Source organism: Chanos chanos, chromosome 13 (genome assembly GCF_902362185.1).
Source record: "Chanos chanos chromosome 13, fChaCha1.1, whole genome shotgun sequence".
NCBI lineage: Eukaryota > Metazoa > Chordata > Actinopteri > Gonorynchiformes > Chanidae > Chanos > Chanos chanos.
In genome coordinates this window covers 13694495-13755442 of record NC_044507.1, presented here as the reverse complement: position 1 = coordinate 13755442, position 60948 = coordinate 13694495, and the positions used below count along the sequence as shown (strand labels likewise).

The following is a 60948-nucleotide window of genomic DNA, read 5'->3' as shown; positions in this document are numbered from 1 at the left end:
AAACAGGCTAGATATTTGCGTAACTACTGATAGTATCATTTCATCTGAAAACACAGTGGTTGTACTTGTTTACCACTCTTAGCATATTATACTGCAAACTTATACTGAAACCGAATTTTTCATGTGACTCGTTTCTGTTTCCGAGGCAGCTGGGCGTATTCGCCTCTCAAGCCCACAACATTTGAAGGGGTAAAAATACTGACAACGAGCCTATTTCTGCTTAGTAATCACTTATATATTTTTAGCATGAGCTCAATTACGGTATACAGAATTTGATTTTAACACAATTTACGTAAGGTACTCAAAAATCAAGCTTTAAGACACAATCGATCGTGCCCCCCTCCCATCTTTTTTTTTATTACCATATAAGGACGGGTAGAGCTATCGCGTGCTTGGCTTGCGATAGGTTGGCTGTTGCCGCCTCGAGCTTTTCCTTAACCCTTCAGTTGCTTAGGTTTATATTGCCAGTTAAACTAACAAACCTATTAGTGAGAGGTGGAATTTTGCAATCAAGCGTTTGTCACGTCGTTGTTGTACTCTGATATAGAAATCAGACACTAACATATCCAACCAATGGCATTCAGAACAGTCGATCATAAATGCCATCCTAACACAAGGTCACATCAGCTGGTTGGTCTAATCCTAAGAAATGAACCAACGCACGTTTGAAGTGCAACCCTTTTAACGGAGAGATGTCAGTGGAATACAGGCTGTTGTTTATCGCCTTTCTCGTGTACTGAGTTACCGATTTCGTAAATGTTATTTGAAACAGTGACAACGTTTGAGATGGCTGTCTCATGGCTAATACGTCCTTCCACAGGTTTAACAAGAGAATCATAACCTATAGTCTATGAAGAGGCCCCCGCGAGGCCAAGTTCTCTAATGGAGGAATCCAATTTGACTCAGACCTTCGTGTCACACGTATGATTCCCAACCAAACTGGACAAATGAGTGAAATGCAGACGAATTTTGGCTAGCAATGCATGAATTTAAAAAATGTCATGAGTTCACAACAGTTGAGAATAGAATGCGATTGTTATATCAAATTCATTAAATCAGACCCATATGGTAGGGTCACCAAAAGCTCAGATCACAAAAACGCTGGTTCAAGAGAAAGTGTAGGAACTTATTCCGACTTTCTACTGACGTTCAAATGACGGTGGGCTTCTTAAAATGTTTGGAGGTAGGTTAGTCCTTTACGGGGAATAACTAAATTGTTTTCTGTTTCTGGATTACCACCTGGAGTGTTCCATCAGGTAGCCCAAGGTAGTGAACATTTTAAATGTTCATAGCTCCCGCTCGCGGTTTTATCTTCTACGCTTCTAGGCTTAGCTGTTATAACCTCCCCTTCCTCGCTCTGACGTCATGTGCCTCCCTAGCTATTGCATGAACTACTTTATGTAGCTACACAAGACCAGAGAGCATAATTCACTGCCTGGCGCTAACGACGGCTTGAGCACGAGTGAGAGCGAGAGGGGAGAGGGAAGGCGGGGAGGACGATATAATCCTGGCTATAACAACTGTGAAACTCACACAAATAAAGACACAACGCGACAGCATCTACATTTAAACGCTCGAATCGCCCGTCGGCTTGAACTGGATCTGAGCGAGAATGGATCTACCTGCCGTCGGAGAGCATGTCTTTGCAGTGGAGGGCATAGAAAAGAAGCGCATTAGGAAGGTAAAACTAGCGCCAACTAGAATTTTATGTAGCTCTTGCGTGTGTTTGTGTGGCTTTCTGAAATTCATAACGAAGCTCCCAATCTTTCGCGTTGCAGGGCAGAATTGAGTACCTTGTGAAATGGAGAGGATGGTCACCGAAGTAAGTGTTTATTTTTCTTCTCTGTGTACTCTTGACATTTACACTGCGCTGCCAACGTCTGCAGGCAATTTTGTTTCAGAAAATCTAATACTGTACGTGGGGGCGCGCGACCAAGAGGTGGCTGGTATGTGTTTCAATGTAGCCACGGATTCCATCACTAATTTATGCGAGGGAAAGGGGGAGACGCACTGCCATGTTATCCGATTTTAATTATTTCTGCATAGCTGGAGAATCCATTTGAAAGTACAGCACTATTTAAACGGCAACCGTTTATGTTGTAGTTTTGATTTGATAGTAATTTTTCATGTAAGCACAGATGGGAGGGTTTTTACAAACTTTGCGTACTTTAAACATCTTAAAATATTGACAGAAGCTTTTTTGACATTCCATTTACTAGGTACATATTTTCACTGACAATACATTTGCACCATTCTGTTAACTTTGTTTACATTATGGATGTTATGATAACATCTACAATATTACAGTATTCAACTCCTGTGAAAACAGAATAGTGGAGATTGTTCCATATCAGTCTGTTAAATACATAACACACTCATTGTTTGATCCATCAGGTACAACACGTGGGAGCCAGAAGAAAATATTTTGGACCCACGACTCCTTGTTGCTTTCCAAAACAGGTGAGATTGTTGACAGCATGTGAACTTGAAATAATTACCTTATATAGTCAACAGACAAGGGGTGGGGCCAAATGGTCACTACTGGTCCCTCTTGAGCCCCTTGTGGTAAAAGACTGATTGGAGCCCAGTGTATGAGGCTCAGTAATCTCAAAGCTTGCCTTGGTGGCACTGCCAAACACAGTTTGTGCCATTTATTCTCTGAATAATTCATATGCTTAAGAATTTAACTAATGAAGCCTTGATGCCCAGTTAAATAAATGAGTCAGGTATATTAATGTACAGTTAGAACAGAAATGTGCATTTTTTTGCCTGTTCCTGGGACTCATTACTCATCACAGAAACTAAAATATTGAGTCATGTTAGAATGTGCATCCATGCCAAGTTAAGTGAGTCCTCCTCCTTGAACTGAGACTGGAGATTAATGAAATCCTACAACTCAGTAAAATAATAGCTTTGACGAAGTACCATGTACCTCTTCTTGATCTACATGCATCTTAAAGTAAATGGCCATGGGTATGTGTGCTAGGTTGATGCTTTATGCCATTTCTAAAGGAATAATTATGCATTTTGGCATGTATAATGAAAATGTTTTTGCAATGTTTTTCTTTCTAGAGAGAGACAGGAACAGCTACTTGGGTATCGTAAAAGAGGACCTAAACCTAAGCACCTCTTAGTCCAGGTAAGATGTAAATCCTTTAAAAAATATATCATTTTAAATATATAGTACGGCTGTGCAAAATTTCTCTGAGATGTTCCCATAGATTTTGCTGGGCTTGCTCTGCAAGAGCAGCATTGACACATGCAGTTTGCGGCGACATGTCCTTATTTATAGCCCAAGTTATTTTTATGGGTCACATGAACTGTGAGGCTCAGTCTTTTAATTTTATTGTGAATCAATAATTACGTTTGCCAAAGGCTCCTCTCTGTCTGACTTTTTACTCGTAATGGCTGTAAGATGGATGATGTATGCAGACTAATGCATATTGTTTGCGATGTAGTTTTTCTGTGGTTGTTTTTTTTTACTTTTTTTTTTTTTCTTCAAAGCTCTGTAATGTTGTAGGTACATAGATGTATTAGATTAAGCAATTCTTGTGAGACTGGATCAGCTAAAGTAAATCGCTACCTAGGCAGTGATAACCTATTCATTAGAATTCATACATGCCAAAGTTACAGCAATACCTTCTGCATTTTAATTTTTTTCTCGTGTTTTTTTCAGCTCCCAGCATTTGCTCGGAGATCTAGCATTCTTGCCGGTCTTCAGGAGACATCACTGGATGAGGAGAACTTCCTTAAACCAGATTCACTTCAGATGCACCGACCCCAGCACTACCAGTTGAACAGCAAGAAACACCACCAGTACCAACCGAACTGTAAGGAAATTCCTGCAGAACCACAAATCAACGGAAAGAAAAAATATTTCTATCAGCTCAACAGTAAAAAACATCATCACTACCAGCCTGACCCCAAAATGTATGACGTGACACAGACGAAGGCCAAAGAAGTCAAAGGTCACACTCCTCCTATTAATGAGTGTAACCCACCTTCAGCTTTGCAACAGAAGTGGGTGCATCACAATGAGACCGGTGGCCTGAACAAGGTGAAAGATGTAGCCGTGGAGCAGAAGAAGCTATCTAACGATAGTACCAAAGGAGAGCAGCAGCTCAAAACAAGCCCTAAAGAGCCTTCACTCCCCAAAAGCATCAGCAGTAAGATGAAGATAATCAAGAACAAAAACAAAAATGGGAGAATTGTTATTGTCATGAGCAAGTACATGGACAATGGTGTGTCATCATCCAAAGTGAAAAATGGAGACTCCTCAGAAATAGAGAAATCACAGCAGAATGAGCAGTCTGTCAACACGAGTAACAGCAGTCCTCTTGAGGAATCCATAACAACAAAGAAACCAGCACAGGAGAATAGTGCCCCTACAGACAACATTGTTGGCGGCACGACCGATATCAGTGGGAACCTTCCAAAGGAGTCTCCTGAAAAGTGTGAATTCTCAAAGGTAAAGACCAGTGCAAGGGAAGAAGATGAAACACAGAGGGCAAGAGGTCAGGGGGACCTCCCAGTTGATCAGCCTTTGCAACTGACCTCTAAGCCAAACTCCTCGCCCCTATCAATGAAGATAGATAGCCAGTTCCACAGGGACCAAATCAGACATATGCCAGTACATCGTAAACGTAACCTATCAGACACTTCTGAGGGCAATAACGAGCGTAAGAGGTTCCTCGACTCCAGAAGCATTAGTGTTCCTAACACAGTGCTTTCCTGTCCTCAGAGCGAACCCATGAACCTGCAGTACAGCAGTCAGGATCTCAGCAGTGGATACAGCTATGACTTCAGTGGCACCATTTCTGAGGAACCTATTGACCTGAGCTGTGGGAAACACAGATCACAAACAGTGCCTGCTGCAAAACCTCTAGCTCCTGTTGAGGAACCAACAGAGACTCAAGCGAAGGAGAAGGAGGAGGAGCCTGTCAGCAATTTCAAGCCATTTAAGGGCAATATCATCATTACTGACGTCACCACAAACTGCCTCACTGTGACCTTTAAGGAATATGTCTCAATTTGATTACCCCTGACCAAAGAGGTGGAGGACATTTTCATGTAAATTTGTGTACATAAGGCTGTACGGTGTGTGCATATGTAAATATATTGCATTGTTTAAAGGAAACTGTAAACAATGTTTTTCTTTACTGCTCAGTGCAGTGTAGTTGTTAAGCAAGTGCCCTGATTTTGGAGATTTTTCTTAATCTTTAAAATGTGTTCATATTAAGAAATATTGTGTTTTGTTCATAACTAGATTTTTCAATACGCCCCGTTAGTCAAAAGTAGGGAGAAATAAGTTGTTGAACCACATTGTTCATTGAGACATAGTTAGAAGAAAAAGCACTTACTCACACATACCGCAGGTGCAAACCTCTCTGTGTTTTGTGTTAGCGAAAAAGAAAAAAAAAACCCACGTTCAACACTTTTAGCAGGTTTCCTCGCACTCTGAGCAAATGGGCGGCACTGTTGTCAAAATGTAGCACTCCTTTGAATCATTAGTATAATGTCTAATGAAACATGCGCTATTAGTTTTGTGCATGTGCACCTTATAAAGCAGTTATTTGTGAGTCTGTTATTCCTCCGCCTGTACTAATGTCAAGATTTGGAAGTATACGAGTGCTTATTGTTTAAAACATTTTGCTAGGTTTTGATGCATGTGCCACATATTTGCCGAAGCATACACTTGTATTAGTCTGAGTTTATGGGGGAACATGAGTTAAATTGTTGAGGATATTGACCTATGAGGTCATAGTTGTGCAATGTTTAAAAAACGCCTATCACTATGTAGTTGTCTGTAAATGCAAATGTAAGTTGCACCTTATCATCCAGTACGAGTGTTCTGTCACGTATGTTACCGATCATAAAACGACCAGTGAGGATGTGTTTTGTATGGTATCTTTGCTGACTCAAATTTGGTCTTATCCGACTTCATGCTAATTATGTTGTCATTTAAAAAAAAGAAAAGGTGCCGTCACAAATATTTGACAAAGAGAGCAGACAACACAGGAGGATTTTTTGGTTTTTTTTCTGAAATCGAGTGCATCACTTATTAGAGATAAACAGCTTTGTCTTATGGTGACACACTCCAGTCAAAATTCGTTGTTGGTATGGCAGGCGTCACATTTTATGTGCTTTTCGCCAACAAATTGCACACTTTGGCTTTTCTTTTTTTTTCAAGCAAATGCCAAGAATCCCTCAGTACTCCACTAAAATATCCCAGCTGCTTGGCATAGCTGAAGATCCTACAAAAGTATATGTGCAAATACTCAAAAAATCTCAGACTCTCTTTTAAAGGGCCTGGTGTCATAGCAACCTTTGTGTTTGTCATAAGTCTACCCATTCAGAAATTCTTCATTTCCGTTCAACAGCTTAATTATGCATTTGAAAAAAAGTAAATCCAACGGTTTATGTTAGAAAATGTCTAGTCTTTTAGCACAAGCTATAGTACAACTGCTGCTAATGTGTATGTTCCAGTAAAAGCCGTGTAAGAAATTAATGCTGAATGTAAATGTAGTCTGTGGGTCTGATTCATTCAAAACACCATGAACCACCACGATGAGCATGAGAGATTTAACCAGTACGTTTGAGGTGTTCTTTTAAAGTGGTTGCTCAGTGTGTGTGTGTGCTTACTGCTCCTAATGTGTGTGTGCTCACTCCTAGTTTGTCTGTATAGGATGGGTTAAACGCAGAGGTTGAATTTCACTGCTCACTGTTCCATGTGTGTGTGTGTGTGTGTGTTTGTGTGTGTGTGTGTTTGTGTGTGAGATCAATAAAGAACTTCACAGCTATTCCACCCCAGGCTTTGAAAGATGTGAAAGAGGTGTCATAGTGGTTTGATTGAATCTGATCCTGTGTTAGTCAAACTTTGCCTTCAATGCAAATTTCTTGCAGTGTAAAGAGCAAGGCTATCATTATGTACCATAGTACATTATAATGATACTAAATCGTACTATCAAATTCAGTCTGTAAGTTTGTTATACTCTGTTTAAAAAATGTATTAAAAAAGAGAATGTCTTCATAAAAATTGCATATGCGTCAGTTAACTGAAATTGCATTTGGCATGGATGTCACTCTCATGACATCCCTTTCTCTGTGAGTGAGATCAAGGAACAAATGAATTCTTTTTGACTCTCGTAAGTCTTATGTATATCACAGTCACATGGTGTAACCATCATTCAACCCCTGACCCATCTTTACAAGAACAGTGCCTCCAGGGTTGAAAACAGCACACAGAAGAAACTGTGCCGCTGTTTTAGGTGTGTGTTTCAGTAATGTTTTCTTCCTCTGAAGTCTAGAAATTGTGCTATTTATCCTATAAATCACTTATGTTAAGACAGCAGTTACAAAGATTTTACACATTCATGCTTGACTTTGTACTTGTTTATATGCTACTCTCAGCACAGAAATGTAGAAGTAAAATTACTGATTTCTAAACCATTTAGAATTTGTTTTTTATATATATATATATATTTTCCATATGTGCATATCTGCCATGATTACCTAGATGATATTTTTTACTCCTCAAATACTTTGAAGCTTGATGGAAACATCTCTCAGGGTCTCTCACGTGTCGGTGGTGAGGACTGGCCTTGTAGAAAACAACATGGGATTTAAATGATATGCTTCAATTGTCTGGCAGGAAATGCAATGCATTTTTTAGGTTATTCATGTGATCCACTTTTGTTGCTCAGAAATGACTTACACAACCGCATACTCACTGTGCCTTTGTACTGTGCGTTGGTTAGTTAAGAGCTGAATACAGCTGAGATAAAAATGTAAAAGAAGTTAATAGAATAATGTTTTGCAGAATTATATTGCTTAAGCTTCAGACAGAACACTACCCATGAACATCTGACACACGCTGACAAATACTGTGGTGAGTTCACAAATTGTTTTGTATCTTTGAAAATGTGACACATAGAAGACTGCAAAGGGTTCGACTTCTTGCTGTGGCCCTACACCAACACATTTGTCTAATTAATGTCCAGGTCTGGTTTAAGGTGTAGACAACCAGACGAGGACCTTGCAGGAAAGTTACCCTCTCAGGTGAAAGTCTGCCTTCTAAGATCCTCTTACATTACACAAAGCCACATTTATCAAAGCCACAAAGTGATTTTTTTTTTCAGAGTCACTGAAACTTTTGTCAAGGAAATTTATGACTTTTGTCCATTTGGGTAAAATGTTTGACAATAACCACATAAAAGAACATGATTTCTCCTCTCACAACCAGATATCATGAATGTATTATTCCAAGAACCTTGGTACAGTGCCACTGTAATCACTTCAACTTTTCAGATTAAACAGTTAAATTTTGACCTTCAAATTCATAGGTCCTGCTTTGTTTCAGTCTGTTGCTAGCAATCCGAAGAGTACACAAAGTTGTTTTGTGCTTTTTTGGGGTTTTTTTTGTTTTTTTTTTCACAGAAATCAATACATAAGGAGGCGACCGGGGCAAAAACAAGCATGCCTCTCGGAAATTGTTTGAATGCTCACTGTAGGCGTTGAAGGCCATACCTTACAGATAATTCTGTCGCATGACTGACTCACTGTGGTGGTGATATTAAATCGTAAATAACTTCGCAGCTGAATTATCTCGTCGGGAGGAGAAGAGACGTTATGATCTACACCATGTGTCATGACTGTTTAACAGAAACATTTTGCTGGATCTTCAGCTATATGGAAACAGACACAAAGGAATCTGTTCCCATAGATGATATGTATGTGACGGGTCTACTTTATGAAACCAGCATCCTTGTTTAAGAAAAAAAAGGAGCAAAAAAACATAAAACAAAACAAAACAAATATCTATATCATTGACCAATTAGCCTGCATTAACGACTTTTTTCTCTATAAGTAAACTTTAATTTTGAGAGATATTTACAACTAGGTCAGGATACCGCGTGTTCTAAAGACTGTCTGAAGTCATCAAGGTAAGGAACAAATACGTGGATTAAAACGTAACTGAAAATTAAGAGCTTCCGTTTCCCAAAAAAACAAAAAACAAAAAACTTATTCTTGAAAAGGAATCTCTCTCTCTCTCCTCTCTCCCTCCCTCTCTCTCTCTGTTACAGAATTACAAGGCCACCTCATGTATACCACTATTTCAATGCCTTTGGAAAAAAAATCCGCCTCTCCCTCGAGTTTCTTCTTCTTCTAATTCTTCTTTCTGTAATTTAACGTTAATCTGCAAATGGTAACATATCCAGCACACATTTAATCAATGAAAAATCTTTAAGTATTTTTCGCTTTAATCAGAATGTTCCGGACAATCTGAATAGTCGACAGATTCTGCCCGAATTTTAAATGAATTCGGCTTTGACCAAATTTCACATGATGTAGGACTACGAAGAATGATCAGATTATATTTTTCGCGTAATTTATCCATAGGGTAAAGGTAACTTGTATTGTTACTGTAATCTCAGCTACCGTCCCAGTTTAAACTTTTTTCGTCTTCTTCTAGTTTGTTTTAATTTGTAGGTAAGGCGATCGCGGCGCCGTTTTCAGAACCTTTGCTTTTGTGGTTCAACAGTATTGGCCTAGGTAGTCTTGCTTTTACATGCGCGTTAATCAGAGCAACCATTTGAAGCAACTGAAAAATATTTGAGCAGCCAGAGGAAAGAAAATGGCTGTCCTCCGCTTAACCATTTCTGAATGCAGGTTGACTAAATAACGTGAGTATTGCTCACGCTACTGTTCGAGAATACATACAGACTATAGTTCCACACAACCTCCTCCTTGTCTAGACGACGGAACACGTGAATTTTCAATCTAGAAAAAACATGTATCGGCTGTCTTGTATAGACTGCAGTTTCCCGGTTTTACTTATTAAATTACGGTTCTCACATATATAGTGCACCGAAGCATGTAACTAGTCTAGGAAACCCGAACGTTTGAAACTGTTTGTGTTTCCGTTGTATTCTATTGCTCACGGATTACTTGTTAATCAATTAAAACGCAAAGAAAAGCAGCCTTCATTTACTGCTAATTTTCTTCAGCCATCCTTAAAATGTTTAAAAATAATTTGATTCACCCGTAGTGTTTATCCTATGTGTGTTTTATTACTCTTTGTCATATATACATAGGGTAAAGCCTACATTTTTAAGGAAAGAAGCCAACTAAAGCTTCTGAAAACAACGGCATACGTAAAGCTTTGTGCACTTCAAGTGTATAGCCTACTTTATGAAATATTCCATCAAAATCTCATTGCGACTGATCATCTGTCAAAGGCTCAACGATTCACCAAATGGATAGCCTGTATAAATTACACGTGGACGGACAGATACTGGCACAGCAATGAAGGTGGCATAGGCAACGAGGAAAAATAAACGTATTCCAATTGTTTTTTAACACGTTGATCTGTTATAAACATGTTATAGGTTTCTAGTTAACAAGCTGTATTATGAGGACGTTGCCCAGATACAAGGGAACCAATGATATTTTAACAGCTCGCTCTGTGTGGACCAGGCTACCCATGTATGGTTGTAGCTAGTGCTGCACTGCAGACATGCATAGACCAATCAACGACTACACCATATAAGGCGTCCTGCAGACAATTTCATTCCCTTCCACTAAGCACACAAAAAGGTATCGCTGTCAGAAAACATCTGCACCACATTTAGAGTCGGATACTTTATGACAGAAAGCGCTCGATGTTTCGATTTTCATGACGACTATCCCATTTTCATCTTCTTTTGTCTGCGTCTCTTTGTCTGTCCCTCTTCCATGCTTAACAGCGAAGTCATAACGACTATATGTTTTGGCCCACTTGTTATGCACTTGTTATGAAGGGCTTCGTATTGAAAGAATGCTTGAGGGAGAGAAAGAGAGAGAGAGAGAGAGAGAGAGAGAGAGAGCGCGAGAGAGCGCACATTTTTACGTCTGACATGTCGCAGAATTCACCTTGCGATACGTTTATGAAAAAGCCCATCTTATGAAACATATTGAGCCATATAGAAAGACGAAGTACTGATTCATGTCTTCTCCGATATTACCTAGCGTATTAAATCAACATACCTAGCTTAATTCCCCTGCTTGCTGTTTGGTGTTACAATCAATATTATATCCTGTATCAGTTCTTGGGATTACATTAGGAGACTTTCCCCCCTTATTATTTATTTATTTATTTATTTGGGGGAAACAATTTCCCATGATGTATAGCTGTATAGAAATGAATTATATAAATCTCATAAGGTGAAAGTGTTGTATAGGATCTTGAAAGGTTAGCCTTTATTTTTTTAACCTATTTATTTACTTATTTTGCAAGAGACGAAATGAGCTGGTGACTGAGTTTTGATGGCACTTAATAGTATATACGACGTACTTTAATTAAATATTAAATATTAAACTTTAGCCTACATTTAATAAGATACAACTTTTATTTAATATGTTAAATTCGCATTTTAATTACTCAGTGATGATTACCACCTGTCTCCTCTCAGTTTCACAAATCAGTTCATTTTGGAATGGGTAGGTTATTAACGAAATTAAAAACGAATTGGAATACGACAGTCAGTTCTGACAGATTCTCAACTTTTTATTCGAACGAAGAGTAATTTTTGGAAATGTTTTAAACAAAGATTGTTACAAACTTACTACCCCATTTTGAATAGCGTAGGCTAAATTTCTGGTGATTTAGTCATTCAGTGTTTAAGAGAGAATTGTGCTGGCGGGCCGCTTTGTCTGTGGTTGTAGTGTTCTCCTTGGCATATTAGTCCGAATTCAAATACCAATTTTATTGTTTTTAATATTGCTATGTAAATAAGGGGTAGAATAAGAGTTTATTTGAAATGTGCTTGCCATAATTCTCCCTGTTTTACGAAATTATTATTATTATTATTATTATTATTATTATTATTACTATTATTATTATTATTATTATTATTATTATTATTATTATTACTGTTGTTTTAGTTCTGATCATTGTGGTTATTATTATGATTATGCGTCCTATTGCCTTTAATTCTACAAACCAAGAATTATTTTTTGGCAGTGTCGAGTATACTGTCAATTAATTAATTTGTTATGTTTAGAAATTGTTTTATTCATTAATTTATTCCTACATTTTACAACATTTTAAAATATAAATAAAAATAAATAACTTAGGCCTACATGTTGGATTTTCGTTCATAAATAATTTGTGGAAATGATTTCGCTCGGCATTTATGTGCGCGGCCTATTATATGGAAAGCGTATAAATAAATTAAATTTGTTTAATACTTTATAGTAATTAATGTGAAGAGTCATTGTAAATTCAAGTTTCAAGTTTCAAGTTTATTTGTATAGCGCTTTTTACAATCAAAATTGTCTCAAAGCAGCTTTACAGCGATCAGTACCTAAACTCCCAGTGAGCAAGCCCAAGGCGACAGTGGCCTGAAAAACTCCCTGATGAAGCGAGTGGTACAAATGATTAAATTATATGATTAATGAAACAAAGCCACACTTTAGCTATGTATAGCTATGTAACCTACGAATGATGCGGCAAGCCTTTTCGTACTGACGCCCCAACAGTTTGGTGAAAAAAATATATGTTTTATAATATCTGTTCCGAAAAAAATGTAAAAAAAAAAATGCATTACCGTTAATTGATTAATTAATTTGCTTATTTATTTATTTAGGTGTTGTCTTCGTTCTAAGTGATCTCATGTCCTCTTATAACTGGACATAAAATTTCTCTCTCTCGCTCTCTCTTTCTTTCTCTCTCTCTCCCTCTCTCTCTACTTGGTAATGTGTAAAAAAATGGACCATTAATTATCTCTCATTAATGAAGTACACTGTCACACCATTTTGATACTAATTTTCCAAAGTGAACTGCTTAAACCTTCAAAACAGACACTTCCATGGAACTTACATGGAACTCACAAATACTTCCTTGAAACATTAAAAATCGAAGTCCTTATTTTTGACCACGTTTCTTCAGTAAATATCAACTTGTCAGTATGAGCTTTATGCGGTAGGGTGTACTAATCTGTTAGGGTTCGTCTAGAAAAAAGGGAACAATCTTCATACAGGCCTGTTAACTGACTGATTCAGTCAAAGCATTGAAGAGATAATAAGATAACTTCAGGGTTACATAAAGTCTTAGGCACTGCAACAACTTACGAAAGTAATGGAATCATTTTAATCGTAAAGTGACATACATATAACGATGTTGGGTTGAAAATTCTCTTACTGGTGTATTTGAACTGAATAAGCCTGGCAGGGCACTTTTACGTTAACCTGGTTGACTATAGATAATTTGAAAAAATAGCTTATTTACTGTTTTAAGTGACTAATGTGCAAACTTCAATATCTAAAGAAGCTGTATAATACCTTTTAGGTTGGATATTTTATCTTTTAAATCTCGTTGTACTGAGGGTATTGACGTTTTGACTCAGTACTTCATGACGGCATCGTCACTTCCTCAGACTGTCCGTTTAACTCCTCCCAGCCCTTAGCAACACGGGTCACGTAGCAACAGCTTAGCCAATGTGCTTAACCAGATACGGTCCCACCGACTAGGGTCCCATGGCAACTATTTAGAACGTGATGACGTCTTTTCGGGACGAGTATTATGGGCTGTCTAGGATTATACAGACAGAGGTGGTGGTGGTGGAAAAAATAGCTGCGAGACAGAAGTAAACATGGAGCTCTCTGCCGTCGGGGAGAGGGTCTTTGCGGCCGAGTCTATCATTAAACGACGCATAAGAAGAGTATGCGAGATTTTTTCCATTTTTGGTTATGTATTGTAAAAGAGTTGTTTGTTTATATTTCATTGCCTTGACATGTTAATACTGGCAGCTCGTATAGCTAGCTGAATTGCTAACATGATTGCCTGCACTCAGCTAACGTTACTTATCATTTTCCATGCAGGGTCGAATGGAATACCTTGTCAAATGGAAAGGCTGGTCTCAAAAGTAAGTGGCGACTGCAGAAGCTGTCTAGTCGCGACAGTCATATCTGGATGATTTGTTTCGAAGGAGCTAGTTAGCACGCAGGCTAATACTCTACACCCATTCGCTGCGTAACGGGTTTCTGTAATCGCTGCTATTGCCTTAGCTGACACTACAAGGCCAATAATGCATCAAGTAGCGGTTAGCATGGTTGCTAATTTGCTGGCAAATTTAAGCGCCAATGTAGATCTGCTTCATTGCATTGCTGTTACATCTTGACTAATCTGTCACTCTCAGTTGTCCGTTTATTGCAGAAGCTTAGGTAGTTAGCTAGCTCATTGGCATGCTAGTATTGATGCATTACACGGAATTTGTTCAAGGTTTTGCTGTTTTCGTTGCAGATACAGCACCTGGGAGCCAGAGGAAAATATTCTGGACGAACGTCTCTTCGCTGCTTTCGAAGAGAGGTTGGTTCTCGCTAAACTTTGCAAGCTTCCAAGAAGACTGTACTGTTTGCCTACATGATTTCGTTTTGTTTTAAGGCTACTATGTTCTTACGCTAGTTTGAATTCAATTGCAGAGAACGTGAAAGAGAATTGTTCGGTCCAAAAAAGAGAGGACCTAAACCAGAGACTTTCTTATTGAAGGTGAGCAAATGAATTTGGCAGCGCTACTTTTTTTTTTTACACGTGTCAATTCGGCTGCGGTTTAAAGTGAAGTTCTGCTTTTTGTGGAGTAAGTGCAATGTATAGCCATCAAGACATCGAATTTCAGATTAACCTCAGGTTGCATTAACGGGAAAGTAGCCTACATGTTTAGTTGTTACTACAACCGATACAGTTCTCTACTGCCTCTCATGCTTGAATGAAACGTAGCAAAACTTTTTTAGAGGCTGTTTAGTAGACCAGTATGAAACTGTTTTTAGCGATTTGTACAGATAATCGGTTTAAATAACTACCAGAATAGCCAGCTGTTGTTTATTTTAAATGATCAGAAATATAACATTCATTGAAGAGTTTTAAAAATTGAAAAATTAATCTGTTGAAGCAGCGCAAGAGATGTTAATCTGCTGGCAAGTTCGATGTGTCTGTAACGTTGATCCTTTTTTTTCCCCTTCTTTCTCCAGGCGAAGGCTAAAGCGAAAGCTAAAAATTATGAATTCAGAAGAGAAATGTCACGGGGAATGCGAGTTTCGTTCCCTGTTGCTGAGCCTGTTGTTACACCTCGAGCTCGCGAAGGGTTGCGGACCGTGGTTCCCACAATTTTCCCCCCAAGTACAGTCAACAGAGGCGAAAGTGTTCGCGTCCGACCACCGGAACCAGAGAGAAGACCCAGACCAGCTGGGCAGACAGCACAAGTTGCTGCAGACTTTATTAATGTACCGAAAAAAAGAGGGCCAAAACCGAAGTTACGCTTCAGTGTCAGTGCAAGCAACAGTCCCTCTTCCGAATCAACTAAGAGGAGGGCAGACGAACCTATTCCTTATAGCCCTTCTAAACTTGGAAGGCCTAGTCACTTTCAGGGAGAACCGTCGAACTGTAGTGTAATTCATTTAACTCAGAAGTTTCACGCAGTATCCAGCACTGTTCAAAAACAACTGGGAACTGGATCAAGTGGAAGCGCTGCAGTTCAAGAAAGCTCAATGCGAAAAGACATTTTGGGACATCGAAAAGATTACCTAAGTAGTGGTTCAAGCCAGCAAACCAAGACGAAACACCTGTCTAAAAACAATTTACTTCTGTCAAGTGACGTGCATGGGGATCAGTCATCTTCTACAGTCCAGGCGGAAACTATTTTTCAAGATGAAACAGAGGAATCTTGGACCCCATGTTTGAAAAACATGGAGAAAGTGGTCGTGACAGATGTTACAAGTAACTTTCTGACTGTGACGATTAAAGAAAGCAGCACAGATAAAGGGTTCTTCAAAGAGAAGAGATGATCGCATTTTCTGTTTTTCTAACAAATGTAAATAACTGTCATTACTGAAATATCAATATTGTAACCATTAACAATTTACTTTTCTGTATAATTTCTATAGAGCTGTACAGTATCGTCTTACAATCATGTACATAATGTAATTAAATATATAGTCCACATATACATTTCCATTCATATTTTCTATGAAAATGAAATTTATTTTTTTATCTACCAAGTGTTGTATAAAAAAAAAACAGCATTTTATTTTCCCTTGCTTTCGTTGGCTGTAAGCTGCTTAAGGTTTAGGTATGGATGACTCGTGTAACGTATTCTCGTGCACTTTTTAACTTGAGGGAACACATTCGCGTTGGCCTATTTCCCACTGTGTTATCTCGAATCTCTTTAACTGTAATTGTCTGATCAATTTTGTGCATAAACGAAGTTCTTAGAAAGATGTGATCTGTATTAAAGCACGACGTAAATACAACTTATGAACACTGTAATGACTGTATCATGTTCTGTTGACTCTTGGTTTGCAAAGATCCACAGCTATTTTTAATTCCTCTAGGCATACATGAAGTGGTGAAAACACATCAACTGTGTTGATCTCGTTATTCTCGAGTTCTTTCGATTGAGAGATAACCGGATTTTAGTAGATAAAACCACAGATTGTAATTAAATATGGTACCTATATGACATCTGATTACACTATTTTTCACTAAATCATTTTAGTCGTTTTTTTATTAAGAGAATTGTAATTAATTTGTGGCTAGTTCGACAGAATAAAGTATTATTTTGTATAATTTAATTATTTGGTGTAATCTAATTTCCAAAAAGATTTACTAATTTGATTTGAATAATTGAACGACATGGAGATTGTTGTCCTTTACAAATGAGACACTGCAGACGCTAATGAATATTTTCCAAAATGACAGCGGAGCCGAATAGCCTAATTATATATTTAATTTGGCTTCATAGAGGTTTCATTTAAAATATTTGGACATAATACGCATCACAAGCAAAATACTACTTTTTGTTAACATTGTTTACTTGAGATGAACTCGAGCGAATACTTTTAATAATGCTATTTTGTTGTTGTGAGGCGGCTGCTACCCGAAAACAACAACAACAACAACAACAATAACAATAATAATAATAATAATAATAATAATAATAATAATAATAAAAGCGTATGGTTAAAGTTGAAGGCCGGCAAATACACACTTCAGAGTTTCACTTGCTGATTTTGCTGTGTCGTTCAGTCTGTTAGCCCGTTGATTTATGTTTCACTTCTGGCGAAAATATGAAAAAAACTTTTCTCTTGGCTACTAAATATCTGATAGGGAATGAGCTTAGCCTATTTTATCCTTCTCCCAGTTAATCTCACGTCCCTCAAATATTTTATAATTTAACATCTGTACTTTATTGCCTGTGTGAATTCTTCTTCTCTTTAGGTTTTTAACTTTGTTTGAAAAGCACTCTTGATGTGAGGTGCTAAGTGTGATTGCGGGATATTCACTCGGAAGTGGCGGAGGTGGTGCGTGGCACTGTATTGGAAATAAATGTGCTTATGTCACTCGTAAGCTACTTGTAAATCTCCCAAATTTCATTACATTTGTACTGAAATATTAATACTTCAGTAACACTTACTGGCCATAGCCAGTAATATTAAGTAGCCCATTACAGAATTCCTTCAATGCCTCAATACTTGTTAGCAAAGACTGACAAGTATAGGCCTAATTAAAGGAGTAATATCCAACTGATTGTTAAAAAAAGTGTGAGAAGAGACTCTCCTAAATTAGCACTCGCACAAGTCATCTGATCAGGGAAACAACTAAATTTTTTTAATAGACTGAGGTCTTCAAGGCGTTCTTTAAAAACACGAATTTAAGGAACTCTGAGTTTAAGAGACTTCTGTTTTGAACTGGCCCCAGGGAGGCATATGGAAGGAAAGGCAATGATTGTCTAATGGAAGTTCTCTTCGATTTAAATCGCGTTTACCATTTGATAAATTCATTGTCTGTTTCGTGCTCATTGTGCTCATTTGGAGACTAAATACTCATTTTAGACAGTGTAGGTTTATCTACAGCAAACATTAGTTACACTCTGACATGTTGTTTAATCGTCGATTTGGTTTTAAAGGTAGAAAGGGGGTGCAGGATACTGCAGATACTGATACTTGTAGGATCTTTTTTTATTTTAATTATCTTTAATACAGCATATCTTTACTAAAGTTTGTCAATTATTTGATAGATCATTATGGTTATGGACACTCGGGTTCACATTCTGTTGCATCTCATGACAGTTTCTTAACTTCCGTTTGAGATTTTAGGCTTCAGGCTATCAAGAACATCTTTTATTACGCGGGCCATTTTGTGACAGTTGTTACGCTTGTTTTATACAGTTTTAAAGACCCTTAGACAATACTTAATCATTCCAATTCTTAAATTCGCATAAAACGCTTTCGATGCGAAAAGGAACTTGGAGCGTGACAAGATGATGAGAGAAGGGGACGATTAGATAGATAGATAGATAGATAGATAGATAGATAGATAGATAGATAGATAGATAGATAGATAGATAGATAGATAGATAGATTCCAAGGTTTATGCTTGTCTCTTCTTCTTCTTCTTAACTGAAATTTAAGAACTGACAGATAAATCACTTTAGGCTTTATATGTTTATATAGCCTATAGCTTATCGCCCTTGATAATCACTTTACTCTCTTGATAAAATCACAGGAAACTATCTTTATACTTCAGTTTGTATGTAAACAGTTCAGTGTTCAGTCTTCTTCACATTTTAAGGATATTTATTCTAAAAGAGGCTATGGCTAATGGCTATATTTCCTCAAACCAAGGTCTCTCTCAAACTGATTATTTATCGGTGTCCAAATTAGTCCAAAATAACCAGTTTTTAATGGAGAGTTTAAGGAAGTTTTTCATCACTTTATACTGTCGAGTGCGATGTGAAAACAGCTGCAAAAAATCTGCATAATTCTGGGAATTTCGGACGCCTTAGAGTGACCAGACTTCGATATCATACAAGTTATCACATTGTTTGAGGTCTCTAATGATGGCTTAAGTGCACGCAACGCTCATGTGATGCAAAGGGACCACAAGGTGTCGCTAAGCTCTAAACGTCCTGTCAAATTGTAGCCGATCATTTCCAGAGCTCGGGTCCGACAGATTCAGCTACAAGGTAGCCTACACTCTATCTTATTCAAACTGTTACCCTGACCTCCAAAAAGAAACTAGTTACAAATGTCGAAAACACTACATGTCCACTGGTGTTAAACAGGTTTTGTGTACTTCAGCGGAAGCAACCGTCGAAAATGTTAAGCTCTTCCCAAACTAAGATGGAAAACACGGTGATATGACAATTACAATATATTTGATCATTCTTTTAATTGAAAATATGTGTGCATTCGTACATGAAGTGGTACGTGAAGTGTTCGTTTCAATTAATACAGTTTTTCAGATAATTCAATATTTCGAGCATTAGTTGAATTTAAATAAAATGTAAAACTACTAGAAATGTCATCTTACATTTAAAAGGAAAAAAACCCAAGCAAAAAGCTGTGTTATTGTTTACTTTCGTCGTAAATTATTCTGTCAGCGGTTCAATTTTCTTATTCAATTTTATTTTTATACCTCATTAATCACCTCCTCCAGTTATTTGAGACACGTGCTTTGGAAGTTAACAGTGTTGACTGAACCAGTCTTTTTCCTTGCATCTATCTCCCTCCCGACACACACACACACACACACACACACACACACACACACAGAAGGAGAGAGAGAGAGAGAGAGAGAGAGAGAGATGACTCTTAAACTTTCATTAATTTTAATGCATAAATGTGGCTATCAGTGATGCATGGATAAAAGCGTTGTCTTTAATTAACGTTAACCGCGTTGTTGGAAATTTGATACGGGCATTAGATAATGAAGCCCATGAAGTGAAGCAGATCAAGTAAACTAGCTAAAAACACACGAGGTGGACACTGATGGAGAAAAAACAAGTTAAAAGCATCTTCCTTCGTTGTTTAACTACTGTTCTTAAGAACACCCTCCACTACCACTGACAAAGGCAATCATTTATCACCCATCTTCTTTTCAAAATGTGTGTGTGTGTGTGTGTGTGTGTGTGTGTGTGTGTGAGAGAGAGAGAGAGAGAGAGAGAGAGAGCGAGCGAGCGAGCGAGCGAGAGAGAGAGGCAATACTTGGAAGGTGATGACTTCGTAATTCAGTCCAGTTGTTCATGGTCGAGCAGCAGTGTATCCCGTCGCCATACCATATGAGTTACTGGTTCTTTTAAAAGGACGTAGAGTTTTAACAGTAATGTTTTACCAACATTTCAACTTTAGGCTACATTCTGGCTGGTATGTCACCACGGGGAAGTGAACTGCTGAATTACTTTCAGACTTTTTGTTTTTTGTCTACTTGCGTAGCAGACCTGTGCAACTGGAGAGGAAGGTAAGATGAGTAATTTGAATGGATTTCCTGTAATAAACGGTTATCTCCTATTTCCTGTAATTCGCCGCCATTTATTTATTTATCTATCTATTTAGCATATGTTCATGGCCATATGACAGTTAGTACTGCTATGGTTCTTTGATGTATGGAAACTAAAATAGGTGCAATAATTCTTGAGAAAGGATGTTCACTGACATTTAAACCATGTTCATATCTACTGTTGGGCCTATATTCAGTAATTTATCACAGCAAATGGTTAAGTTTCCAAATTTGTTTGTGCTCTAAGCGGTTTGCAGGAGCCTTACTCAGGAGCAGTGCAACAGGTACGACTCCGTTGTACCGAAGGTTCTGTAGAATGGGTCTATCCAAGCCAGGCGCTGCGGGTTGTCCTGGACCCCAATCTGTCCACAGTGCGACACACCACGGTTTGCATTAAACCTCTCCGAGGTTTCTATGGAGCCACAGTGTACATTGAACGCGCCGGCGAGTTAGACCTTTTGATGACAGAGGGAGAGCGGCCAGAGCAGGTGCGCTGTTTCCGGGCAGATGGACCTCAAAGCCCCGCCATTTTCTTGCAGGCTACCCCCCAGAGCGACATCGTTCGCCGTGTGGCGGGTTTCAGATATGAGATGCTGCGGAAACAGAGCAGTGCGACTGGGGTTCGCCGAACGCTATTGCAGGGTAATTTCTTTTCCAGGTGCTTGGGTCTGACCTCCTCAGATGAGGACATGTAGCTACAGTTTATGGTTGTATCGGAAATCTTAATATAGACCTACACACTCAGCCTTTTAACATCCTTTTGCAGATAAAATTCTGTTTCAGCGGTAGCCTACATTTTATTATTTAAGAGTTGGCCAATCTAAAAGGAAAAAACAGGCTATTTCCCGCAGTTATACCAGAAATTACTTTACAGAGAACTTAAAACACAAGTTTGAAAAACATTTAGCTATATCATCATTAGATAAAAACAAGAACTATTTTAAAAAATATATATGCTTATTTATCCTTTATCTAAAAAATTAAGACAAAGGATTAATGAAAGAATGACAATTCACTAAGTTATTCAAATGTTTATACGTGTGATTCATTTACTCTTTAAGTTCTTTGTGTTTTGAAACATTTCCACTGAACACACAGATACTATCTTTTCAGATAGCATACTGTATGTGCATGATCCAAAAATGAACAATAGAAAATCTAACAGCTGAAGAGAAGAAGAAGCCTTTGAAAGGCACAGGCCTGCCTCCACTTCAAGTGTCCATGGTAAAAAAAATAAAGAAATAAACAAAATAAAGGACAGGGAGCCAGGCTGCCCAGTGGCAGATGCTTTAAGGCTGAATTAACAATACAGATATTTTAAAAAAAAAAATTCTCCAGATTCCTTTTATTGTCAACGTGTGCGTGGGGGTCAGTTTTTACTAAGTGATGTCATGCTGATGGTAATAGAGGGGAATGATGTTTGCCCAACTCTTACTGACTCTGCATTGAAAATGAGGGATTTGTGAAGAATGCTTATTGCTGACTTCACCACCATTATTGTTTGCTCAGGGGTCAGTCAATTAAATCTGTACAATGAGAGCTTAACATTAAGGTCAAGACAAATCAGATTGCTGCTGGTGAAAGGTTCAGTTTTGTGATTGTTCACTTCATGCTTGGCATTCCTTCGACTGGCCCCATGGCTTCTACCTCTGTCCCTCTGCAGATGCTCACCATTCTCAGACAGCCTGTGGACAGAGCATTCATCAGTCAATCAGTTGGCTTTCTGACCACAGGGACTGCTGGTTTGCCACCGCATTGTCACATAATGTGAATTCCCTTTCACTGCCCTGATGTCTTTTTAACGCTTGTTCTTATTCTGTCAACAGCTGCCTGTCGACCTTGCAATGACACAGAACTCCTTCAAGCAGTTTGCAGCAGTGACTTTGGTATGCCTTTGTTTAAAATGGTTGTCATAGCATGAGTTGCACGAGATTTCTGAACAAGATTTATGATATTTGTTCTAGCTAGACACAGTCAGTAGTTACAAACAAAAGGAATATACTATCTACTACCTCACAAGTCCCACTGAACCCGTTTGGACACGGTTTATATTTATTCATGGCAGTGCTAAGATATGAACTTCATATTTTCCCTTGTGCTATATCTCATTATCATTTTCTGGTATGAGCTTATAAATGATGTCATGTCAGTAAAGGAAATCCATTCAATGATTCACAGCAGCCGTATTTATATTTTTTAAACCTGACAATTTGGCGTATGTAGATAATAGATATACACAGCTTGCATGCATTATAATGTTATACACTGCAGTGGGTGTAATAAACCAACATGAGACTTTTCTAAGAAAGTTCTGAGGTACTGTTTTATGGCCCTTAAAACCTATCCACATCGGGCAGGGTCTCTCTCTCTCTCTCTCTCTCTCTCTCTCTCTCTCTCTCTCCCTGGGCAGTTTGGCCTGATTTATTCCCCAAGTTGCTCCACACAGAGAGCATGCCTAATCTGTTCCCAACAAACTACTGCCTTGATTCTGCTGAGGGGCCTGACAGATGTGGGGGCTCTGACTCACACAATAGGAGGCACATGGGCTTAAGGCTGCAACAGACCAGAAGGAATAACCCTCTTTGAACCAACTCCATTTATGGCTTGACCTCTGTGCCCCAATCTCACAAATCGCTGCCACAGAGTTTTTTGATGAGTGAAAGTTGCTGGCTAATGAAAGTGTAAACGGTAACAAGAGTGAAATAGGATTTTGTTTCCTCTGACATAAACCTGTGGGGGATACGGCAGGTTTTTTGTTTTGTTTTTTTCAATGGTGAAATCAACATCAAGGACTCGCAATCTCACAAATTTAGTCATAATTTAACATTGTGAAGTTGACAAAAAAATCTAACTATGGACCATTTTTTGTGCTTTTATTTTTCTTATATACTTTACTCTTGAGATGACGGTAAAATGAAATGACAAATGACACCTTTCTATCCTCCCAGTTGTCCGTGGTTCCATCCTGAATGTTACCCATGACCTGGAGCAGCAGATGTCATTCGTGGGAGTCGGAGACGGGAGGGTGTACCGGCAGCGCAGTGGTGTGTTTGAACGAGATGCTGGAAGCTCTGTGGCCTGGCACGGGTACATCCACACTCTCCTGCAGTGCCAGGTGAAACCAGGGCCTGGCCAGTTTCTCTTCACTGGTGCTGAGCATTTTGGGGAAGCCTGGCTCGGCTGTGCCCCCAGATTCAAAGACTTCCTCTCACTTTATCTTACAGCTCAAAGACTGCAGCAGAACCCCTGTGAATTCCCCCTTGATTAATTCACCCATCCTGAGTCTTGGTGGCAGCTCAATCAAGAGGGTGCCACTCAGAGAGGGTACCTAGAGAGGGTCCGTTTTAAGAGCTATTTTGGGTAGCTGTTCAGAGCTATTGAGCACTAAGGGAATCTTTAGAAGTGGGCAAGACAGTTTTCTTTCGCCCTCTCAATCTGTCTCTGTCTTTCTCTCTCTGTCTCTCTCTCTCTCTCTCTTTCTTTCTTTTCTAACGTTGTGGGTAGAGAGTGAAGAAAGAGAGAGAGAGAGAGAGAGAGAGAGAGAGAGAGAGAGCCAGAGAACGGTAGAGAGATAATAAGAGATATTTTTATGTGTACTAACACCCACAACTCAGTTTAAGAGTTTTAGGGGACTTTGTAACTTTTGTTCATAACTATCTCAGGAAACCATTGTGATATTATGATAACTCCCATTTATCAACTTCTGTGAATATACATACACACTCATAAAGTATGAGTGTGTATTTCCTTTTGAGCTTTGTTGTATTAATGTACAAATTTGTCAAAATTTGTATGCAGCTGACCAAATTCTAATCTACATATAATGGTAGTAAATTTAATCACATATACAAAATGATTTAAATTTAAGTTATGCTGATTACATACAGGGTATTGGTGACAAAGTCAGAGTTGAATTTATGAATTTATTAAATGAGTTTCAATACCTCTACAGTTACAGACTGCCGAAAGGAGTTTTAGTGTTTTGTTTTTTTACCTTTTAAAAATGTTTTAAATGTTTTATTTATACATAGGTACATTTTACATATGAATTTCAGTCTGTATTTTTTTTAGAAGCTGTTTCAGCTGTGTTGGAGAATCGTATTGCTAGATCTCAAATTTCTGAAAGCTGTAGATAATTGAAATAAAAACAGAGACAAAAGTGGTGTGTCGTTATTCTCATCGTTAAACTAAAAAAGTGGGCTTTTAAATGATTGCGGTAGAATATTTATTGTTATAAAAAAGCCCGCTTCACCGGGTAATGAGAGTTGCCATTATCAGGCTATGGCTGAGACGGATGGACGTAATGATTAATTCTCCCAAATGCAACGTGAAAGTTTAGTGACCTGATACTCACACGCAGACAACTAACTGAAAATGCCAAAGGGTAAATGAAGGAATTAAAGGTGATGCACCATCTAGCCAGTATTAAGTAAATAAAATCATTATTTAACTGTGTATGCACAACAAGAACAGTAAAATAACTACATTTAAGTCTCACAGCACTCTTCTTGTGAAAGTGCAGCATTAAAAGTAGCAAAATAAATGTTGAAAACTATTACTCATTCACAAGCATTCACTTCATTGGAGAAGAAATACCCCTTATGAATTAGTTACATATTAATCAAGTTTATGAATGAAGTATTTAACCGTTATTCAGTCTGGTGTGGCACAAATGAGATGGGCTTTTCAATGATAGAAGTCCAGAAGTCTAAAAGATATTCTGCAAAAGTTACAATTGCTTTGTGCCTTTTGACGCATTGGGGTCTCGAATAGGCTTTAATGGAGGTAATGCCTAATATACACCCAAACGCATAATGAGTCTCTTCCTTATTATAATGGATTTTAGATGGTGGTGTCCAAAAAGCTAACTCTGGTCTTTTCTGCCACTGCCCACAATCCTTTATGCCTAACCTCTTTAGTGAATGGACTAGGCCTAGCGTAAAATGATATACAAATGTGTCTAAGAAGGAGAAAGCTCTAAGGAGACTGAATTGGGCCTATTCTTTGGGACTCGGTAACTTGGGATCATGGCTTGGGAAACTGAGTGAACAGATGTGGAGGATTCTTGGCTTGGGACTATGGAACAGTGAATGGATCCCTCCCTGAAAGAGAACAATTAATTGACTTTTGAAACAAGTCCTTTTCTCTCTTCTCCACACTTCTACTCGGCTGAGCAGAATTCACAAATTGCTGTCTTGAGCTTTTTTTATTGGAACTAAATAGCTGCCAATGAAAGTGTAAATGACCTTGGAGTGAATGCAAGACTCACAATAGCTTCTCCGTCACAAGTCTGTGGCTAACATAATGATCATTGTCATCACTGCTGTCATGCGGGAGGCTTACGGGATCATGAATGTAGAGGGTTGAAATAGGGAAGTGAATAATTTTCCACTAAAACTTTCTCTGTGTATCAGTGTTATATATATCGTAGAATTATTACACGTCGGCCCTTTCACATATCTAAAGCGCTCTGTGTTTTTTCTTTTTTTCTTTTTTTTTTAAATGTCATGTATGTTTGAGCCTCACATGTGTATGAAGTACATATTGAGTAAAAATCCCTCACAATCAAATCAGCATATACACACGACAGAACTTCAATATTACTATAAATATTATGTCAGCAAATGTTACAATTAGTCTGTTTTAATGCTATCAGATTTTCTGTGGAGCAAACCTTTATTTCAAATTCACTGAAATGAAAAAGGATTCTTCATTTTTTTTCATCATGCGCCAAATCATTCTGAAGACACAAGTCACAAATCTCTATTTCATCTCCACAGGGATTTAAGATTTATGAACTTTGTTTAAGGAATCATGACTAAATAAATGTTAATTTAAAATTTTTTTTTAAAGAAAACAAAATGTTACAGGATTGTGAGTAAGATCAAAGATGAAAATAATGTTTTATCCCCGTGTCCAACATTCCATCTGCGTACGACTTCAAACATGAAGTAAACATCTGTATGAATCAACAGGATATCTGACTCCATGGGTGCGTTGACCGCAAATTTCAGTTTAAATGCACTCACCATTGTCAAGTCAAATCCAGGGTACTTTACGGAGAGAGAGAGAGAGAGAGAGAGAGCCCCATCTGCAAGACTTCCCACATCCAGCCAGCGGGCAGTCAGAGATCAGCCCAGGGATCTCAGGAGAGCGCAGTGCCCCTGGCCCGGAGCACCGGCGGGAGTCCTCACAGAAGCTGAGTAATTGGTTTAAATCACCGCCTGGGAAGCTTTCCCATGTGGGCCACTGCTGTGCTGGTGCACAATATAGAACAGCATGATATCCACAACTCTGTCTCTCTTTTCCCAGCCCCGACTGCACAGATGAGGCAAAGGCACACAAAAGCCAAATCACATATCGCATCTGTGCTTTAGTACTCTCCTTTCTCCTCCATCTCAATTTGTGCCCATTTTGTAATCCAGTTTTGGTGAGACTTTTTGGTGTATTTTTATCCCACCAATTCATAAGGTAATGAGTAAACAGGGACAAAACATCCCTGTGAGTGCTGGCCGCACCTGGTTTGTTTGCATTCGTGTTGTGCACAGCTTTTGCTCCATTGAAGAACTGACTAACATACACCAGACCAATAATTTTTTTTTAGAAACCAAATTTTAATTACCTGTGTGGCATTCATGTGCTTGACAGCAAAAAAAAAAAACAAACCCAAAAACTTCTCAGCACACAATTTGCATGGACAAACCACTGAAACGTCATCACAAATGCTGAAATCCGTTGAAACAGTGCGAGCACATTCAACTAGTTACAAAAGAACATCTGACACAGGGAAAGACAATTGCAAACACTCAGACACATTCACTTGCATCAAGAATCAAAAAACATTCCAACATAAAGCAGTCATGAGTAAAATAACATTTCATTGACTTTTAACTTGTTCTTTTATATCAGCAAGGTAAAGGGAGACAACATGACTTTTGTAAAATTGTTGATGAAGTAACACCATAACATGCAGTAAATCTCTTAAAAAAGATGCAAAATATTTTGGCCAAGCCTGTATATTGTCCATTATTTCAATTTCCAGATAGTGCCACACAGTGTGTTACTTCATAAGGACTCGTGTCTTTCGGTCTCCGAGCAGAACCCTGGAAGAATAAGCCGAGAATAAGCTACCTGACATGACACATACAATCAAAAGTGGACAGCTTAAACATAAAAGGAGAATTTTAATGACAAATAGTTGTTTTGTTGACATTCTTCAAACACATATGGCAACCATACCTCACTAAGGCTGCTGCAACAATGCCACCAGTAATAGGACCAACCCAGTAGATCCAGTGGTACGTCCAGTAGCCCGTCATTACTGCAGGTCCCAAGGCTCGCGCCGGATTGAGACATGTACCAGAGATATCACCCCTGTAACCAGACGCAAATGCAAGCTAAGGCCCAAAGACATTTGTGATTTTCATACACTGTGCTGACAAGCTGAAAGTTCCCCCCCCCACGACGGTGCTGGAGAGGGAATTTTTTTTTTAATATGATCATTTGACTCTCCTTTTTTGGATTTCAAGGAACAGAAATGGGATCCTTATTAAAAAAAAAAAGTACATATATTCATATTGTGAATCCATACAATTCATAAAATGGACTGCAGGCCTTTTGCCCACTTACCCTGCCAACACGTTAATGATGACGGTGCAGCCAATCAGGAACGGTGCTAAAGGGCTTTTGGTCTTGGCATTGAGAGCAGCCAGCAGCACTACAGTAGTGATGAGGCATGTCATGGCCATCTCTGCAAACAATGCCCTCATGAGCTGATCATCAGATTTAACAATGGTGAACGCAGCTCCCTCTGCATTGGCGTAGTTTTCTTTTATGGTCATCACCTGATAACGCATCCAATACAGCATGTACCAAATTGCATCAATATGTGACAACAATAGATCACCTCACATAAAATTGCAGTTTTACAGCCCACAGTTTTACACTGTTTCATTCCTCTGTTCTCACATAACTTTTGATTCTCTCCTTTTACGCATTTTGGCTCCACCGCAAACATATACGTTGTGCAACGTCTCCTCAGCATGCATTGTTATTAACAATAACACCAGGGGTCCCATGAGATAGACAATGTGGGTCTTACTCACTTTTGCCAGGCCTGCCCCAAGCACACCTCCAATGAGCTGGCAGACCAGGTAAGAGAGCGCCTTTTTCAGCTGTATACCTCCACAGATATAGATGGCAATGGTGAAAGGAGGGTTGAAATGTGCACCACTGTGTGGAGAGAAAAGCAGATATGTGATGCAGATTTAATACGTGTGGCTTAAGTCCACGTTCTTGTCCTTAGGTGACATGCTGAATATCTGTCTGTGCGTTAGTAATAGAGAAGTGTTTATTCTAAGAGAGAAATCAAAATATGAGTACATACATGGAGAGAATTTTTAACCAAGTACATACATGGAGAGAATTTTTAACCAAACAACATAACAACTTTGTCCTGCTTACCTTATCTCTGCCATACATGCCACTAAGACAGCTACTGCAAGTCCATGCACCAGAGCTGGCTGTAGTCTGCCTGTAGCTTCCACATTCTCAATCACCGAAACACAGCCAATAAAAACAAAAAACATGGTCCCTATTATCTCAGCGATACAGGGTTGGAAAACGCGTTCGTAGCTATTAAGGTTTTCTTTAGCTTTTCCCTTAGGATTGCTCAACAAATCAGATTCCATATTGTTTAACTCAAGCTTTTCCTCTGCCATTCTATTTCTGGAGCACCTGCAATCAGCGACTGTCAACAGCAAGACCCAGCTCTGGGTTTTGTTTCAGTGTCTGGGGAGGTGTCTTCTACTCCCCTGAACTTTGACAGGATGGAGGGAGCATAAAATGAAATTGCTCCAGTAACCTTTGAGGGGTCACAAAGGTTGTGAAAAACGTTCTCAATAGCACAACACTTGTTGCAAAATATATTTTCAGGCAGAGGACTACTCTTCAACGTTGGATTATATATCATGAATATGTGTTAATACTTTCTGGAACTGGCAGCAGGTTAATATTGTTTTATTGAATGATACTCCGACAGAAGCAATGTCCTTTCTGCATATGGGGCTGCACCACACAGTTTATGTGTCACGCACAATGTCGAAGCTTGAAAATAGCCATGTTATTAATGAACCAATTTTGTATTTTTTTGAATGAAGATGTGTATGATTTTTATTACTGTTCCATGTAACAGTGACCTTTTGAGCCTTGAAATATCCAACAGACACTGTATATGTGAAAGTAAAAAACACACTAAGATAATATTAAACCATTTATTGAATAAAGTGATTTAAATGCAGTGAATTAAATGCATAAACTGTTTTCTTCTTTTACATAAATAGCACTTATAGCATTTTTATTGTAGGCTGACCAAAGATTATACAATTTATACTATTTCTACAACATCAGCAGAGTATAATACATTTGTACACAGGTTTCTGAGTCCAGTCCTTTCTATATTATATGAACCTGCAATGACCCAATGGCTAGAGGATTACAAATCAACAGACTTGCCTTTTATTATGTAAAATAATGAAACTTCATGGTGGTATAGGTGATAAGTCATCAGTTCTGAGTTTCTGTAGCAAAGGCTATCATGATTAAATAAACAGTCGAAGGCACCCTGAGCACCAGCCAAATATTAAGTGATTTATTTCATAAACTTATTTACTGTAGATAGTGCTATTGAGTTTAAGTGAAGTTTGCACGTTAAATATTTGCCATTGTATCTAAGTTGAAGGTTGTCCACTGGGTAGCAAAGATTGTGCTCCTAAGTTTGATATGTGCATTTACTGAAAGAAAAGGTGTTGTTCCCGTTCCGGGTTAAGTGCTCTGGTCACTTTAAGAACAATCGGACTTTCTCGTCACCCAAACCCAACCTGAAACACACATGGTAAAAAAAAATTCAAATGTCAGGCAAATTTGCATTTTTGGCAAATTTGCATACAAGCAAATGTCATGGGCTTTAAATACAAGTAACATCACTGAGTATTTCGTTTATTATTCAAAAACAAAACCATTGCTGAAGAGTAAAACTAAAGAAGCATGAATTAGCAAGTTTGAGAGATCTCACTAAATAGGTGATGAAAGTTTCTTCAGATTGACCTTGTGATCTGACATTGAGAGGATATTGTTAATGTTTATCTAGGGACAGTGCTCTGACAACCTATAATCAGCCCTCTTACTTCTATTTTTAAGTTTTTAGTATCATCACAATGCGTCATATACACAGTAACAGCGTGCAGTACGTACAGTATGAAATAAAAGGTGGGACATATTTTTTATCACGTAACTGCATTAACACCTTGTAAATGTTATCCAGATCAAAGTCTCTTTCATATCTATGTGTGGAATAACATGCTGAGCTAGTTTACTCCTTTTCTATGCATAACACCAATTTGTTAGCTATCGAGCAAATACATTAGTGTACCAAGGCTCACGACATTGACAAGTCAAATACTGCATTGTTATGCATATGGGCACGAGTGAAATTACACCTTGATAACATCTTGTTTGCTCTGACTTCTGTATAACTTGGCCATATTCCTCCAAATGTTGGTAATGCGTAGGTCAGTGTGCTCTAACACTGACTCAGTCACCAAATCATAACAGGCAAATGGTGTCTAATGGTATAATAGAGGAACAGTACACATTGAATGGAAAAATGAATAGTCTGTCAATGGATTCAGTCATTTACCTAATGAGACTTGCAGTGATCAGAGCCCCGGCAAAAGGTCCTACCCAGTAGATCCAGTGGTACAACCAGTAATCGGCAACCACTGCTGGGCCGAAGGCTCGAGCTGGATTCATAGAGGCACCTGAGATTCTCCCCCTGAATCACAAATGCAGGCACAGGTACACATATACAAAAAATTACACATTATTACAAGGTTATTTAAATGTCAGTTTTCAGTCTCACACACATACACAGACCCAGACACACACGCACATGCGCACACACACACACACACACACACACACACACACACACAAGCACACATCCATATGCACATGCACATGCTTGCACACATACACACATGCTTACACACATGCACACGTGTGCGCACACAGACACACACACACACACACACACACACACACACACACACAAACACAGGTCATTTAAGTGGTTTCACACTGCCGACCTTTTGACTTTTGATAAAGCTAACTAACTTTCTTAAAAAAAATCACACTTCAACTAAAACAAATGTGCATCTGTGTAATTTGTTCATTTAGTGCAGGTGCATGTTTTACATGTAGTTTTACAGACATCAGGGTGTGTCCTAACCTAAAAGAAACTTCTGACCTAAAAAACAATCTTCGGTTAGACCAGAATCTAAATGCTTAAGATCTAAACCCATACTTCTGATGAGACACGCTACAAGATATTAGTATCTAAATTTATAACCAGATCTCACCCTGCCAAGATATCAGTGCCCACAGCCAGGCCGATACAGAAAGGAGCAAGCAGACTGCGTGTCTTTCCATTCACTGCCCCCATGCACACTGCCATGGTCAAGAGAACCGTCATGACCACCTCTGCTATGACAGCTGACCCAACCTGATCCGCATCCTTCACCACGTTAAACGCTCCGCCGGAGGCGTTGAGGTAGTTCTGAGTCGGAGACATCACCTGTGACATACAGACTTATGGTTGATCAAGAGTTACCATTCCTGTCATCATTAACATTCAGTCATCGGGTGTCTGAAAGTGGTGTGGTATGCAGAGAAATATATAGAGGGAAATTCAGACAATTTTGAGGACAGCAGCTAGGTGTTGAAAGCACTGTATATTGCAGTTCATAAAAGGAAAATTGTTGTTAACAATAAAATAAGCCAAGCCTTTTTCTCCATCTGCATAATTCTGACTAAGATGGCTTAATGATTATAATTTAGCAGTCCAGGTAAACAGCAAAATTCCTCACAACAACATTATAGAGTGGTCAGGGAGTACATATGAAGTCCCTCTATTTTCACAGTCTAAGATGTCTCAATTTCACTAATCATTTTACAACCTGATAACATGTCAAGTGGTTTGCAAGCATAGAAAAAAAAGAATCAAAACAGATAGGTGTGATAACGTGAGATTACCTGAAGGTTTCTGAGAATTTCAGGACGAATCAGATAAGGAAGGAATGTGGAAACAGATGAAGTGATCAGTCTAAATATATTGCTGTTAGAGAAACCAGTGCTTGTTGTGTTTTGTTCTTGGGGTACACACCTTGGCCAGACCTGCTCCGATCATTCCACCACACATTTGGACAAGCATATATGGTAAGAGTAGAATGACATTGAGTCCCCCAATCAAGTACACAGACAGAGTTACTGCAGGGTTGAAATGGCCACCGCTGCAATAGAACGACTGTTAGATCAGTTTGAAAACATTAATTTCCAGACAAACACTGACTTTTTTTAGATTAAGTTGGTCATCTTTAAAGATATTTTGTGTGCACCATCAAACAACCACCAAAATCACATTTTACACCTAAGACATGAACATTCAAAATATAATAAGATGATAAGTTTCATATCTTTTATACAGTTTTCACGTTCATAGTCCATACCTGATCTCTCCTAACACTGCAATGACAATGCTCAGTGCTATTCCATGTGCCAGGGCAGGCTGCAGGCTCCCTGTGCCCTCCACATTCTCAATAACGGACAGGCAACCAATGAAGATGAAGAGAGTTGAACCCACCAGTTCAGCCAGACAGGGCTGAATGTAGTTTTGAAACACACTGACCCTTTTCTTCACCGTGACTTTCTGCTCATTCAGCTCCTCTTTACAGGATATGACTGACATGTCACAAAGCTCTGCTTTTGACTCACTGTGGTCCATGGTGGTAGACTGCTGCTAATGGGATCTGTCTCTTGAGTAAGCAGGACTCTGATGTGTTGGTCAGACCGTGAATGAGTAAGGGTGGAGGGTTGAGGAGGGTGGGGTGGGCATCGGGTGTTGGTCCTCTCTTATCTCATAGTACTGATTATGGACTTGAATTATAGTCAAAGGCTCTGATCTCAGAAACAGTTTTCAACAAATTGAAGAATTTTGAAGGGAAATAGCATTGAATATGCTTCAATATGTGATCCACCGAGTAAGCTGAAAAAATCAGCAATTTCTCCTGATGTTATCAACATGCAATACCCCTGTTAAAGGTTAAGATAAGAGTGCTAAATAAAATAGCTAGAGTCCAGTGGAAACACTGTTTGAAAGCATAATGTCATAGTTTTGATTCATACATTTCAGTAAATTTCAGTCAAATTATTTCAACTTGTTCCAACATTGTTCTAGGAAGTTACTGTGTCTGTGATGCACAAGCGATGAAAACTCACAGAATTTGCTGCCTCTCCAATGAAAAACAGCATTGTTGAAAGTTTAAGTTTATAACTTTCAGCGACGCATTCATTCATTTTTTGCACAATACATGTAAGTTGTGATTTTATGATCAAAATTGAACTTAAAAAAAGGACAAAACTTAGAAAAAATATCACCTGCATTGAATGCTTTTAAAATGCACAGTTAAAAACGTGGAGAAAATTAGATCAAGGTTGGTCATTAGCTTAAATGTGGCGCTTTCCATACAGCAATGTTGAATAAAAAAATATTTTGGAGTGGCAAACCATACAAAGAACATTAGAAAAAAAATGTGTACTTCTGCTTAATTAGTGAATAGTCTTTGGCTTTTGGCAGTCTCTATGAAAGTACATTTGTTATCTTTATTGAGTCCTACATACATGCTCCACGAGACCATAAAGATTGAAACAATAGCCTCAAAGCAGAGAGACACAAAGAGGTCAGGTTTAAAATCAGGGTTGTTCCCCTTTCTCTTTGACTGGTATTTTATAGATTAAAGAGAGAAGTCTCACCTTACAGTTAAAATCATTAAATGATGAATTACATGTTAATCTTAAAGAAAGAAAATGTGAGTGTCCTTTGGAAAAGGATCGCTCAGGCCTCACCAGCAACACACTATTGCTTATCAACACTAGTAGTCAGTTCACATTATTAACAGAGAAAGTCCAGAGGGAGAAATACAATGGCAGTACTGAATTGTGTCCTCTCTTGACATTGTTACGAAATGTAAAGTTTGTAATTAAGTTTCAAGCACTCCACTGGACTAACAAGATAAGTGAAATATTTGTAGTGTGATGTCAGCAACTGTAATCTTACAGAAACAAATGAAGTAAATATTTACTTCCTCTGATTGCTCACCTCAATGGACAATGTCATTGAAAAAGCATCTATGAGCTAACAGACTTGTTGCGTGGGCTGTAAAAATCAGATTAAATTTCTGTTCTGAGGAAGTGCAACGAACATTCTGGTATTTTTAATTAGAGCAGTGAGCAGTGAAATGCAGCCTCTGCATTTAACCCATCCTATAATCCAGTGGGCACACACACCTGAGCAGTGAGCGCAAATTAGAATGTAGGAGCAGCTTCTTTTCACATTAGAAGCTAGGAGCAGTGGGCAGCTGCAGGTGCCCGGGGACCAATTCCAGGTCTTTTGCCAGTGCCTTGGTCAAGGTCACTGACAGGAGTATTAATCCAAGCATACATGTCTTTGATGGCGGGAGGAAACCAGAGCACCTGGAGGAAACCTACTTAAACACGGGACACGAGAAACTCCACACAAGAAAGGGACAACCAGGATTCTTACTGTGCTGTGAGGCAACAGTGCCAACCACTGAGCCACCATGAAGCCTAAGCCACTGCGAAGCCCTTTGCATGTTTAACAATGGTTCCTCTTCCGAATCGGTTCCTTCACTTTCTTCTTTCTCTAAAATCTCCACACAAAATTAGCAGGGACCAAAGGTTCTGTGATGTTTCTTGGTTGCTGCTGTTTTTAAACTTCAAATATAATGGAAAAGGAAAGAGAGCATATGAAATCAATTCCTTTGAAGCACTTTATGAACTGTATGTATTTTATAACGTACATTTGCAAAAAGGTTGTTTTAGAGCTTACAGAGAGTAAACACTGTCCATAAGCTCTAAAAGCTGGCAGAGGGTTACTAAAAGGGTCTGAAGAGCAGTATGTTTCCATTAAAAGAAATTATCCATAAGCCTCTGCAGACTGCAGATATAAGAGGTATTTTCAGTTTTCTTAACTGGTCAAAGGGGAGAACCTGAACATTACTGGCTAATTCTGTAAGCGTGAATGTGGAGCACTTTGAATGCTATGCTGTTGTGCAGTGAAGTATCCCTCAAGTCCAAAGTTCTTCAAAGAAAGACACAGACCTAAATATCAAAGGTTAAACTGACAGCTTTAGTGCTTATTTTCAGACACTCATAGTCAGTCACTCTCAGTGCATTCATATTAAAACAAATTGTGATAGTTTGCTCTTCCAGGCACAAAGAAGCAATGGATATACCACGCACGAAGAAACAATGGACACCCCGACAAAGTCTGACAGATTAGCCATGTACTGGGCAACAGTATTTTCCAAATCTCTCAAAATGATGTGTTTTATACTGTGCAAACAATTTTAAAAGCTCCAACTTAAAAGGTTAATTTTCAGTGACCTGGTTCAAAGTTGACTGTTCGTCTTCTTTAATCTAATCTAATCTAATCTAGTAAAAGATAAAAGGGGCACTAAACACCTGTTTTTAACTTGTCATTAAGTTAAATTTTAGAAATTGCATGCACCATAATCTGTTGTTTTAGAGGTGAACTCACTGGACGGTTTGTAGTGGAATGTTATTGGTCTCTACGCACTCGTAATGATAAGAGAAATTACAGGAGCACACACACACGAAGATATGTGCGGCAATTGTCACCTTCTTGTCGATCTTTCAACAATAATTTGAGCAGTTACATTCAGATACTGATGTAGTCAACTCTGTCTGCATTAGCGAAGGTCACTTATGGCTGTTTAAAACATGAGAACAATATGTGATTTTCTCTACATACACTACAATACAGTAAACACTATATAAACTTAGTCTTGGGACAGTTGTGTCACTGCTTAGAATTCAACACGGTTCTCACGTAACATCTGAAAAAAAAAATGCATGAACAGTAAAATTGCTTGTGTCATTTTCTGTTACACAATTTTAAAACGAGAGACTTCTTAACCACCTCACATTGCTTTTTTTTCGATACAGAAATTATTTAACCTGTAACTACTTGAGTCATGTGTCCCTTTTCAGTGACGGCTGTGGATTTGTCCGTTTAGGGTCCACACATTCGAAAGGGGAGGGCGTGTATGTGTTAAAGGGGCTGGACATAATTGGCCCTGTTTTAACTAACTCTTACCCTCACTTCAAGTTATTGTTTTAAAATGAACACTGATCTGTTGAATTACCGGATATAGCTTTGGTGATTTTAACTGTAAGAAATTCTGTGCAAATACATAAACATTTTTAGTTAAAATAAAAAAAAAATGTCAGATATATTCAGCATAGTATTTTAAAGAGAATTTTAAAGACTTGATTATTTGCACAACATGCCACATGAGTTTGGCATGAGTTTGTGGTCCGCGTGGTATCATCTAGATATGAAAACGGTTGAGAGGCAAGATCATTCTTTGCATTCTCTGGAGTTCTTGTGAGGAGCCGCAAAGCTAATCATAAGACTCTCGTGGAACTGTGCTGTTATTATTTCGCACGGACAAATGTTTGTAGAACACTAATGGCCACCAGGTAGCAGCAAACTACATAACATTCCACTACATTAACACGAAGTCTCACAAGAGGTTAAGTCCCTGTGTGGTGATCCGCTATGTAGTTATGGGCTACACTTTGACCTCGTTCAAATACACCACTGCATGCAAACAGTGCATCTTATAACATGAATAACGTTATTCAAGTGTAAGACAGCACTACTCAGGAAATATTGTCGATGCTTATGATGTGTGACGATGGCAAGGATGAAAACAGCAATATTCGCAATTTTCGCGTGTTACAAAATAATTATCTGTCTACGCCGTAACTGTAACCACTGGCTTGTTCATTTAAATCTGCCTTGTGCGAGCGATGTGAGGTCCTGTACCTTTGGTATGTATTTTTAGCGTACATCCCAATGTTATGAAGAACTAAAGTGAAAGCAGAGGCATCGACAAGATTCTGTTCTGCAAACAGCCAATCCATTGTGCAAGTTTGTGTTCTTTGTAAATCATTGTATTACAGGCAAACAGAATCCATGTATACAGAACAGTGACTGTATAGGCTACTGATGGCATTGGAAATAAGCAGCAGCTAAAATTTGCTCACATGGGGAATTGCTGTTTTTATCGGTTATGTGAGGACTGTATCACAAAAGATATCAACACTTCACGGAATGAACTGAATCGATGCTGGAGCACTGTTGTACAAGGTATCATATGTCACTGCCCATTTTGCAATACAGTAGGGAAGTGAAAGGCACTTCCTCTTTCTTGTGCTTAATCGGTTAAGCACGGCAGTAACGAAAACCAAGTAGAAATGTGACTTATCAAAGCTAAAGGGACAAGTTTGTCGTGTTTTGCGGGCTTTTTTCTCAAGTGGAGATAACATTCCTTTGGAATGAGCTTTTGTACAATTTTTGCGAACTACTCAAACTCGATTTCGGAACCTATCGTTTCAGTTGTAAGAGCTAGCTGCGATGGCAGCAACCTATGTGAGGACTTGAGTTAAATGAGGGGTGTTGTAGGGGACCTTAGGACTTTTTAAAGTTGGACTTAGAGGACAGGGAATCAAAATGAAGAAGCAATTTAATCGAATGAAACAACTCGCCAACCAGACAGTTGGAAGGTTAGTAGGCCTTTCTCTCTTATGCAAGCAGTTTAAATGTCTGATAGTATTTGTGTGATAGCTTTGGATCTCCCATTTATTGGGAGTGCCACTATGTCGATAGCAGTGCAATCCGCCCTGATACAGCAGATAGAAATATTTTGAAAAAGAGGTCAAGAAAATGACTACGAAATATAATATTCTTATTTCGACGTTCACATAAGTTTTAAAATTCGTTTGTGTTGTGCATTTTATGAAGATCATTACTGAACTATACTTTTATCAGCTGTATCCTATGCAAACAATGCAACTGCATGGATTTGGTAGTGTTCAGCATTGATAAAATATTAGTGTTTGAAATTCCATTCTTTAAAAGCACATCTTCCAGAAAAACATGGCTGGGCCTAATTTAGGGTAATTTGAAATTACTGGGGATGTTAATCCACCAGAACATTGATGAGATTTTTCCATCTACGGGCAATTTTCACATTCTATGTGGGTGCAAACAAACCTGAAACTTGATTGGCATGAATTTATTTTCTTATGAAATAATAGCTGATTTATAATGCATCCATTAATGTTGTTTGTCACCACACCAAATGCAAACCTATGTTACACACCCTTATGCATACAAAGCGTTAAAGAATAGACTTTTATGATTAGTAATCACTACCATGTAGCACACTGAACTCTTAATGGGTATAGTATATAACAACGTTCCTAAAAAGGACCCTTGGCAATAGAGGTATTTCCTGTAGCCCACCACAATAATTTGACTCTTACTTGAGGTATGGGAAGATTTTAACTTAGGTGATCTTTCAGACTGGGTATGGGGAAACCCCATGCTTCAGCTGCTTCACCTCCCTTTCAAACCACCCCTCTAACAACCAACAAGGGCTTTCCTCTGGGCTTGATCTGTTCTGTATGACAGTTGAGTAATTGCTATTCTATTCATTTTTAAATTGAAGCCACGTGAAAGTTAATGAAAAGTTAATAACAAGTTCAAATAAAATCGCCAGTGTTAAGAATGACAGGCTGTACAGTCTTGTACAATGTTAGACTACTCCAAACGCTTCCGCTCTAGCTGGTGACGCCATAAAATGTCTCCTCCAATGCGTCTATGGTTATTTGACTGACTTCTGGAATAGCCATCTTCCATGATGCTGTAAATCAGTGAGTGTAATGTAGAACCCAGACCTAAGTTAATGTGAAGGTCAGAGGAGTGAAGAAAGGGCCAGCGGCTGGGCCAGGTCCCTTCAGGCCACCACAATGCCAGAGTTTTGATATACTCAACCGAGTTATTATCCAGATTAGTTTTGGAGATGTTACAGATGAAACACACACACTGAAGAGACTCAATTTCAACAGTCAAAAACACGTGTTAAAAAAGAGGTGCTAAGACATGAGTACTGTTAGATTCGTTGAGGGAATCCATCTGAAAAGGATCCATCTGTAAGGATGGATGTCTTCTTCCCTGCAGATGACAGGTCATCTGGAAGGATATTATGATCCTTTCCCTATACTTTTCCCTCACACAAAGACACATTCATCTTGCTTTGGCTGTGATTGGATATTAGCACTTAATAACAGATACAGATCAGCTTTCAGCTCACGCCTACTCATTTTCATGTGGACTATCCAAACTGTAAGATTTGAATATAAACACTCAGACATTGCTGATGGTGGTAAAACCTTCGTTACTATCACTACTCGGCTCCACTGCATTAAAGCCCACTAGCCGGAATGTTTTGTTGCTCTTTTCAGAGAGCTGATGACCACAGCATTTCCGAGCAACAGTTTCCAGTGAGACTCAGTATCTGTTCCAGAAATAGAGGACAAAACGCTTGAGAGCTCAGTGCGCAGATCAAATGAAAATAATGGTAGAGGAAAGGAAAGCTTGTGGGTTTTTAACGCTCGATTACCCTCTAGTATCAGCCTCCCAGAAATGTAAAACAGTTACCAATGCAATTCTAATACTTAATATAGAGCATTCATGTCCCCAATTCTGCATTTCATTATAAAACAGTACATGGCGTATAAATTTGTCACTCAGTTGGCCCTAGAACCCTTAGCGGTGTTCTCTAACTGAAGTAATTTAAATATTGCCATGGCATTTTGAGAAATGTGACAGGCTGTGGTTTTTATGGCTTTTGTGCTGATAAGTTATGAAGCTATTGTAATGGGATACGAATGCAGCCTTTTGCTCTGCTTGGTTACTGAACAGAGACTATGGAGCTTTGTTCAAATCAATTCTAATTCAGTATTGATGTCAATCCAAAAATTGATCAGCTCCTGAAGCGATTTAGCCCACTAACACTGTAACGGGATATTCTGGATCTTTTGTAGCATTACTAAGCCAAAAGGTCCCGGGTTTTTCCCTTTGTGGCTCTTTTCTTAAATCATTACCTGTAAATGGAACCTTTTCTGGTTTTCCTTGAATTTCTCCCAATCGTGCAATGCATTTGTGCACATTCTTGATCAAAATAATAATTAAACTGTCTTTAAAAGTGTATTTTTAGTGTCTTTGAATATTCACAGCACTTCTAAACACATAACACATCCAAGGGGTAAGGTCTGAGTGGCAGTAATGCACTGTGAATCACTATCAAATGAAAAATAGAATGCACATGTGAATAGATCAGCATCTAATGCAAAAATCCCAACAAGGTAGGCAAAATGGAAGTACTGTTTTGTGTGGCCCTGCTAGGTCTATTTTCGCAACATTTTACTATTTTACTGGAGCATTAAGTAATGACTACCTTTGTGCTGCCTGACTAATTGATCCCTTTGTGTGCGTTTGGGTTGCAGTTGTAGAAGAGACTGCATGGTTCTACTGGTTCAACCAAATCCCCAGGCTAACTGAACCCTAATGAATTAAACACCGTGCTGTTCAAGTCATGCTCAGCCTTTGTTCCCTGTGTTTAGTGCAGGAAATCTGTGCAGACCATTACATACATATAAGGGTTGTATAGTGATTAAGACCGACCGATTTTTTTATGTGGGGTGTGTATGTGGAATTTATGTGGGTTTTTATGTGAGGTGTATATGAATTAAATCCCCATGGAGGTTGTGAAATTGTATGCATGAAAGTACACTTACATACTTTCCCATACTTCATAAGCAGATATAGTCTCTCTCTCTCTCTCTCTCTCTCTCTCACACACACACTCTCTCTCTCTCTCTGTGTATGTGTGTATCTGTGTTTTTTGTTACTGTAGACATAGACCCTTTTAAGAGCTCCTCTAACCAGGGCTCTGTAAAATCTAATGAAGACAATGTTGTTGGAGCAGACTGATGTGTAGTTATGAGAATCCTGTGAATATTAGCTGTGCCTGCATCACATGCCTTTTCTAACTGAATCAGGAGCGTTTTTTTCCTGCTCTGCACCTGTCTGCACACATTTGCCAGTCTAGCCAGTTATCTCATATTCACATTTGCATTAGGCAAGAGATCACTAGATGCTCTGGCAGCGAAGTTTATCCCAGAGTGTAACAGTCAGAGAAGCAAACCTAATGTATGTCTGCATGCTTTTATGAGGTAATGGAAGCGATATCTCTCATTTATTCCCAGACACATGGGAGATTTACACTTCACAGATTGTCTCCTCTAAACAACATTGCGGTCTATTCTTTGTTCTTGTGTAGAATCTTGATCAGCACATCCAGTGCTGTAGCCATATCTTAACGCGTCTCCCCATGTGATCGGATGATTTTTATGGTCCTGGGAATCATAGAGGGATTGTCCTGCTCCCCTGTTAAGTCCGCCCTCCACTCCCACTTTGATGACAAGTGTCTGTGTTGGGCGGCAGCAGGCCTCCTCCTTTCTCTCTGTTGCCATTACAAACACTGTGGAATGCAGTGAACAGGAAGTGCATTTTCTGACAGGACAAAATCCAGCAGGCCTTTATGAGGTGTGTGTGTGTGTGTGTGTGTGTGTGTGTGTGTGCGTGTGCGTGTGTGTGTGCGCGTGCATGCACACGTGGGCGTGTGTATGTGTTGGGGTGTGTAGGGGTGTGTGTGTTGGTGCGTGCGTGTGTGTGTGTGTATATACCTGAGGTGTGTTGGACTGTTTTTAGACACGCTTTTGAAAAGTGGTGGAGCATTCAATCAATGATCAACAAAGGGTATTGTTATGAATCACATTCGTACTGAAGTGGAAAAAACTGCTTTGTAGCTCTCCTGCCATTCTTTTAGAGTCTCTGTGGAGAGATGGAAAATTTTTACAAGGACATGTTCCCCACTGTGTTCCCCGCCATACCACTACACCTCACAGTAAAGATCCTATGAGCGGACTCTCAGACAAATACAGTGTCTATAACGGTTCTGTAGAGGGATAACGAATTAAGCTGTGAGCAAGAATTGCTTTTGTTGTCAAATGCTGCAATATGATCCTCATAAATGCCAACAACAGATCAAACGACTGTAAGACATCTTCCTTATGTGTATGCGTGCATTTTCATTTTGTGTAAATCTGAACTTCTGTCGTATTTCTCTTTTTTTTCCAGGGCAGAGAAAACCGAGGTCCTGAGCGATGACCTTTTACAGGTGACATTCCTCCTCTACCGTTCTAGTTCATTCCTCATAAACTCATCTGTTTGAGCCATCGTGCTCAACCTGATACATGTCACGGGATCGATCTAGCCTTACCATACACAAATATAGCACACTGGAAATACCACAGAGAGAGAATAGTATTCATTTTACTCTTGGTTATTCGTACTACGTCTTGTCTGATTTTGAAAAGGGAAAACAAGACACAAGATATTGCGTTTATTTCATTAGACATGTTTACCATCCTTATGTCACCACAGACACATGAGTTCAAATTGGTATTCTCTCCTTTAACCATTAACTCAGTGCTATTTTCACACTGTAGCATGTCAAAAAAAACAAGAGAGAGCTGTGGGTAACCCACCAACGTGCATCTGTGCCCTCTGTACTCAGAACACTTACCCTCCTGCATCTAGATCTATAAATGTCTTGGCTGTTGAACTTTGCTCCTGGATCATTGCTTTGCACTTTTTTTGAGGAGTCCGGAAGTGTTCCATAAAGCTTGAATGCATATCAGACAATACAAGACATCTGTATACGTTACCTCACGTTGCCTGGCATTCGGCTTACGTGTTCTTCACAGACTGTTTTCTCGTCTTCACTGACACCATGCCCACAAAAATATACGCACGACTACGCGCGTGATTACCACAGAGAAAGACTGAAATAGCTGGGAGGGACGCAAACCAAATTTTTGATGTGGTTGCCCTTCTTGAATATTTGTCACTATTTTATTACTCTAAACTGCACAGATAGGTGGGGTTTGTCTAAGCCAAATCGTTAAAGATGGCAATAATTAACAAAGTAATGACCATACTTAAATTTAAGCAAACAGTTACAAGGCCCAGGCATAGATAATATCGAGAATAAAAAAAAAAAAAAGCTGCCATTGAGAATTTGTCATTCTGTCTTTTGCTGTGTCTTATGCGGTGAAGTCTTTTCTGTATGTCCTTATGCATGACTCAGTCATATGGGTTATTGAGCTATTTTTACACTTGATTGACGTCAAGAGATAGATTGCCACTCATCTGCGATCAACATCACAACAAATACAAGCTTATACTTGCGTGTCTCTCTAGTTCCCAGGAGTTCATTCTGCTTTCTAATTCTGTTCAGACACGTCTCCTGTGGTAACACAAGAACACTGTTATGTATTCATGTTACTGTTTTCCTCAAACCGAGGGAAAATCGACAGCGCCTGCCAGTCTTAGTGAAGCTAAAGCCAGAATCAGCCTTCTCTGTCACTACGGAGACATCCTGTTTCCATGGGTCAAAGTTCAATAGCCTGTTTACTCTCTGTCTTGGTTCGCCGCTTGCTTTGCCAGTGAAAAGAGAAGAGAAGTGATAATGACCATTTAAACACCCGCAAACCGATGATTCAAAGAGAAGAGCAGTATGAGGTTGTGTGTGTGTGTGTGTGTGTGTGTGTGTGTTCGCTAGTTTTGAGCTGTCAGTTGACATTTGAATGCTCGTTTATTTCAAGGCCTGTTGTTCAGCACTGGGCGGATGCGTCCTGATGGATAGTGTGCGTTTGACCTCTGCCGGGACAGTCCAGGCTCGGACTTCGCTTAATCATCACTTCCTGTCGCTTCAAATGTTCCTGCTGGGTCTGAGCCTGCTATTCTGTGCGGTTCAGAACTTCTCTTTGATTAGTTGGAATGCTTGTGTCTGCTTACTCTAAATTTGAAAAATGCTCATTTACATCTCTTTATTATGATTCTTTCTGTAAGAGGATGTATTTTAATCATAAGCAGAACTTTGTGGTTTTTTTGAAACTTTAAACAATGACTAATGCCATTATTTCTTTGAGTTTCACTTCACGAGTTTTTCAGAAATGATATGACAGTTAGGCTACTGAATGTGAGAACAGTGTCTGAGCCTCGAACTGTGTTTGTGTGGTTGAAAAAGTGTCAGAGCTTAGCCAGCATGTATGCTTTACTGCCAAGTATGTACAGGAAGAAAATGGCAAAACCTCTGCCTAGTCTCTAACAGGGCAGTGTACACACATTTAGCAACACTGCTCTCAGACGAAACCTCTTGGCATCATTAATCTAGCATTCAGGCCCACCTGACTGGAAGGAAATCTGGATTCAATTTATCTCCCATAAGATTTGAAGGAAAGTGAAACTTAAGTTGTCGTTTTGAATCTGGCTGAAGGCAGATTTTTTATGGCAGGTCAATTGAACACAGGTCTTTCTTTTTTTGGGGGGGAGTACAGTGAGTGCCAGCTGAAACTCAGCATGAAGAAACAGCTGCAGGCAGAAGGTTAAGGAAAAGAGAAAATGTGCCATCACACACACACACACACACACACACACAGGAGAAGAGCAGGAAAAACCACTACAAAACGGTAGCAGCACATTCTGTCATTTTACAGACACTGCAAAGATTAGATCACGGAGGACGGACGGACGGACGGACGGACACGTTTTAAAAATGTGCATTGTAACATAATACTTCCCGTTTTAAAATTGATTACAAATAACTCAGCACTCATTACAATATGTTTTTCGGTAGTGTGTCATTTGCTCTTCAAATATGCTTTTCTTTTGCCTCTGAAGGCTGAACAGACCAGTAAACAAAAGTCGGCACACACATCCCCCATTAGGCGTAAGGGCGGTCTCTTCACATGTCTGATGCCTCGGGGATGCGCGGCATATTTACACGCGTTTGACTATCTTCTTTTTCAACAAGCTTCACTGCGCGGTCGCTTACATAAGGATATCAACTTTTAATCTATGCAAAGTGGTGTGTCAGTGTAAACGCGACGTATGTCAGGAGATTTGATTGTCCTCTTTTCTGATCAGTGAAAACTGTGTTTTGGGAAACAGATTGAGCGGCGCATGGAGGTGGTTCGACTGGTCTCTCACAACGCGCTAAAGAGGATGACCACATGTCTGCAGGGACACGTCGGCACAGACGTAGACAAGAGACACGTAAGCTAACGGAACAAAGCTTATATCCACGCTTGTTACCGTTGTGCTTTTGTGTTTTTACTTAACAAATTTCCTCACCCTTGCTCGTACTTCCTCTCCCAGAAAAAACTACCATTGACAGGACTGTCACAGGTGATGCAAGAGGGAGGCGTCCAATTGGGAGAAGAGTCTCTGATTGGGTGAGTTTGTTTTCTCAAAAAAAGACATCTCTGATTGTGTAAGACATGAGTTTTGATCAATGTGACTACATCTCAGTCCTTTGTCTTTGTTAGTTCTAAATGCAAACTATTGGCCCAATATTACAAGAAAATGCAGACTTGGTCAGTGTGATGGGAATTATGCATTTATATTTATATATTTATATGTTTGTACCTATCACATTCCTAGTATTTAATCATCAACCTAATGACCTAATTGACCGACTTAATGGACCTAACTGATCATTCGGAGAGTCATTTTGATGTTAAAAGTGCGTGATGAGGCATTTGATGGTGTATTAAAGATTTGCATCTGTTAAGCCACAGCTGAAGCAACAAACTTTAAATGCCTGTGTTTTGATTTCCTTCATCCGTGATGATCAGTTGCACACAGTGCTGTAACAGTGAAGTCATTTATTATCATTTGGCTCAGTCTTGTATTTAAAGTATGGCGTATTCCAGAAGATACGGTTGGGGGGAAGACGCTGTTAAAACAGGGTGTGTGGGTTGATTAATGTCTTTTACCTGGGAGCGTCAGTTCCCATTGTGATGTGGCCTCACAGTTGTTGTTTAAGGGAAATTAAGAATTTTCTCTAATGTTTGTTTTTTTTCCTTTGCTGAGAAATGAGCAAATCAGGGTTTCCAAGTTATAGTTAGATGAGAATGAGAGTGAGTTGCAGCATGAATCTGGATGATGTTTCTCGACATTCTGCTCTGAATGAGTCAGAAGAATGTTATCAGTGACACTCTGTGTGTGTGTGTGTGTGTGTGTGTGTGTGTGTGTGTGTGTGAATGTATGTGATGACAGTAAGATGATAGAGGCATGCGGTGATGTGGAGAATAAGCTAGCCTATGAACAGAGCATGAATGAGGTTCGGCTGGAGAGAGATGTCATGGATCCCCTGAGTCAGCTAGCAGAGGTGGGTACTACCACATGACAAAACTAATGACACAGACCAGAAACATCTGTCACACAACCAAGAGAGAAAAACCTGTACCGCTTTTTGTACCGTAAAAAATAGAACAGGGTTATGGTTCTTTTGCCATTTGCATTCGCATTAGTTAAATCAAACAGAAATCTTAATGTCCTCCATTGCTTGTTTCCACTAGAAATACTTTTTTCTTAGGATGAACCGAGAATTACTTTTTTTACAGCGTAACTTTTATTTCCATAGGTGGAGATCCCCAATATTCTCAAACAGAGAAAGCAGTTGGCTAAGCTAGTTCTGGATTACGATTCTGCAAAAGCCAGGTGATGGCACAGCACATTCCGTATTCCATAGAAACTGCATGTACATTTATGATTCAACTTTCCCAAACAGGAAGCAGAGTGCTATAAAAAAAAAACATGAGCTTGGAGCACCTCTGCAGACTGTTACCTTCAAGTATGGTGCATGTTTGTGGGAATCTTGCTCTCGCTGCCATACAGACCGATGAATTTATGTATATGACGTTTTTGTGGGTCTGATTTAAACTGATTCAGATATCAGCAAGCTGCAAAGTCCGTTCATGGCGCCACAAACTTCCAAGCGATGACTGCCAAGGTGGACTCCTTAAAGGAAGAGATGGATGAAGCCCTTACTAAAGTGGAGATGTGTAAGGTATGTTTCTGGTATGTTCAGTTCATCTCTCCGCGTCTTCAGATGACCTTGACCAAGGTTGTATGACTTGTCTGGAGTTCGAAGTGGGTGGGTGAAGACACATTCCAGTTAAGGCCTCCTAATCAGCCCAGGAATCTTAGCTTCGACTTGGACAGAGTGACTATCATGAGATGCTGATGGAAAGACATGATCTCATACTGAAAGCTAACACTGGTTCCAGACGGGCTGTGTAACAATCAGAGAAGAGGAGTGAAGAATATATCAGAATGCATTCGCCAAGTCAGTCTGGCGCATAGTAGGACCATTTCTACCGTCATGCTAATTCTTAAGACAGGCATGTCACTGATGTATTTCCTCTAGTCTCCACAAAAGTCTCCTTTTGTCGTACCTGTGCGAGAAGAAACCAGTGAGAAAAGCCAGTGTGGCTTTGAGGTCAAGCAGAAGAAGTAGAAGAAGTACTCTATTTGTGACACACAAACACACACACATACACACACACACACACACACACACACACACACACACAGTGAGCAGTGAAACGCAGCCTCTGCATTTAACCCATCCTAACACCAGTGAGCAGACACACACACTAGAACAGTGAGCGCACACACACACACTAGAGCAGTGAGCACACACATACACACTAGAGCAGTGAGCACACACATACACTATGAGCTAGGGGCAGTGGGCAGCCGCTGCCGCCAGCGCCCGGGGACCGACTCCAGATCATTTTGCCAGTGCCTTGGTCAAAGTCACTGACAGGACTACTAATCCTAGCAAGCAACTAAAGACAACTGATTTGGTCATTATGACAACTTATGTAATGTTTAGTAGTAGTTATTTCACTTTGACCTTGAGAGTCTATGAGCATTATAACTCTTCACTCTCTGTCTTTGTGTCCGTAGGATCAGTTGTCTGCAGACCTTTACAACTTTTCCTCTAAGGAGGGAGATCACGCCCGCTATTATGTCATGGTGAGGGCTCTCTTTGATCTGTAAGAGATAAACTTGTGTTTGAGTCCAGTAAGCCTCTGTACACGCTGAACTTTAGTGCAAATTCTCAGCTTCTTCACTTCCAGCACACGACGTTTTACAACCGAGCTGAAGGTTTTTGCATCGTATCTCTTTCATTTGCATGTACAGATAAATGTCACTGTTTTGTAGGTGTGATGTGTGAGTCTGTCGTAATTCACGTTTTGTTTTTCTTTTTTGTTGTTGTTTTTAGTTGTTAGAGGCACAAGCTGAATACCACAAAAAATGTTTAGAGTTAATTGAAAATGCCCTGCCATCCATCCAAATACAACAAGGTATTCCACTTATTCTGTTTTCTATTCCTATCTTTCATAAGCAAATTAGATTCCTACATCTGTTAAGAATTACTGCTTCCCGTACCTATGTGTAGTCAACGGATTACAGCAGTGTACACAAATTCAAGTAACAATGAATCTAGTAAGGCTTTGTTCCTGTTAGTTCATTAAAAGGAAATTAAGTGTGAAACAGAGTTAATATTTTGACGTAAGAGTTTGTGGTAAAAAGCAAAGCAGAACAGCTCCCAGGTGCACTCACAGCCTATTTAAAAATGAATCAGTTTGCTTTAAAACAGCTGTAGGCAATTCAGGAGTATACACAGGTTCCACTTGTCTCTTAAGATGAGTGAATGAGTGAATTAGACACACTTGGGTTTCACGCTGTTTTATCTCTTGTGTGTGTGGAGTGTGCAGCCAGTGCAGTAAATCACATCATGCTACAGTACTGTGTACCACTCTCAAGATCTTTCCTCGTGAAACCATTTTCACCTGCTGCCAATTTTTAAGAATTTCCCGTCGTTACTCATAACCTGGTTTCCATAGGCAGTAAATATCTCCTCACCGGAGCGGAATCCAGCTGACATCTGCTCTCTATCTCTCCCTGCCATACAGAGACGTGGACGGAGATGCCAGCGTTTGGCACCGCTCTGGAGGAACATCTGAGACGTAGTAACCGAGAGATTGCCCTGCCTATGGAAGCCTGTGTGATGATGCTGTTAGAGACTGGCATGAAAGAGGAGGTAAAGTAGACTCAACTGAGGGAGAGTAGATAGACATTATGCTCAAGTGAGATATGTTCAGACAGAGAAAGAGCTGACTCGTAACAGGCTTTGAATGCAAATCATTTGTAATTACATTAATAACTGTACATTTATATAATATCTGTATTATGTGCATTATCATTACTATGTTGGTGCATCTTGTTCCATCAGATGTCCATCAGTGCTTCCCAGTTTGTTTTTACATGTAGTTTGCCAGTACAAAGAAACAAAGTAAACTTAGAGGGCTGTTACACTGTATAGACTTATATAGTGCTTATATTGTGTTGTTATATTGGGCTGCTAATACATCAGTTTTAGCTTTGTTGAGGGTGAGCACTGACTAATAGTGTGGTCACAATTTGTGGTAATGGTTTGTAGATCATCAGCTCTTTGCCTCAATCAGCGTGCGTCCACTCTATCCAACAGTATATTCATATTACAGCCCTTCTTTTAAAAAAAACATAGTGATTGTTACCTCTAAAGGGATGATTTTACTAAATCTAGAAAGATTCCAGCAAAAGTTTGCATGGTTCCTGCAGCCCGCAAATGAACACATGCCAGTAGCACAAAACTGCTTCTGAAGTAAGTGTCGATGTTATCATCCGACTCACTTCTGCTTTTCCCCCTGTCTGGTGGTCAACTCAGAGCTCACCCGCTTATTATAGCACCGAGACGAGACACCCATTTCCTTTCCTTTCATGAGCTTCTCTGATTGATGTGAAAAGTACCTTTGCTTCAACGTACGATTCATTTGAGCAACTGCCCTTTTCCTGTTTTGTTATCCTGCTTTGTTCATCTAGCTCAGTCAGGAGCTAGTTGTTTAGTTTCTTTTGACTTATCTAAGCTCTCTCGTGTCCTATGACAGGGTCTTTTCCGAATCGCTGCTGGAGCTTCCAAGCTGAAGAAGCTCAAGGCAGCACTGGACTGTTCCACTTCCCAGTTAGAGGAATTCTACTCTGACCCCCATGCTGTTGCTGGTATGGTCCATATCTCATAGCAATAAAACTGTGTCTTAAATTGTGGCATGCACTTCTCCCTTTCATTTAGAACTTACACATACATGACAAGAAATGCTTCATATCGAGAATGATCCCCCAGTGGCAGAGAGAATTGACAGGTCTATTTATTTTGCTTTGTCATGTGTTAGTCTCAAATCTGGTTGCGGTTTGATTCTGTGAACTGAGCCATATTTAAACAGGGTTTGTACCAAGAAGGAAAATATTTTGAAAACGTTGAAAAAATGTGTCTTTATGTTGACCATCGTTTTCCCCCATAACACGTGTTCATCAGGGTGAGAAAACAGCTCATCTGTTTGGACATATGACACATCAGAACCGGCCCTGCTGGATTTGAGAGTTTGAGTGTGTTGCAGAGCTGCTTTCACTACTGAGAATTTTACAGCTTGCCTGTCATTAAAAGGGCATTCAGAGTATTCAGTCCTTAATCTTTCTTTTCCTCTCTCTATATCCAGGAGCATTGAAGTCTTATCTTAGAGAACTGCCTGAACCTTTGATGACCTTCAGCCTGTATGATGAGTGGATCAAAGCCTCAAAGTAATGCAATTCTCAGTACATAAACATGTGGCCTAAACTAAACTAAACTAAACTAAACTAAACTATACTACACTGCACTACACTAAACTACACTACAGTGCACTACACTACACTACACTAAACTACACTACACTACACTAAACTACACTACACTACACTGCACTGCACTGCACTAAACTAAACTATACTAAACTATACTAAACTAAGCTAAACTTAACTACACTAAACTACACTACTCTACACTACACTAAACTGAACTAAACTGAACTAAGCTGAACTAAACTAAACTAAACTAAACTAAACTAAACTAAACTAAACTAAACTAAAGTAAACTAAACTATGTCTTAAATTAATCTGAAATGAACTTGAATGACACAAAATACTATAAACTGATATGAAATTAAATCGAAATCAACTGAATAATGTTTCCCTTCTTCCATCCAGTGTCTCTGACTCAGACCAAAGACTACAGGCTTTGTGGGTGACATGTAACTCTTTGCCAGACAGCAACAAAGCTAACTTCAGGTAGGTGATATAATCCTTATCAATAAACCACAATTTCTTGCTGAAACTCTATTTTACTAGATTACGTTTGTTTTCTGCAGGTATCTGGTGAAGTTTCTTGCCAAGTTAGCACAAGAAAGTGACGTTAATAAGATGACTCCTAGCAACATTGCCATCGTGCTGGGACCCAACTTGCTGTGGGCTAAAACAGAGGGGTGAGAGACTGATTCAAATCCTAAACAGTCACAGATAATGACCCATATCATAAATATTAAATCATTCTGTGATTTCAGCAGTTCATCAACATGATCTGTGTACCATAATCCTTAAAGCAACATTCATATTTTATCAGATATTCTGACATTATATTTATGGAATCAGGAAATGGTTTATTTGCATTTTCATCCCTTTTTCTAGTTCTCTGGCTGAGATGGCAGCTGCTACGTCTGTCCATGTTGTTGCCATAATAGAACCCATTATTCAGCATGCTGACTGGTTCTTTCCAGATGGTACGCCCAAATATCGTGTCAAAAAAAGTTGCAAAACAGAATACTGCCATTTAAACACACCAACCACTAATACCATCTCTCTTGCTGCTCTCCAGAAGTGGACTTCAATGTGTCAGGCATGTTTTCCATGCCAGGTGCACCAACACATCACATGGGGTACCCGGGGACCCCCGACTCTGACACAGAGAAGAGACGTCCGGGCAGTCAGGGAGGGCAGGAGGCGGATACCCCCCGAAAAGACAGGTACCCGTCCCATCCCAGAATCCTCAGACAAGACTCCAAGTCCAAAGCTGTGTCTGCTCGCTATGTAGCAGCCAATGAGTCCGTCATAGTCAAAGCAACAGAAAAACAAACACCAGCAGAAGAAATTTAAGCATGCTTAATTTACTACATACGAGTTGTTTCTGTTATTGTTCTGTGTATCCTCAAAGAAACCAATAAAGCATATCTTCTGCCGACTTGTCATATGGCTGCTTAAGGAATATAATTAACGTTGCTAAAGGGGAAAACAAAAAAGGACACAAACGCTCTTTAGCATCTAAATAGTTCTTGATTTAGCCGCGACTCTGATATGGGGTTTTATGATGATTTTATAATGGGATTGTAATGATTCCAGGTCAATCTGGATTTAAGTTGGTATCAGCACTTTTATTTGCCTGAAGCTAGTTTCGAATGGTGTCTCCTTTTTTAAACTCGCAAATTGTGAATATTATTACTAACTCAAGTTTATCTTAGTCAGAGTGTAAAGTATTAGAACAAACGGAACCGGAATAACTTTGAAATGACAATAATCATTGAAGGTGAACATGTCGAAAATGCACTCGGAATCTGTTGGTTACTTAATCACCTAGGAGCATGGACTCTGACGTGTGACGAGGTGTCACCTCCACCCTGTCATTGCTGGCATTCCTTTTTTAAATGAATGAGAGTTCAGAGTTCAAAAGTTGAAAGGTCTTTTCAGTCATGTATTACTCAGCTGAAGGACAGGGTGTGAGTAATGTGTCAGGTTTTTTATTTTGTTTAGACCAGTCAAAAGACATTTAAAATCCTCCTCTACCAAGTCATAATTTTATAGGCGTTTTTGACGTAAAGAGTGTGACAGCTGCCTGTAATGGGGTGTTTAACAGTGTGTGTGTGTGTGTGTGTGTGTGTGTTTGTGTGTGACATTAACAGTGTACCACGTATGACCTGTTACAATCATTTTTACCTGCAGCAACATATACATATTATAGCACACGCTGTGAAAAAAAGAGTCTAAATAACACAGTGTGAGAAACAGAGTCTAAAATAACACAGTGTGAGAAACAGAGTCTAAAATCACACAGCGTGCAAAGACGTGCAGCTGCCTCCCGGGCCTTCCATTCTTGCTTCTGTGGTTCTCAGTTTGGTGGAGGTCAGTTTGGTCTCTCTCTCTCTCTCTCTCTCTCTCTCTCTCTCTCTCTCCTCTTCGTAGGGATCTTGTATGTCTTTCCTTTTCTGGGTTTGAGTCACACTGGCCTGTTTGTGGGTGCGTGTGTGTGCGTGTTCACTGTCTCCCCTCTTCTCTGTAGCTCCTCTAACAAACCGCCGGAGCACGCTCCTCGTAGACCCAGCACGATAAATAGAAAGCAACATTCCTCGCCCGCCTTCCAGCCTCCTCTGCCCCCAACAGATGTTGAGGTGCCTGTGTTTGAATCCTCCCCTCAGTCACCCACGGGGGGCTGTGAGGCTGGCCAGGCTGGAGCCATAGTGGGCCTGAACCAACAGCCTTTAGTCCAACAACCTGTGGAGGAGAACAGGTAAGGAGTGGCCAGAAACTGTGCCACGCCCCCACCCCCCCCCCCCGCCCCGCCCCAGTGCCTCTCACTCAACGCCGCTGCAACCAATAAGGAATCAGGAGCACTCGCATCACCCGCCTCTGTCCAGCGTGTCCTCTATGTCTCATACACACAGCAGCTCCTCCCCCTTACCCTCAATCCAAATATCCATTTAAAAATTGATTTGTGATTGAATATGGCATGTAAATGAAAGGGTAATTATGTTAATCAACCCCTCCCGATCAAAGTGAAATCGGTCTGGAAGAACTCATTTACCGTTAATTCTTAGAGGTCTGGGATGAAGATGAGCAGAGATGGCAATGAGGAAAGTTGAAGCTAAAAGGGTTTCAAATGGCAAGTCCAGGAAGCTGTTGAGTCAGCTGTCTGCTTAGGCACGCCATCACAGCGTCCGATTCCAGTCAGAGGAGTTGCCTCTGTCTGTCAACATACCGTTCATCTCTCTCTCTCTCTCTCTCTCTCTCTCTCTCTCTCTCTCTCTCGCTGCCTTTCATGTGGCTTCCTGTTTTCCTGCCACCGAGTCTCTGACTCATCTGTCTATCACCTTTCTACCTGTTAACCTCTGTAGATTTGGTCCACCTTCGACTTTCACTGACATTTGCCCGTTCATTTTGTTGCAAAGGATGCATTGCATGACATTCTACAGTGCACGACATTCTTCAGCATTGATTAGAAACATATTAACTTTTTAAAGGTTTGTCTGTGTGATCTCTCACTAACCAGTTTGGTCTCTCACTAACCAATTTGACACACTGACAGTGGAAGTCAACTACCTGACTGCTTTTTGCATGCAAATCATACAAATTAATGCCTAACACGCTGTGCGACTATCTGTCTAATGTGCATCTAACAGTTGTTTTTTTTACGACCCTACAGTAATGCTATTCGAGAGCCTGCCTCTACACCTCCACTTCTGAGGAATGGTCCAGGGGGTATTGGTGGGACTCCAGGACAGCTGAATGTGGGAACCCCTATGGGTGGCTCCAGGGGCCCCAGCCCTCATATGTTGCGTAGAGGTGAGTCCCTTCCGTAAAACAGTTCTGACAACTTCAAGAAAGAAGCTTCAAACCAAGAAAACCCTTATCTTGGATGCTGGTTTGACTTCTTTTCACACCGGAAATTTCCATATTTGCCGCTATGGTATTGTTTGTCTAGGAGCAGGTTACGTTGGTTGTTTGTTACTAAATTTATGCTTACCATTTGTTGAAGTATTGTATCTTTTTTTTTTCTTTCAGGTACAAAGAAGCAAGCCCCTGCTCCTCCTAAAAATGTTAACCCTCACACCTCCAAAGGGACCCCCATTCCTGTGCCCATACCCACAGTTCCTGTGAGCTCAGCACAGCCTGTCATTGCACCTCGTCGTCATTCCAACAACCAGAATCCCATTCAGGCCCCCAACCACCCCCCTCCACAACCCCCGCAGAGCGGTGGCTCGGCAGAACCCGACCCTTCTCCACCCAGTACTCCGACCCCACCGGACACCCCTCCTCATGACGGCCTCCAGGCCACTCCCCTCTCCTCCTTCCACTCGGGTTCGCTCCCACGGCCCCGCCCCATGCCCAGACCCCGCTCAAGACCCAACATACCCCCTCCAGCTCAACCACCTCAAGGGGCCAGTGACGTCAATGGGATGTGCAGCTCTGCATCCAAGATCATAACAGGTAATAATATACACTCGTGCAATAGAACAGCGGTATCAAGATGGTTTTTTTTTTTTTTATACTTGTCATTGATCCTGATTTTTTGTGACAGGGATGAATGACAAGTAATCTTTTATTGCACCAAATATAGTGTTTAAGACAACATGTTTTAGTACTGTTCTCTAAGGTTCTCAAAAAATGGAGCATGTGTTTCTCCTTACACCGACCAGTATTGCATATACAGATGCACGCGCGCGCACGCGCACACACACACACAGACACAGACACACACACAGGCTAATGTAAGAAAAAAATGATATGTCTTTTTTCGTTTGTAGTCATGAAATATGGAATACAAGGTATGTTCATGCCTGATTTCCAGTAAAATCAAAAGCTTAACTGACAAAAAGGAAGTTGATGTTGAAATGAAATTAGATATGTTTCTCTCTCCATACCAGCAACAATAGGAAGGTGAAAAATTATCGAGCAATCAGACGAATAATGAATAAGGTTTAGAGTTTCTGAGTATTCAGAATTCTATAGCTCATTAATATCTTATTATCTAGAAGGAAACCCAACTCCTGATGCAGAACAGCTGTCATGTAACACTACAGCAGTTTACTCTCTTCTAGAACATTTTAGACACTATAAGATGTTTCTCTCCATACTCACAGTCTAAAACCCAAGCCAGAGTATGTGGCAGTTTAGACAGGTTTTATTTGAAGACATTAATATGCTGTTTCATTCGTTAAAGTACAAAGGTACACTAAATGTAAAATGTCACAGCACGTAGTGTTTATCAGCTACACACATATTCAAACAAACCTCCGCCAAGGACAAGGCGCTGAAAATGTAATGTGTACTAATGGCTCTATCCAAATACCTCCACAGGTTGATGATCTATCTTTGAGGAAGGTCTGTAGTACATGGAGTATTTTTTATCTGCATTAGCACATCACGCCACATGGTCACCATTCTCATCCCATGCTTTACAATCACCATCTCACTGCCCTGCTCCATCCAAGTCATTTCACTTCTCCATTAAATCAATCAATCAGACATTTTAGTCCTAAGATATATATAAAGATAACACTTACAAAAATACTCACATTTTCTATTGATTAATCTCGCTCCATAGCTCATGGATGATAGTGCATAAAGAGCGTTATGATTGGAATGCCTGAGTGCCTGGGAAAGGTCTATGTATTACACGTACAGGAAAGTCTCAAATGTGTGGAAATGCTGGGGGTTTATTGACAGCTAGATTATTTGTTTACAGCTGAAGTGTATTAATTGACTGTCCCTGTTCTGTTCTGCTGATACTTTTTGCATTTGAGAGAGGAAGCCTTAAAAAATGGTTTATTTTACAGTGGACTGTCTAAATCCTGGAGAAACAATGAAAATGTAGGGAAACTGGTCGAAAAACAGGAGGCCAGTTCTATTTTATAGGTGTGAGGTGTTTGTGAAGACATTTTACCCGTTCCATTCATTTGTACGCTCAACTTGTTATTGAGCTACTTAAACTTTTTTTTTTTTTTTTTACTGGGATAGACACAGTTTCAGACATGTGAGAGGAAACTTTAAGGTTGAAGTGAGAGTTTGTGCCAGACAACAGAAACCAAACATATTTTGAGACCTCTCCTTTAGAAACCAATATGTTTATTTTAGATAACCGAACGGATCTCATTACGCTCGAAACTTAAAAAAAAGTCTTTTCTGTCTTTTACCAGAGATTTTCTTAGGTTGGTATTTAAGGTTTTATGGTGTGTATTTTAGTGCAGAGCACAATCGTTTGAGTGGAAAGATTGCAGTCAGAGAAACTGCGTGCTTCTTTTACAGTGGGAACACATCCAGAAGAAATGGAAAGTTTTCATTCTGCCAAGCGTAGCTCTGGTCTCTGGCCCCAATCTCACAGGGTGCTCATATTTCAGCCTACTCTACTAGTGCTGTCCATCTGCACGAAAGAGCTATTTAATCCCACAGCAGCCCTGATTCCAGCCTCACTGCAAGCCCCTCTGATTATAACACACTCTTCTCCCCAACCGTCTGACCTCAATGGATGTTCAAATAATGGTCACTGCTTTGTTTTATGTGCCATCCAACAGAAAAAACCCAACTGTTTTAAGGGCTTCTGTTGATGATTTACACACTTTTATGCTTGGAAGTAATTCTTGGTGATGTCTTAAGCATGATTTGTAGAGACAACAATTATTCCACATGATTGATGTCCAAAGCATGACATGAAATTATATCACAATATTTCAGATGTGTAGTCTGCTGACTGTGAACTGAGTTGATTGGCAGGCTGTGGTAAGGACTCATTTGGGAACTGTTAGCTACGTGTTTCACTGTTTTGCTAGGGGGGGGATCTCTGCTCATGTTTGACTGCTCATGCATTTTAACCCTGCTTGGCTGCAGTTATTCACATGCATGTGAAATGTCATCTAACCATCTGTGGCTGTGTGGTATGGCTGTGGCATATCTTAACCCACTTAAGGAAACTAACCCATTAACCCCGATAACCCCTTTTGTGTTGACCTCTCATGCTGCTGGTCCCTTTAAACCTTTTTCTTGCCTTTGAAAGTGACTTAGACGGCAGGGGATGTTCCTGTATGGTTGGAGAATATCCACACTAAGAACGCTGTCAGATGCCCTCTTTATTACACTAATTGAAATATATCATATTTTACATTTTATTTTATATTATATATCCTTGCATGAAAAAGATATTCTCATGAATGCATGACAACCTTTAGGGCTATCTGACACATCCTTGGTGTTGAAATAAAAGACTTTTCTTTGGTATTAGTAGTACTACAAATAGCCCCCCCCCCCCCTCCTAATTTAAACTAGGTTATAAAAGTAGAATGAGGTTTGGGGAGGTTCATGTGTGGTGATGGACCTAATTTATTTTCTATGATTTCACAGATGTAGAAGTGTCTTTGAAAGGGCCAGGGCGGGTCCTTGTCCCCGATCTTGCTGTGGATCAGCCCGTGCCCTCAGTACCCGAACCTGAGCGCCAATCAGAGAGCACCATGCTGTGACACAGGAGGAGGCACGCCTCTTAAGCACGGCCAACCACTCCAACGCCCCTTCTCTCATCACCTCGCACAAATCCCTCCTCTGTTTGAAAGCAATCAAACCCCTCTTTGCAATACTGGGCCTGGACCACAAAACCCTCTCTCCCAAGCACTGATGAAGCTTCTTTCGAAGCAGTTACTCTTTACGTTTGGTCAGTGATATTGTTATAACTCATTACCTGAAAGCAAGCGGTGTATGTCTTCTTTTTCCAAAGCTCGATCTCATTCCCTCACCTCAATGTTACTATCGTTTCACATTCTTACCGTACAACCACAAGGGTTCCGGAGGTGTTTGCTGGTATCTGACATTTTTTTTTTGGAAACTCATATATGTATTATGTGTGCCTTAAAAGGTATTTGTACTACAAAGGAGTCTTAAGGGAATACTGAACCGAAACAAACTCTGATATATGTTTACTGTAATTGGGTTCCACTCCCGTACTCTCAGCTCCTTGTGTGTGTACCTTACTGTGTGTGTACCTTACTGTGTGTGTACCTTACTGTGTGTGTACCCTACTGTGTGTGTACCTTACTGTGTGTGTACCTTACTGTGTGTGTACCTTACTGTGTGTGTACTTTACTGTGTGTGTACCTTACTGTGTGTGTACTGTGCTCCATCCTCAGTCCCTATACTTCATCCTTAATCCTCCTCCGTCTTTTTAAACGCCTTCAGTACTTTAGCAGCAACAAGCAGATGACAAAATCTTTTGATAGAAAATAATGGTTATTATGTAAGGAGGGGGTAAAAGCTGATACTATTTAAATACATGTGACTCTGAAGTGCATGTAAGTGGTAAGATGGATGGATAAATACCAAATATTATATTTTTGGAGTGCCCTTTTGCCTGTAGTGCAATATGATTTGCAAAATGATGTTTGAGTTTTGTTTTTTTTTTTAAACTGTTTTGTGTTTTAATGGAAAATTGGGTTGAAATCACATAAAAAAATCTCTGTTGGACCAAAGAATGCAAAACTTAATGCAACCATATTAATTCATTACTGAAGACCAAAGAAATTTGAGTTTTGAGTTGATGTTGCGATGCCAAATCATAAACTGTATCCACTCTTAAGTGCTTACTCTATGTAGTTTGTGTGTGATTGTAAAGCCTGTATTTGTGATGGAAACGGCACATGCATGAATGGCATGCAGGTATGCACCGTTTTGATTTACATCCCAGGACCTATGAAAGAAACTGCAACGACATTGAAATCACAACCAGAAAAAAAATAACTGTTCTTTATTTCCTTTTGTTTTTTTCTTTTTTTTTTTTGAGTGACAATCATATTATCTGTTTTTTTTCTTTATATACAATGTTGTTCTATCTTTTTTTTTTTCTTTTTCCGGTTTGCGTTGCACTCTAAAATATCGCTGCTGCTTTTTCACTCTCTGAGTACCAATTGCCAATAAGACTGTAATCATATGTGTGAATGGATGAACGCTCAGGATATCGTTGGTTTGCAGTTTGCCCAACCCATTTGTGATTAGTTTCCTCCTGTTTATTTTACCTTTGTGTTTTTATTAGGTTCATTAAGCTTCAATTAATGTTCAGGTTAATACATAAAAAACTGTTCTGAAAAATGTGTAAACATTTGCTAGTCTAACTTTTCTTTGGACCTTTTTTTTAATATGTTTTTAGTGCACTTTTCTGCACGTCTTTCAGCCTAAATTGAACAAAGAAACTTAGACAAATTGTAATGATTGACGTTGTATTTAATACACAGCCACTCTTTTTTTCTAACTATTTACAAATGCATAACAACAACAAAAAAATTCCTAGGAATGAGGAAAATAAAAACTGGTTTGAAAGATTACACTTGAATCGCCAGTAGTATCATTTGTTGGTCATTTTTTGATAATACTTTAAAATTTTTTTCAGCGTGCTTTAAATTCTTAAATATTCAGTAATAACAGTTATTTGACAGTAAAAGGTGTTTTTCTGACCTTGGTGTATTCCATTAACTACCCATTTACATATCGTTTTCACTCTATTTCGCTCTATTATTCACAGTTGAAAGCTAATCAAAATAATGCCTGTCTGGAGTAGAATAAAACAATATCATGTCTGATAAATAAGTATTCACAGATCTCAGCCTTAATATGAGGTTTGTAGACCTGAGCCCGTAATGTCCCTCAAACAGAACCAGGGTCTTTCAGTTGCAACAGCTGACTCTTCATGCCCAGTAGGCGATGAGGAAGACTGCCACCGACAAACAGACGATAAGATTGGCATTTACCACGTTCTTCAGACAGGGGTCTTCTTCCAAGGAACAGACCACTGCTTCAGTCGGGGGTGGAGAGGCCTTTGCTCCTTCCTTCTGCTTTTCCATTCCACAGAGCCAGAGCAGGACAGACTTCAGCCTGGACGTGCTCTTCGTGCTGAGCTCCGAACTGCTGGAATCTAAAGAAAAAAAGAGAGTTTGGAACGCAGGCCTCATCAGATTAACGTGACTTGATTCTTTCATGGGCGATTTTGTATGTC

General features: G+C 39.5%; 7 protein-coding genes across 7 annotated transcripts in view; 4 read left to right on the top strand and 3 right to left on the bottom strand.

Annotated features, from left to right (window-relative positions):
• Window positions 1-1612: 1612 nt before the first annotated feature.
• Window positions 1613-5035, top strand: cbx4 (chromobox homolog 4 (Pc class homolog, Drosophila)). The gene is made up of 5 exons (XM_030790837.1): window positions 1613-1681; window positions 1779-1822; window positions 2395-2460; window positions 3073-3139; window positions 3677-5035. The coding sequence occupies exons 1-5, from the start codon at window positions 1613-1615 to the stop codon at window positions 5033-5035; spliced, it is 1605 nt and encodes a 534-aa protein (XP_030646697.1).
• An 8584-nt stretch (window positions 5036-13619) lies between these two features.
• cbx8a (chromobox homolog 8a (Pc class homolog, Drosophila)) lies at window positions 13620-15946 on the top strand. Its single transcript, XM_030790847.1, has 5 exons — window positions 13620-13700; window positions 13861-13904; window positions 14282-14347; window positions 14461-14527; window positions 15007-15946. The coding sequence occupies exons 1-5, from the start codon at window positions 13632-13634 to the stop codon at window positions 15817-15819; spliced, it is 1059 nt and encodes a 352-aa protein (XP_030646707.1). The 5' UTR covers window positions 13620-13631; the 3' UTR covers window positions 15820-15946.
• A 4234-nt stretch (window positions 15947-20180) lies between these two features.
• Window positions 20181-23579, top strand: LOC115826904 (meteorin-like protein). The gene is made up of 4 exons (XM_030790853.1): window positions 20181-20272; window positions 20559-20953; window positions 22138-22197; window positions 23260-23579. Exons 1-4 carry the CDS (start codon window positions 20181-20183, stop codon window positions 23577-23579), a joined length of 867 nt encoding a protein of 288 aa, XP_030646713.1.
• A 3792-nt stretch (window positions 23580-27371) lies between these two features.
• aqp8b (aquaporin 8b) lies at window positions 27372-29031 on the bottom strand. Its single transcript, XM_030790854.1, has 5 exons — window positions 28775-29031; window positions 28417-28543; window positions 27941-28155; window positions 27551-27685; window positions 27372-27414 (listed from the first exon to the last, which is right to left on the bottom strand). Exons 1-5 carry the CDS (start codon window positions 29029-29031, stop codon window positions 27372-27374), a joined length of 777 nt encoding a protein of 258 aa, XP_030646714.1.
• Window positions 29032-30146: 1115 nt separating this feature from the next.
• Window positions 30147-33149, bottom strand: LOC115826002 (aquaporin-8-like). Its single transcript, XM_030789687.1, has 5 exons — window positions 32875-33149; window positions 32532-32658; window positions 31729-31943; window positions 31008-31142; window positions 30147-30189 (listed from the first exon to the last, which is right to left on the bottom strand). The coding sequence occupies exons 1-5, from the start codon at window positions 33147-33149 to the stop codon at window positions 30147-30149; spliced, it is 795 nt and encodes a 264-aa protein (XP_030645547.1).
• Window positions 33150-37705: 4556 nt separating this feature from the next.
• On the top strand, window positions 37706-58980 carry arhgap17b (Rho GTPase activating protein 17b). The gene is made up of 19 exons (XM_030790828.1): window positions 37706-38038; window positions 42522-42561; window positions 45399-45503; window positions 45606-45682; window positions 46509-46620; window positions 46876-46952; window positions 47184-47301; window positions 48207-48275; window positions 48526-48607; window positions 49220-49347; window positions 50234-50345; window positions 50840-50921; window positions 51366-51446; window positions 51527-51640; window positions 51843-51934; window positions 52030-52177; window positions 54625-54764; window positions 54984-55409; window positions 58317-58980. Exons 1-19 carry the CDS (start codon window positions 37986-37988, stop codon window positions 58430-58432), a joined length of 2172 nt encoding a protein of 723 aa, XP_030646688.1. The 5' UTR covers window positions 37706-37985; the 3' UTR covers window positions 58433-58980.
• A 1660-nt stretch (window positions 58981-60640) lies between these two features.
• The window catches only part of slc5a11 (solute carrier family 5 member 11), a 5911-nt gene continuing 5603 nt past the window's right edge, over window positions 60641-60948 (bottom strand). The window contains exon 15 of the mRNA XM_030790844.1: window positions 60641-60867. Coding sequence (XP_030646704.1) covers window positions 60641-60867 — 227 coding nt within the window. The remainder of the gene's footprint in view (window positions 60868-60948) is intronic.

Excerpts from the sequence above, each read along its gene's own strand:
- cbx4 (XM_030790837.1), top strand. The coding sequence starts at position 1,613 with ATGGATCTACCTGCCGTCGGAGAGCATGTCTTTGCAGTGGAGGGCATA. Across the intron at positions 1,682-1,778 it reads AAAAGAAGCGCATTAGGAAG|GGCAGAATTGAGTACCTTGT; the intron begins GTAAAACTAGCG and ends TTCGCGTTGCAG. Across the intron at positions 3,140-3,676 it reads CTAAGCACCTCTTAGTCCAG|CTCCCAGCATTTGCTCGGAG; the intron begins GTAAGATGTAAA and ends TGTTTTTTTCAG.
- cbx8a (XM_030790847.1), top strand. The coding sequence starts at position 13,632 with ATGGAGCTCTCTGCCGTCGGGGAGAGGGTCTTTGCGGCCGAGTCTATC. Across the intron at positions 13,905-14,281 it reads TGGAAAGGCTGGTCTCAAAA|ATACAGCACCTGGGAGCCAG; the intron begins GTAAGTGGCGAC and ends TTTTCGTTGCAG. Across the intron at positions 14,348-14,460 it reads TTCGCTGCTTTCGAAGAGAG|AGAACGTGAAAGAGAATTGT; the intron begins GTTGGTTCTCGC and ends ATTCAATTGCAG.
- LOC115826904 (XM_030790853.1), top strand. The coding sequence starts at position 20,181 with ATGTCACCACGGGGAAGTGAACTGCTGAATTACTTTCAGACTTTTTGT. Across the intron at positions 20,273-20,558 it reads CTGTGCAACTGGAGAGGAAG|CGGTTTGCAGGAGCCTTACT; the intron begins GTAAGATGAGTA and ends TTGTGCTCTAAG. Across the intron at positions 22,198-23,259 it reads AGTTTGCAGCAGTGACTTTG|TTGTCCGTGGTTCCATCCTG; the intron begins GTATGCCTTTGT and ends CTATCCTCCCAG.
- aqp8b (XM_030790854.1), bottom strand. The coding sequence starts at position 29,031 with ATGGCAGAGGAAAAGCTTGAGTTAAACAATATGGAATCTGATTTGTTG. Across the intron at positions 28,544-28,774 it reads GCATGTATGGCAGAGATAAG|TGGTGCACATTTCAACCCTC; the intron begins GTAAGCAGGACA and ends CTCTCCACACAG. Across the intron at positions 27,686-27,940 it reads ATCATTAACGTGTTGGCAGG|GGGTGATATCTCTGGTACAT; the intron begins GTAAGTGGGCAA and ends GTCTGGTTACAG.
- LOC115826002 (XM_030789687.1), bottom strand. The coding sequence starts at position 33,149 with ATGGACCACAGTGAGTCAAAAGCAGAGCTTTGTGACATGTCAGTCATA. Across the intron at positions 32,659-32,874 it reads GCAGTGTTAGGAGAGATCAG|CGGTGGCCATTTCAACCCTG; the intron begins GTATGGACTATG and ends GTTCTATTGCAG. Across the intron at positions 31,143-31,728 it reads GGCACTGATATCTTGGCAGG|GGGGAGAATCTCAGGTGCCT; the intron begins GTGAGATCTGGT and ends TTTGTGATTCAG.
- arhgap17b (XM_030790828.1), top strand. The coding sequence starts at position 37,986 with ATGAAGAAGCAATTTAATCGAATGAAACAACTCGCCAACCAGACAGTT. Across the intron at positions 45,683-46,508 it reads GGAGAAGAGTCTCTGATTGG|TAAGATGATAGAGGCATGCG; the intron begins GTGAGTTTGTTT and ends ATGTGATGACAG. Across the intron at positions 51,641-51,842 it reads CTGTGGGCTAAAACAGAGGG|TTCTCTGGCTGAGATGGCAG; the intron begins GTGAGAGACTGA and ends CCCTTTTTCTAG.